The sequence below is a fragment of the Nesoenas mayeri genome (assembly GCF_963082525.1).
Source record: "Nesoenas mayeri genome assembly, chromosome: 5".
NCBI classification, from domain to species: Eukaryota; Metazoa; Chordata; class Aves; order Columbiformes; family Columbidae; genus Nesoenas; species Nesoenas mayeri.
In genome coordinates, this window is record NC_137548.1 from 63,518,738 (window position 1) to 63,590,826 (window position 72,089).

Consider the following 72,089-nt stretch of genomic DNA (forward strand, 5'->3'; position numbering starts at 1 on the left):
CAAAGGAAGGCTTTGCAAAACCCCGTCAGTCCAGTTAAACGATAACCTTTCAAGCCACTTTGTTAAAAGGCAAATGAACTGACAGAGGTAGCAATGCATTTTATAGATTCAAAGACCAGGGCAAGGGTAAATCTTAAATTGTAATGAACAACAGGTTCCTTAGCTTATGGAACTCAAAAATAAATTAATTATGTTAGTTTCTGAAAAGAAAACTTGGTTGCTTGGTTGGTTGTTGTTTTGTTTGTTTTTGAGGTTAGACAATCTAGGTTTTGCTCATTCTGGTTAGAAGAAAGTTCAGTCCCTATTCAGGACGTTCTTCCTGAGGAGCCGGAGCCTGGACATGACCACGTCCCAGTCCGCGTAGGCACCTTCCAGGTGACGAGTCACTTCCGATCCCGACTGGTAGCTTTGGCGACCGTGAAGCACACGCCAGTTATCAAATGTCACTATGTCTCCTAGAAAGAGGTTGCACCAAAAGAATCATTAGATGATGACACGTGGTCTTAGAAATATAGTTTTCCCATTCATCTTGTTGATCATACAGAATTCTGTCTCTGTGTTGGTGTACCAAGAATCTTGAATTAAATTGCCTTTAGGTAATTGATTTATGGCAGCTTTGCATAGAGATGTAGGTGTCATTTATGCTTTTATGTTCTGGAAAATTAATATTCCTCATCTTAATGCCAAGAGTGTAGCATGATTACTCTTAAGCAACTACTAATATAAATTCCCTTGCATTGCCATTGCAGAAAATGATGTTAATCATGTACTTTTTCTCTTTGATGTGGTAGTCCTGAGAGTGTGCTAGGCTAAGAACTATCATGTTTTGGATGTGCATTGGTGATCTACGTTATGTTTTCTTATTTCAGTCTGTAGCAGAGGGTATCAATAATGATAGAGCAGATGCTGGTCTGTGATTGTCATATCTACAAGTCACTTGTCTACAAATGTCAACAGCCGACCAACTCTGAGAACATCTTTGCAAGAGCAAACACAAGTGCACTGAACATCTTTCAAATGGGAACTCTTTTTGGTCAATCATTTCTACCCAAAACAGGATTTGAAAGGCTCGGTTTATCTTTATTGTTCATCTAAACCATCCATTCCTCAAATGTTTATACCTTCCTATTAAAAAACTGATACATCATTTCTTACATAAAATTTCTCTGTGAGCAATAGTCAGGGAGCAATAGTTTCAAGTAGCTCAGCTGGAGATACACAGCGATGACATGGTAAGTTTAATTTAGTTGGTCATCCTCAACCAGAGAGGGCAGGTCCCTTTCTGCCTCTGCTTCTTGTATAACCAGGAGTTAAAAAGCAGAGCAGTAAGGAAGTCCATGCTGAGAAAAGCAGGACTTAAGGGGAAATGTGACCACAGCAAACCCATAGGGAGGATAAAAAGGGTAAAAGCCACTAAGATGATTTTAATTTGATCAGTCTGGTACTATTTTTGCTAAAGACATCCTGCATTATTCTCTCTGTTAACAGAATTTTACGAGAACAAAGTCAAGCCATTGAAAGTTAGGAAATCGTGTAATTAAGGCTAGCACGCCATTTACATTTTTTTTCCCTTGTGTAGCACCTCTGTGATAAATCTCTAATCAGATCACCTTATATTCCTTCTTTCCTTCTCCCCCTCCCCTGTACCACCATTTTGATGCCTTAATTGATGTGTTGGAGGGCACTAATGTAGTGTGAGGTACTTTGCTTTACCATTTATTATGTGCTCTTACAAATTATTTCATTGCATGTTCCCAATAGAGAGAGATTAATTTCCTCATAGACATTTTAAAGACACTAGCATCACAGTACACGAGGCAGTCAGATACACTAATGAATTTACTTTTGCGACATCTCTTGAGAGATGAGAGGCTATTCGTATCTTTATTTTCTATATTAGGAAATGAAAGAACAGATATTAAGGCCAAAGTAGTTAAATATACGCACAGACTGACTTTTAAAGAGTGGAGGGCATTTTTGCAGCGTGTTTTATGTTGAAAACACAGCTCTGTACAGCATGAACTGAGGTTTAGAGCCCTTTGCGCTTCTGCAAATCTGCCTCCAGCTGTCTTGCATAAGTCAACCAGATAAAGCAGCCCAGCAGCAGCGCCCTTCACAATTTCCTACGTGGGATGGGGTTTTGGTGTAATACAAAGATACACTGGACTTATCAATAGGTGAACTCTATTTCCCCCGTTTTTGTTTTAATAGTGTAACAATGGCAAAATAAATCTACGAGATTAATGTAAGGATGCAGCACAAATAAGTGATAGAAGGACTGAAATTTCCACTCAGTGCTTAACAATGCTCAAGTGTTTTGACTGTTAGGAAAAACATGTGAAAAATGATTGTGAGGAGAAGCAACTTACTGACCTGGTTTCAGCTTGAAAGTAAACTTATGCTCTGCACTGTTTAATAAATCATTAAATTCCTTTAGGGCGGCATAAAAAGGCCTCACTTTTTCAGCTGGTATGTCAAACACTGTGTCTCTTGTTGCATTATTATAATTGATGCGAACTGCTTCTCCTCTGGAATCCACACTGTGAAACAGAAGGAAAAGGAATGTATTATGTTGTTACTGAAACATTTTAACATGGTTAAACAACTGAACTCTCCTGCTGAAATTTCAGTACATTTCTATAAATGAAATTCAAACTGTTATTGAGTTGGATTTTGATAATTAAGCCTGACTAGGAAAAGAGATAATCGGGAGAAAGTGTGGACGCTTAATTTGCTTAAAAATATTTCTTCCTTGCTCTTTATTTGTAGAATCATAAACTTTAAATTCAGAAGAGATTATGGACATTGGCATTTGATATATTTGTAGTGTATAGTTTGTAATATAAATGCTTCAAATGATGACCTCTCTTTGGCACGGTACAGCTGTACATTGGCTGGAATTTAGTGACAGACAGAGCTGCTGTTAACCTGTGTTTGTACCCGGGAGTTGCTCTAATTATCCCACTTCTAAATGGTGTGTGGGAAGACCAAACAGGGAAAACTATGCTGTGGTGGTACAAAGTACACAACGAGTCATCCACTGGACAAACAAAACAAAGCCAAACACAATAACAAAAACAGAGACAAAAACTACCACCACAACCACCCCTGCCAAAATACAAAAATAATTAAAAAAAAAACCCCAAAATAACTATAGACCACGTTAAATCAGTGCTTCTCCACAAGGTGGCAGGAGCAGACCTTCTCCTACCAACACATAACCCAGTGTACAACAGGGATTTTATATTTCCATGTTGTTGAAACTACTCACTCTATAATCCTTTGTTTACATTGCACAGCAAAATCACAGTAGTCGACTCCAACATCTGTATAGTCTACAGCAGTAGAGGACAGGATCTGATACGCCTGAGGATTTTGTTTCTTCAGCTTGTTGGCTACGTGAAATCCATCTACAACTTCACTTTCACCCCCTGCAGCTGTTTGCTTTATACAGTGGAGAAACTGAACCTGTAATGAATTAACATCTCATTATGAGAAGAATTAGCTTGAGTATTTAACAGGTCATTAGTATCAGCTCCCTCATATCTTTTTGCTGGTTGGTTTGTGGGTTTTTGTGTGTGTGTTGTTGTGGTGTTTGTTGTTTTGGTTTTCAGTGAAAGACTGAGTTCCTATTAGTGCAGCTTCACAGTGCTGTCACACAGGCAGAAAATTAAAGTAGCATGTTCATAAATCCATCCCATTTTTGGGATACCTTTTAACGGCTGCAACCTGTGATTCAACTGCAAAGCTCTGGTCTTGTGTCTTTCAGTCCCTCTTTGCAGCAGTCCTATAATTTTAAATGCATTGCGGTCTTATCTCAACAAGGAGGATTAGTTTTCTCTTGCAGAAACAAAACCTGCTGTGAACTATCTGCTCGCAGAGGGATAAGGTGGCTCTTGTGGAAGGCAACCAGCCCAGTGTCTCTATCATAAAGTAGGATTAAGAGAGTTTCATTTAACTTCACAGTGAAATTGCCAAGGTGTAAGATGGAGCGGAAAGTCTAAACTGGGCTCTTGGTTGCACCAGTGTAAATCTGGGCAGTAAAACTCCCCATGGCAGCAGAGAGCCCAGCATCACACAGAGTGTAACTTCATCTCAGCCCAATGGCACAAATACACCCATTGTAACAGTGTTTGCCTTCCCCTTTTGTGGTGTCGAACACTGAGACTAAACATTCAGGATAATGTTATAAAATAATCCAATGTGCTTTAATACTTTCATTTCTTACAAGGACATTTGAATGAAAAAGGTTATGCTCTTTTTCTAATATTCCGTAGCAAAGTGTGCACTTTGGCATAGACAAGACAGTGAATTAATTCACATCTGCTCTCTATTAATGAAGCCCTGTTCCATTCTTGCTCCACATTAGTGAACAGCATCTAAATGATTTTAATTGGTGATGCTAGTGTGAAATCTTTGGCACTTACTTGTGAATAAATCACGTTGCCTTTTTATTTAATTATAGAAACAACTGATACAAAGTACTGCAGAATATTAGAAGGGGATGTTTTAGGTATGAAGCTTACAAACTTTTCCAGGTTGATCTATCTTCATTTTTACGTGTTTCTACTAGTTTCCAGTTCTCTGGTGAATTATGTGAATTAGGCTTTGATATGCCAGGGACTAGATGAAAACATATTCACTATGGTTGTTGTCCAGCTTTGCAGAATGCCCCTTTTTTGTCTACTGTGGAGGGATGAAAAGTATCTAACTTAAATCTATTCAGAGAAATCGACATCTTAATAATATTTCTTCTATTACATGTTCTCCTCCTGAGGTGAATAAATGTGTCCTAAAATGTCACAGCTTGACTACAGCAGGTAGACATCCAACTTCTTCAATATAATGAAGACAGTATCAAAAGTACATACAGAACCTTAATGCTTTCTCATATGGTAAAATTCTCAATACTTTCCATATAAAAATTATGGCATATAGTGCACTTCTTACGCAGAAGTTACATCATTTTATATATATATATATATATATATATTGCATAGCCATGTGTATATAGATTACTATATGCAGATTAATTGATTGTTATTTTTTTATATGTCTCTTTTAAGACAAAATTCCGATTTGCTGAACACTAACCATATTTTGTGTGATGACAGGAACATTTCCCTTTCCCATTTTGTGCTGTGAGAAAGCAGGTTGACCTTACCCCAGGTGGATGCTGCAGAACAGGGTAATCAGTGTGAAAACATAGTTTCCCGGTTGTATAAGCCACGTTGTTAGCATCTGCTTTGTCTTGCACTTGCCAGGTTGGTCTTTATAATGAAAGGGAAAAGAGAAACACGTGTTAAAACAGCCAGTCAGTGCACACTGAAACTGTGAAAACACAGAAGAGTCATTCCATCTTTGAACACCCCAGTATTACAAAATTATAAGGAAACAATGATTTAGCGGTGTCCCCTCACCCCAGCAAAGGGGCTTATTTCAGCAGTCTTTAGATTCAAGACACTAATTAACCAAGAGGTATTTGCTGGGATAAATCATCATCTTAATTCTGAGGCATCAGAAATAAGAGAGTGGAAGTTGTCCCATTTATTTTTCTCAACTTTCCATTTTTCCCTGCCAGGTAGAGCACATTGTCAGTGAAGTATGAAATTGTTAAAGGCAGTGTAATTTTTTCCCATTATTTTTAAAGCTTTATGATCTTGGAAAATACAGAGTCTCCTTTGCAGGGGGAATCTTTCCTATAATCTTAAGGCTTGCCACTAAAGGAAAATGTCTTGGTGAAAAACTTTGTGACTTCTTCCCGTTCTCTGATGCTCTTTCTGAGAAGTATGCCCATTTATTTTGTTACATAGTTTGTGTCTTAAAACTTGACAAAATTCAGTAGGAAAGTTTATTGATAACTGTGAAATAATCCCCCCCTTAATTGTATTATGAAGACAACACATTGCAACACAACCAAAGTCTGTTTTGAGCAACATGCCATGCAGGAGAATTTAAGAGCAAGAACCAAACCTTTTTTTGTAGACAGTTCACATGATTCAAGACAGTCCTCAGCAGATACACGTTGTATGTCCAGACATCTGTCTGGAAAAGTCTAAGTTGCCATACGCAGCCCATGTTATCACGGGAGCAAAATTGATTTAAAAGAAAATATGAAACTCATTTTCCCTTGTGAAATACTATACACCAAATATATTATGTTTCAGACGGTGTGCGTCTAGTGTTACAACTTAGTAATAGTTTAAAGAGAAAGCAGGTTGAAGAATGTGCAGACCGAAATGATTTATATATATAATATACAAATACTTTTGTTCTAGAAGTAGTATTTAGTATAGGAACTATGCAAAATGCTAAAACTAAATTTCTGGAATTGTTAGAGGGTGAAAAAAATGGGGAATATGTGCAAATGTGTTTAACTGCCTGGGAAAAGTAATTTTTGTTATTTGGTACAGCACTTATTTGTCTGTACATGACTTCAATGCTCAAGTGTGATAACTTCAACCACACTTTGGTCGTTCCCAGTTCTGTAGCCAAACAGCACATTATATCATCCTTGTCATTAGTGTGGAAGGTGGTGAGGTTCACTGTGTATCTTTAATTTAAAAGGCTCCAGTGTCACTTGATATTTCTAAAACAATTTAGCACATTTTAGTTGTCTCTTTTAAATGAATATATAAAATTGCTGGAATGGTAGTACCTTATCGTTGTGAGGTTTTGCAAAAGCAGTCAGTGTTTTCTGGGCTTTGCAAGGGGAGCTGGTTCCTGGGAACCTTCCGTCCATGCAAGGAGCTTCGGTCAAAGCTCAAGCTATTGGTTTGAAGTCAGGGATGAGTAAACAGGCAAATCGATGCTAATAGGGAACTTGGTGCTAAATGTGTGAAAATCAACCTTACTTTGTCAAAGTCTCAGCTGATCTGAAGTATAAATCATGGGGAGAGTGCATGAGAAACAAATAAAGAAAACGTGGGTAATGTCAGAGGACTCTCGGCTGTTGGGGAGAGTGAAGCGATTTGGAATGGTTTATGGTTTAGTAATTAGGGTCAGATTTCAGCATCAATTCCTCAGGCTCTTTGACAGAGCAGGAAATTTGGCACCAGGCAGGTGTAGCAATTTTTTTGCATTAAGAAGCAACGTGAGCTCCGTCTCCCTGGACAGAAAACTGGTCTGTCTGTTCCATCCTTATCCTTGCAAAATCGCTGCACTAGGAACTGAAGCCACACTTGAATCATCTGATCTTGTGCTTTTTTGTAAACAATCTGAGTCTCATTCATGAGAAGTATGGGACCCATGTCCTTCTCTTGCAGCTGAAGCATGTACCAAGCAGACATCTAGACGAGAAAAAGGTTTTTGTTTTTCCATTTGTCAGAGTTCTATTCATTACAGTTACATTTCAGTTTAAAATTCATGGCCCTGTTGAGGTAATGCTTTATTTGGCAAGCTTGCCCATTCCAAATTTAGCCTTTTATTTATAATATTTGGTAGGTCTTGTATTTGGCTGCTAGCGAAATAGCAAGGGAATTACTCAAAGTTATTATTTTATTACAGTTGTAAAAGGCACCTCAGAATTGGATGCCAGTAAGAAATGAGCTTCTGTTTTAGAGGTGAAGAGATGGACTGTAAAATGTTGCTGTAAGTCTGTTGTTAAGACTGAAAAGTGAATGGAGTATCTGCTACTGCGACAAATATATAGGAGCACCAAGACAGGGCACTACAGTAACTGTATCTGAAAATGGAACAGGCTAAATTAGGAGAAAAGACACTATTAGGGAAAGATGGCTTTTCTCTTTCCTAATATTTTAAACTGGGTTGCAGCTATACACAGTAAAAAGATAAGAAGCCTGTTCCTTATAAAACACTTTAAAAACTCCTCGTAGATCTCCAAAAAGAAGCTAAAAACATTAGTCTTTTTCAAGACTTCACATGATGAATTACACATTTAACAAACACTGGGTTATTAAGCTGTTTGAATACAGTTCTCTAACTATTTTCTGATGTGTTTAGCCTGTTACCACTTCAACCACATCTGTACTAAAACATTTGAAATGAGTTTTGTGATTGTATTTTTAAAAAATACCTTATGGATAATTTCTTAACACATAACAATACGAAGTTTATGCATGATACTGCTTGTATTTTCCAGTATTTGAGGAATTCCTCCATCCCTATTATTATTATTTTTTTTGCACAGGGATCTTCGGAAAAAAACCCATGATCTATAGAGTCATTTATTTAAAAATAAAATAATTATTTAAAAGCAGAATTATGAATTTCACTAGTATGGTGATGAAAGCAGCTGGGCATTGCAGAAGGTGTCAGGCTGCAACATACGTGCATGTGCCCAGGGAGTCAGTAGTGCAGTAAAACAGAGAGCATCTCCTTTAAACAGGTTTAGTATTTTGCAATCCAACTTTCTGTTTACACTCTTTGTAATTAAAGAAAACCCTCTTAAAGAGAGGCAAAAGCTAAACCAACTCCATCTTAGGGTGCACTAGGATGATGCTCAGGAGCAGTGTCAAACCATGCAGGGGTCTGTAAAACACACATGCAAACAGATCATGGTTTTGTAAAATGTTTCCTATAGATTTCATCCACTACCAGAACTCCTCAATGGCCGACAGCATCCTTCATCTTGCACACCAGCTTGGCAGCATAGAATAGAATAGAATCATAGAATCATTTTGGTTGGAAGAGACCCTCAGGATCATCGAGTCCAACCATAACCCAACTCTGGCACTCACCCATGTCCCTAAGAACCTCGTCTAAATGCCTTTTAAACCCCTCCAGGGATGGTGACTCCACCACTGCCCTGGGCAGCCTGTTCCAATGCCTGACAACCCTTTCCGTGAAGAAATGTTTCCTAATATCCAATCTAATTGTGCATAATTATGCTGTACAATTCTGGAAATTTGCCTTTCTATTACTGTGAGTATTATGTTTGAATAGATATGGCTTTCCTGTACAGTCTTAGCAAAAGCATCCTCACGGCGCATCTTGGAGACAGATAAACCATGTATGAACCAGGGAAATGAAAGCCAGGAGGTAAGGAATAGCACACTGGCCCCAAATCAGCTCACTGAGTCTGGCTCTGAGCTCCAGAGCAGCCTGCCTGTGTGCTTACAGTTAATTTCTCTCCTTGCAACTTGGCAACATACTCTGAAAAAGAAAAGTGTGTTCAACGATTTTGGTCCTTCCCCTGGAAGTCTTGGCTCTGCTAATATGCACATTGTATCATACACATCCTACCCCTTTTACAACTCTGCCTTTCCATTTGCACTGCAGCAGATGGTCTGTACGTAGCTTATTGACTTCACCCCATGGCGGAACTGGTTTTTGTTACCTGAAATCCAGACTAGTCTGCAAAACTGGTCTTTGGTTGTCAGGCTCTCTTTGAACTTATTCTCTTCAGATTCTAATTTAATATTGCAAAATCAACCTAATCATACACAGGAGCATATTATGGGCAATTTGGGCAAATCTAACCATGGTGACTCAATTGGGATGATGTACACCAGACTTCAAGACTGTCAAACACTACAGCTGTGTTTAAAAAGAAAATAAAAAGAGAAAAACAAACTAAATATTTGAACTATGATGTTTTCTTTTAAATGCAGAATTTGTAGTCAATTGGGAAAATTACTACAGCGTTGAGACCCTCTTTTTACAACCTAAACAATACATGGATTATTATAGCAAATTGCTTTTGGAAAAGCAGAGAGACTTACAGCCTTTAATTGCCACTTTATTGTGAACCTTAATACTTAAGGAAACATAAAAATAAGGTTCAATCAATACCAATAGTAAATCTGTACTAGTAAATAGTAAATTAAAAAGTGAAAGGAGCTCTAACTGTTATTTGTTCAAATAGTGTGTGTTAAGACCACATTTCAACCTTGATCTTGTACAGAATATTAATAGGTAGGAGGATGTATGAAAGCACTGTTAAATGTGTATACATATATATCTATATCTATATATATAGATATATATACACCTCAAAGACTCAGAATTCATCCTGACAAATTGCTTGTATTGAAACCATCTTTAAAGAGAGTAAACATAAATTCAAGCTGACTTTAAACAAGGTGAAACATACAACAATTATTACTGTTTACAATCATATTAGGGAAGAGTCAGTGAGGGACAAAACTAACTTTTTTAACTGTAAAAAAACCCCAAAACGTATACACAAAACCCTGCATACAAAAAAAAACTCTGATAACACAACTGATAAACTGGCAAGTCTCCTTAGGGTGGTCTGAATCTCTTGTTAGCTGAACTTAGACAAGGAAAGTATATCCTGGCAGTTAATGTACATTTATACAGTGAGGGAATTTTCAGTCTCTCTCAAACATAGCAGTTGTCACAAGCTGGATGTTGCAGATGGTTTCAAAGAGATGCTTGGCAGCAATTTTAAATAGCAAGGAGGATGAAGAGCTGATAGATAGAGCGGTAGATTTTATCTTACAATGCTGTGGAGTTAAATATCAAAAACTTCTGAATGAAAAACATGCTACAGGGCTCAGCAGATGGACAATAGGTGAAACACAGTGGGCTGCCACATCAAGAACATTAGTCTAGAGGATTTAAAGATCATTTTAGAATCTAGGAAATACATCTATATCCAGTTCCTCATCCCTGAAACTTCGGGAAACAACTAAAGGTTCTGTTGTAACCCAAGCACAAATCCATGGTGTATGATGAAGGGGTTGTTGTTGGTTTTGGTTTGGCCTTTTCCCCCCTTCCCTGAGGTATTTTGGAGATAAATATTTTCTTTTAGTGGTTTGCTTTAACCAAGAAGCAACATTTTTTTGTTGTTATCTGGGGCTGGCTGTATTCATTCCTAACTCAAAATGCTTATGCAGCTGTCTGGATACAAACAGAAAAAAACCTTTCATCCTTAAGATACCGAGGAAAGCTGTGAAACATTCTTAGATATGATCAGGATTGGATACCCCTAAGAATTTCCTCATATCTGTTTTTAAGATCACATCAACACAGAAGTAGAAAGCAGTAATATTTTCAAACTGATGCAAGTTTTAAACTGAGACCATAGTAGACTGCCCAACATAGAAGTGTTTGACATTAGAAATGCTTTAAGTGGTAGAAAATGTTTTGTAGCACTGGATGAGGTTTCCAAGAGTCCTGCTCCCATTTATTCCAGTAGGATTAACCTGACTGAATCCCAGTTAACTTTGAAAACCACTTTTCCTTCTGGCACAGTAAGCAGAAAGTAGAAACTGCACCTTAATGGAAGTGCATTATCTTAAAGACCCCAGCACATTTATACATTATTCCCTATAATGTTTTACAAATGTTTATTACGGCTGCTGAAACTGACCAAAAAAACCCTTCATAATATTAATGCTATTTTAAAGCAGTTATTCTCTCCATCCTCTCTTTTTGAAAGACAATTATAAAAAAGATATTTTAAAATGCCATTCTCACAGGCTGGTCTATAATACACTTTATAGGTTCATTTCAGTTGCTGCCAATTTCTAGAGGATATTTTGAGCCAACTTTCCTGATTTGAAGTCTGGAGAAAAATTGTGGATGAACAGGTTGATTTTCAACATAAATGAAACAAAAATGAAAGACAGAGATCGAGTCAGAAGCAACTTAAACACTGCTAGAAGCTGCTGGTCTATCACAATAGCTGCTTCTGTGCCTCTTAGAAATTGTTCGCTAAACCTAAAAGCCTGCAGCTTTTTTGGGGATGTATTTCTCACCTTAAACTCCCCACAATTCAGATTCTGAGATTATGATATGATATGATATGACTATATTATTATACTATACTATATTATACTACACTATATTATATTAGATATTATAGTATAGTATATTATACTATACTATATTATACTATCATATATATTATATATGATAGTATATATTATATAAGATATATATCTCCTGGTGTCACAGTGCTGCTTTTACCAACCTCACCTCATTGCATATTCCAGCAGAGCTCATATGTGCCTTCACACAGAAGGGTTAGGAGGCTGAAAATCTTTCCTTCTGACTTGCAATCCTGAGAGAACATGGTCTTTCTGGCTATGGTTGGATTTTTTTTTCCCACTTCCATTTATTTAGAGGGTTTTTGGTTTTCTCTTTTAAACAAAGGAGGATACACTGCTTATTGCCCATATGGTTTGCTTGCTTTTTCTCTGAACTGGAGGTAAATTCAAGTGCCACAATTTTTATTCTATTTATTCTATTATGGGGGAGAAGAAAGTTTTTCAGATGGGAAGCCCTGAAAGTTCTGGGTTTGATGGCTATTCAGGCACCAAGAAATCACAACTATGTTTAAATGCTACCATGTATTTTTGTGAATTATTATTTTTTTAAGGATAAGTACATATCCAAATAATAGGTTTTTTGATATACAGTGTAAAAAAAATACCAACAGTTATGGGTGAGGGACAGGACAATACTAATAACTAAAGGAACTAATAACTCTGCTCCTTTACTTAGCTAGATGGAGGTCACTGACACAGCCCAGCAAGACATGAGCCACCATCATCATTTATTTACTCACCTAGTAGGTGCTTGAGGAGGCAGACATTCAGTTTACCACCTCTTGGCATCAAAAGGATGATTTACAAGTTCCTGCTTGATCTCCTGCAGGTTGGGCTCTTATTTTTTGCAAAAAAGCCGTCTTAAAATAAATGTTTGCTGGGCCTGGTTGTGGCTTTCAGAGCAGACTCAGTTGAAAGCAGAGAAATGGGTTTTCTGCCCATCTTCTCAGTGATGTGACACACAACATTGTCTAAGTTTTATCTATTTCCATGACTCAAAATCAGGCTAAGAAAAAGTTTCAGTACACACAACTTCCTCTATTCCGAAGGGGACTGCATTAGAAGGTTTTTTAATTTTCTGCCATGGTATGGATAAATACAGCTATATTGTGGTTATCTTCTTATTTGACATCATCTGTTTTCTGGCATTTTTCCTACTCTCAGCAGTTAATATTGTAGCTGCTGCTCTTTACATACCCTGCCTGTGACAGCAAAGCAATCAGAATATTAATTGGCACCACATTTTCTAACATGCAGAGAAGAATAAATTTCACCTTGTTTTAATAAATTAATGCACAAAATAGGTCCAGTGAGCTGAGGTGACATACATTAGAGGTGATTACATAGCAAGGATATTAAAAAAAACCCTTACCCATAGAAAGTGAGACGCAGAAACCCAATCCTGTTGCCAAGTTTAACCAGTTCTCCTTGCCTAGTAGCAGCTCCTGTTAGCAGCACAATTCCCACTTTCTTTAACGTGCACAGCCACTTGTATGCACTTTCATCATTCAACATGATTTCTTCAAAAGGTATTTTGGGAAGCTGCAGGTCTGAGCCCCAGTACTGGCGTTCTGAAAGGAAAGAAATAGAGAATCAAGCACTTTGTTTCAGCATCAAAGCTCAGGACACAAAGTATGAAGTTAGTTAATGTGATTTCTCTGCGTTTGTGAATATACCTTCAGTCTGCCACCTGAAACTGGGTCCCTGAGTTTGTATGGATAACAAGTGATCTTTGTGATGAAATTCAACAAAATGTATCAATTACCAAATTTTAAATCAGAAGTTTAATAGATCATTTGAAGGGGAATTTTTGTTCTCAGTGCATCAGAAATGAGCTGAGTCCTTTTACCGTCTGTACTGGTGAACCACAAGAGTGAAAATATGAAACTAAGACTACTTTGGAAGTTTCTTGTCTAAGGTAAAGTAGCATGGAACAACCCAAGATCTCTCTCAGAGGTATCATTGTATGGATAGATAACAATGAATATAATATATTCCTGATGAAGGAACAGGAGACAAACATCACTATAACAGTTTAGAAGCAGAATAACTACATCAATTGCATAAGTAACCAATCAGTTTTCTTTTGTAGATTTGTCTTCATGAAATACCCAGTTATGTTAAATTTTGCAGGATGGTGTCATTCCTTTTTATCTGCAGATTTTTTGTGAGCATTTATCTTACTTCAGGAAGATGCAAAGGAGAGCATTTCTCTCCTGTACCAAAGATCTATTTCAGATTTATATTCCCCAAATACAACACTATCTGCCTCATTGCTCTCTTCTCTTTAATTTCCCCTTGTAAAATCTTATTAATTTGCCAGTTTACTGGTGTGTACGCAGAAATAAACATACATACACATTCAAACCAAAACCACTGCACAGTGATAGGTAAACAGGACAAAATTTCCTTTTGCATAACTTCTGCACTGATTCTAGTCTTTTTCGCAAAACACTAAACATTAGTTTTAAGTCAAGCATTCTTTTAAATGCTGAGTCAGAGCTCTTATTCTTATAGTAAAGACATAACTGGTTTCCCTTGTTTTGATGTATTTGGGCTGAAGTTGCTCGTTCTTTAGGGAGTGCACAGTAAAGCACGAAAAGGTCTATTCCATAGAATAATAGTTTTGTTTAAATCACATCTAGCTAACTTGGCATTTTAGCTAATATTCAGTTAACTTGTCCAATCATCAATCAAAGAGATTATGTACTAGAACTGAGACCACAAACATTTGAAAAACGTAGATGGTATCATTTTTCAAACCCTTATATCTTTCTTTTATTCCAAGATCCCTTCAACATGCAGGATCAATGAAAACTATTACATATTCCAAGCAGCTTTCAGAATGGGAGCTCTGAAGGATTTCAGCTGGTGACTGAGGGACGTGCTGCACTTCAAAGGGATGAAAAGGGCCAGGTTTGGCGTTTTTGTCCCCCTCTCTCTAGATATATGTAGCAAGTACAAAATGCAACATACTCATAAAAAGAGAAAACCCAGACACTACATAATTACAACACTTTTTCAGGAGTTGCAAAGTCTGCAAATTTCCAGCCACTAGTATTCCTCTCCCCTTTGGCTAAGGCGAGTTAGAGACTGTCCAAGAAACACAAAGCACATACCCAAATATAAGCTATCCACATAGACCATCTTCTATGCTCTACTCTGTGTTTCAAAGAAGCTGTAGTATGATTGACAAGCTGCTGAATTTCACAACATGTTCACAAAATTTAAAAAGCACAGTCCTGGAGGAGGGACATAATCTCACCTCATTAAATTCCTTTTTGAGACCACTCCATGGCCTGCTACTCACTGCTCCAGTGTGTTTAACTCAATAGACAGCCTTTCACACACTCGAATGATGGGGAAAAAATAAAATATGAATGTTTTCCTTTTTCTCTATTACAAGTTATGAAATTAAAATGGTTTTAGGTATGCTGCATGAACTGCCAAGAATATAATTTGGAAAAACATATTTAAGCCTCAGTGTTGGTGAAGGTAAAAAACTGTGTGAAAATAAATGGAATATTATGTTTCAACTTTTCCTTCTTAGTCTTTCTTGCTAATATTTTTTTTTCCTGATCTTCCTTACATAAAACAAGGTATAGTGGAATGTTGATATTTCACAGAATATATCAATGGGTTTTCCCCACTTTGGGAAATAAATATACACACCTGGAATTTAACTGCAACCTCAGGAGCCCCAGGCTTCCCCAAGTCAAGTCCTCTTGTTCAAATTCCCACTTCCCACTGTGCTTGCTACAAGTTCTACCTTCTGCAGCCAGTCGACATGGGTTGCGGTGTTGGGGTTTTGGGGTGGTTTTGGCTTTTGTTGCAAACACCTGCTTTGCCACAGCACTGCAAACCAGCGCACACTCAGCATACCTGTCTGGGACCATCCTTAATTTTGGTATAACATATTACACCCACCCTGTGGAGAACATCCAAGGAACATCAACTCATCTGCTCTTCCTCCCAGCCAGATCCCTGCAGTGGAGACATCTGGCCTCACAGCTCCAGCTCCATGGAGTTGAGGGACACAAAAGCCAAATACAAAATGCTTCTGTAAGTAACCTGCCAGAGAAATCTTTTCTCTGTGTGAAAACTATCAATTATGTGAATCCCACTAAGGTACCGGGAATTTAACCTTTTCCAGACTCTGTGGTGTATTCAGGAGTCAACACTGTTTGCGGACTGAAGAGATGTTTAACCTGTATCATTTGGTTTGCTATGACTGCACAATTTCAAGGAAACAGAACTGTTCACTAATACTCTCTGGGCAGAGACTAAAACTGAGACATGATTCGAGCAAAGCAGCTGCTTAGGCTTTTTTTTTTGATGTTTAGCTACATTGTATTAAAAAAAAAATATATATAGATATATATCTATAGATAGATAGATATAATAAAGGCAAGACAAAACCAAACCAACAACAACAAAACCCAAACAATGCCAGAAAGTGGTAAATATAGTTAAATCCCACCTGGGAAGGCTATAAACTCTGTCTTCAAAGTTCCAGTTCTGTTCCATGACTCCACTTGCAGTGACAAGTGCAGCCAACATCCTCAGAGGTTTGGGGCTGTTTTTCTTTTTAATCATGCGGGCTGGTCCACAAATGCTTATAAATCCTGCCTTATGGTTCAGAGAAGAAAGGCTCCAAGTTCCCAGCCCTGCAGTGACATCTTGATGCAGCCAAGAGCTGAGTCTTTGAGCTACTGCAGGAATAACCTTCCTCCCATGACATTTGCCAATGTACTCTATAATGACACTGCGGTAAATATGCCAAAAGCATTGTGCACAGCTCCAAGTATTACTAATCTTGGGAAACGTATGGGACGCAGCAGCAGTTGGTATCTGAGAGAGGAATAAGAAAAAAGTCCAGTGCAGCTTGGAAAGTTATTGCTATTAAAAATGTGCCTTCGCTTCATGTCTTAAAATCCTCTTTTTAATTTGAAATATTTTATCGTTTGGCTGAGCTAGAATTTTTTACCTATTCTGAATAGCATTAAGAAAAAAAATCTGTTCACATATGTACACATTCATTTGTATGGTGACATCTGTGCCATGAATATGGGAAACAAATGGATCCTTCTCTCTTCCCCCCTAACCCACACTTCATTTATTCCATGTGTCATGTGCAGGGATTTTCAGTGGGCACTCTGTCACCTTTTTTAATGTATGGTGTCCAAAATAGATACAGACTATAGAAGCCTTAACTCCATCAGATGGAGCAGAAGGACAACTCCATCTCTTCTGAAGGTTAAGTCTTCTCTTAGGACTCAGTTGAAAGCAACATTTGCCTTGATGATCCCAAACCAGCCTGCCAGCATTAAAAAAAACCCTCCATTTTTATATTTTTATCATTTTTCCTATTTGTCAAAGTCATTTAGAATTGTAACCTGGGTCCTTCAACACATTTCCAGTCAAGCCCTGGTTGGTGTCATCTGCAAATTTAATGTGGCTGTTCCTTTCAACCATAGTCATGGATGAAAATAAGGAACAGTGTTGCATAAAACACAGATCTCTGCAAAGCTTATCTATCTGTCTGGATGATAAACCATTACAGCTGCACTTTGACTATTTTTTTAAAGATGACACATTTCTTTAGGACATTCACAAATATGTGCAACAGGGTCAATTGCTTTATGCTGAGATTATGAATACGAGCACTTAATATGAAATATGCCAAAGAAAATGATGAAAAATAAGCAAAGAACAAACTTCCATACTTACAGCACAAGCCAAACCACTGTCTTTACAGCACTGCGTAAACCTTTCGAAATATTAGGAAGGCATAATCTCCATGAACAGAAAGATGCAGAAATGACTAAAATGAAGCAACTTATTTTCAGCAATAAAGCTGTGTAGAATGGGGAGAAACTTGCAGCATTTACACACCAGCTCAAGGCTGTATGCATAATAAATATGTTTACTACTAGCGAAGAGCTAATAAAGCTGCTGACAATCATACCACCTTTCCGCAGCTGATGATCGGACGGTTACTTAGACCAGGCGCATATAGTAAGTTGCAAAGCCCAGCTTATATGGTGACTTCCTCATCATTTTAGCACAGAATTTCCATGAGCCTTTTTAATCTATGCTTTACATCTTGGTAATTGTGGTGGGGCGGGAGGGGGATTCAGAGAGATCTTAGAGCTTAATTAAAATATATTGGTGCCACTTACAGTCATTGCAGTATCTGCAATAGATCTGAGGTGTGATTTCTTAACGCTTACATCTGACATATACTCATAAACTACTTTTAATTCACATTTGTAAGAAAAGCAGTGAAGAACAACTTCTCCTGACCGATCCCAGAGATCATCACAGCCAGGTAAGTACAACAGTAGTAGAAGAGAGACATGTAATAGTTCTACACTAAAATAAGCAGAATTTATAAAGATTTCGTTCTCCTCACCCCCAGATGAAACTGTTACGTGCTGTCCAATATTTACACTTTGACAAATTATCAGGTCCATAATTCTTTGGAAAAGGGACAGGAAAGCATACATCATAAAACCAAAAAAAAGAAAAGATTCTATGATGTAAAGATATTTAAGTTCTTCCACTTAACAATATTTTTTTAAAGTCCAAATGAAAGTCTTGGGAAATCATGTGCCCCACAGGGCATGTTATTCTCCCATATACCCAAAACCAGGAACTTTATTCCCATTTTTATCCACATCCCCTTCAGTCTGAAAAATCTATCAAGAACCTGCACTAGAACAGGGGCCATACTCTTTCCCACTGGGAAAAGCACTTGATCCCACTCATGTTCTTCATTACTTTATCATGTCGGCATAGCACGTGATTTTTTTCCCACTGTGTAACCACAGTTAATATGATTTCCTTTGTACTATAGTAGAAATCTAAGAAAAGAACCTCTAAAAGCTGAAGGGGTGAGAAAAATAGGATTGAGCCGTTAGTGGCTGGGCAGCCTTGAGTCTCACTTGCACAGCACAGTTGCAGTTGCCAAAACAAAAATATTTATGTTTACCAATGTAGCTAAAGAATTCCTAACGGATGAAAACAAATATCTTGTAGAACTATTTTGTGTATTTATTGATCATTTACATTAGGACTAATAATGCCCCAGATCTACCTGCTTTTCAAAAAGGTAAGAATGAACTGCTTTTGGGAGAATTAATGACTCGCCACCTCTTTCCATTTCAGAAAAATAATTTGGAAAAACAAAAAAAAAAAGGAAAGAATCCCATTTCTCAATCACACCAGGTTAGCCATAAAAAGCCATCTACATTAGAGTTTGTACAAAATGAGAAGATGGGCTTTGCCCAGTTAGTGCAGACAGTATGCATGCAAACATGCACTTGGAATTATGCAGCATTTACTGTGCAGACTGGGACAGTGCTGGTCAAAACCATCTCTAAAAGAGTAACAAGGGAAAGAAAGCATAGATATTATAGATTAACTTAATTCAGCTCGTCTACCAATGTGTATTGTAATGTTTGTTGAAAGCCAAATGCATTTTTGCTATATTGTGAATTATGTATATAGCAGCCTAACTCATGGGATAAGCTCTTATTAATTATTACTACAGGATAAATTGTTTTAGTAAAATAACTAGTTTTAACTTCTTCCTTTTATAATCTCTCAGGACTTAGTAGAGAAACTGAAAGCACCTTTGATGCTGTTAACATCCCAATTCAAAATTCGGTGGATCTGAATATATATACAATATGTGTATGTATATATATATATATATATATAAAATAACATATTACCATATTTTAGAGGTCCATCATCATCTGAAACCTTTAACCTTCGCTTAAAACTTTAACCTAACCTAAAGTTAAAAATATTAATTATGCAAGTAGCACCAGGTACTACTTCTGCTGAATCTTCTTCTCCACCTAATCATCATTGTGACATTATTTAGTTGGGTGTTTTTTGGGATTTTGGGATTTTTTTTCTCCCCAGGGTCCTGTTGAGATGGTAAATCGCTCCTGTGACATTTGCTGGGGAGAACACAAGGACACAGGAGGGGAAAAAAAGAGTATCTTTGAGCCATCAGAACTGGAGAAGTAGAAGACATTTCTTTTGCTGCTCTTTCGGAAGTATCTTGTACGCTGGTTGAAATGAGCCTCGATGGACACTAACAGCGGACTTTGCATACCCCATGGGGAGGATCTGGCACTGTTTTTAAAAGGGAAAACTTGACATATTGCCATGGAGCTATTTATAGTCACTTCCACCATACAGTGAAAATCTGACCTCCAGGTTTGACACATGCCTGACATCTCATTTTTTTTTAATCAGAAATTATGATGAAAAACCATCATAAAAGCAACATGAAGAGCAAATAATGTCTTGCAAAAACAAAGAATTTTTAAAAAGCCACAGCTGTAATAACGTCAGCAGTGAAGTTTGCTCTTACATATATGTATTTGTTGAACCAGCGCGCAGAGCTGGCATTTCACATCGCCGTCTGTAACCCTACACTGCTGGGATATGATTAGCTACTTAAGGGCATGTAATTTGCAGTGTGTAACTACACTGACCAGAAGGAACCAATTCTAAACTTACCCTGATACACAATGAGAAACAGGTCTTAAACCAGCCAGCAAGCAAACTCATGTGCTTTATTACTGCAGCATTTTTTTGCCACTGAAACCTGAGAAAAGCTGGGGAAAACTGTAAAAACAAGCCAGATCTTCTCTGGGAATATGAGGAAGAGTAGTACAGTGCTACTAAACAAAGCCCAAGTTAATGCAGGCTGTTATGTAGTATAATTTTTATAAACATATTTCTTCAGATCTACCACAGAAAACAGAATTTAGAAAAGCATTGCTCAAAGAATGAAACATATCTTTGGTGTATATTTTACCTAGATGGCTTCACTGGACATGAGCAGTAGCAGAGGGGAGAACTGACCTCCAAAACAAGAATTGTATAATATTTAGATGCTGAGAGTCAGCACTGTGTAAATGCGTGTGTATGAAGGCAAATGACAGCAAGTTAGGCTTCATAATGGGGGAAAAAGTAGCATTACATCTGAAATACTGAATTCTCAGTTATTGATACTTTTGCTAATAAACATAAACAGAGATCTAGACTAATTTGTCTGGGCATTCATTAAAGCAACATTCAATTTACATTCATTTACGTCCCCCCAAAGGCTACAATGCATCTTGCTAGCTTAATTTTTCCAAATAAAAATTCTTACTACCTGAGAAATCAAGTCTAGTTTCCCTGATGAGGTTTGCATCTTCACCACGTTCATTCTGGGAACGTGCCCAGACCTCCAAAATAGTAAACAGTGGAGTTTATTCTTGCCAAAGCTATAGACATGTATTTTTATATCACTGGAGGAAAAAAAGTTCCATTCTGAACTATGAAGAGTTTGTTATATGATCCACTGAAATGAGTGGAAATATTACTCATCACTTAAGTTTTAAGCCAGATATAAAAGGCTGAATTTTAAGACACTTGTTTTGGGGAACGGGTGATAGGAGCTAAGGAATAATTGCAGAAATTGGAAAAGATAAACCACCCCCTACAGCTGTCCTTAAAGTGCCAAAGCAAGCTCAGATGCAGAAAATACCTAGGGCCACATATTTTCCCATTTCTCATCTTTCATGGGAAAAAACAAACAAACATTGTTTTCTTCATGAGTATGAAAAACACCCCCCCGAAAAGGAGCATAAACCAATTGCAGATTTGCCTTTTGCTGAGCTGTGAGGAAACCAATACCTGGATCTGAGTTTCACACCATCAACCAGTCTCTAGTAATAGCCAGTTTTAACGAGTACAAGCTTAACTCTGAACACAGATCGACAACGCTCTGCAACAGCAGATCTCACAGGAACACTTTCAAGAGCAGCGGCAGAAATCTTGCAAGTTTTCACAGGTTTCACGCTCACAATCTGAAAGGCTGCCAAGGAAACCATGATGTGCATCATGACAAACCCGGTGGGTTTATAATTGCTCACTCAAAAGGGTGAGTGATTTGTAATGGGTAAATGTTAACACTGCTGGTTGTACAAAATGCTTCATGAACAAAAGACAGCAGGGGACGCAGAGCAAACACAACCTGAACTTCGGCACTCGACACTGCTATATTACACAGTTACTTTTTAACAGAAGGCCAAGGAAAAGGAATTCTTAATGTTTCAGTTATAACTCCCTTGTAATTCTAAATAATCTTTCTAAAAATAATTTAAAAAAAAATCAATAATTATGCAGTGCACACTCGCATTGTCACATAGACCACTGCTGGTCCACGGGGCTCATTTTTGGGACCTACCAACCCTTTCTGTTAGGAAAAGGCTTTTAGGAAAGCAAACACAGCCCAACTGGTTGATCTGTTCTCAAGTCCAGAGGTTAGAAGTGAGAAAGGGTCACCAAGAGCAATTGCTACTGCTCCAGCTGGGTAGACCTGGTCCCCATGTTGGGACTTAGAGCCGGGACTGTCAGGGTCAGACCCCTCGCATTTGAAACCTGCATGATAGATGTGGCTTTAATTCTTACCTGGTAAAAATAAATCTTTTCGCATTTCTGCTCTGGCTTCCTCAGAGAAACATCGTTTTTTCAGCCACTCAGCTTCATATTCGCTTGCGTGTTCATCAGGCCATGTAATAGAGATCTTCCAACATAAAACAAAAGAGAATTTTAGAACAAAAAGATTACAAAAACTTCACCCAGAACAACCCCAAAAATATCCTCAGAAAGTAATATTTAGATCAGTGTCATGGTTGAGCCTTCCCTTTAGCATAATGGCAAATGAGTAATGAAAACCCAACCTGAACATCATCCAAATTCTGATACCTTTTATAAACAGTCATTTTCGCATGAACCCATGACCTAATTTGCTGTTTTGTGTGGGCTGCTTTCGCTGGGGGAGCTGTGCTAAGCAGAAAGAGGAGAATCACAGAAGCTGGCACATATCTCACAGGGGAGAGCGCTGCACCACGGCTCAGAGAAGAGCAAAAATATCCTCCCCAAAACACTGACAGATTGTTAAAAAAGAAAAAGGACAAGAAAGAAACTCTAGGAGAGAAATCCCTCTCCTAGTTTTGAAACGTCTTCCCCTTTTCAAATGAATTTTTAAAAGTTTGTTTTGTAATTCCTGAAAAATACATTGAAAAAGAAAAGCGTATGGCTTTGCTTGTCATGAACTGAAAGAGCTCAGTGCAGCACAGACCCTCAACTGAGTTCTCAAGGCTGTTCAGTAGGTACAGATTCCCATTTCACATTATTCTGCCCGTTCACATTCACATGCTGTTGCACAGCTCAGCCTCTGCAAATTCACCCTGCAGTGGGGCTGTCCCAGCTGCTAAAGGGTTGACTGCTGCATTTTTAACATTTAAAACTTCTTTAACCATGAAATGAAGGAAGTGATTTTGCATATCAAAGGAGGCATGTATTTTTTTTTAATAAAACCTATATAATCAAAATGATTTATTAGGTTTTTATATGTCAAAAATAATTAAAATTCATAGCGGAACAGGTCCTGTCCCCTCTTGTCCAATAGCCTTCTCTTTTTAATGAAAAAATGATAGAGTGGGTAGATACAGATATAGACACAGACACTAGATCAGCTCTGAATATCGGGTCCAAATTTGGTTTCAATTCTTTCTCGAGGATGCAGTCCTTTGAACCTTGGATATTAGCTAATAAACTGATATTTTTGTTACGGATTAAGGTCCTCATCACTTTGGCATTTGTTTTTCTGATTTTCAAGATATCTACTTGTAGAGAAAAGACATACATGAAAGCGTAATTAAAACCGTGGGGAATGCCTGCGCTTTCTTTTGAGCATCTGCTGATGAAGAAACATAGAGCAGAATTTTTAAAAGCACGATTGTATTCTTAAATCCGAAGCCTGTCTTTCTGTGCTCTCTGCATAACATCTATAAAATGAAGTTTCACACAAAGGTGGGAAGATCCCAATTCCCCAGCTTGTGATTATTCCTAAAAGCTTTGCAGATACACGGCAGAGCTTGCAGATAAACAAATTGTGACTAAAGTATAACCTGGAACTCTAGGACAAACAAAAGCTTGCTCCACATACCTTTTTTCTGTCTGGCAGAGCGACGTCTTTCGCCACAATGTTCACATCCAGGTCCTCGAAGAGCAGCTTGCGCGCCCTGGCCGAGTGCAGGAAGCAGTGGGGACACTGGCAGTTGTCCCTCAGCCACACGCAGGGGTAGCGGCTCTCGCTCCCGTCCTCCCACTCCACGCAGACCAAACGACCCGCGTCCAAAGCTTCCACCCTCTGGATCCCCGGCTTCATGCTGAGCGTTTGGGGGGGACGGACCCCCGGAGCAGCTCCTGGACAGCGATGCCGAGGGGTCCCCCGGAGGAGGCTCCTGCCTGGCTGTGGTGGCGGCAGGCAGCACGTCCTGCCCGTGGGGACTTTGGCCCTTGGCAGGACCGCAGCCACCGCCCTCCACATTCCGAGTTGTTGAACAAAATTGTCAGAGGGAGAACACCTTTGTGGAGTTCCTAAAACAGCATGAGGAGCAGTTTGTTACCAGAGCAGTCAGTATAGCAGAAAAAACATTTTAAGATGATTCTCCCCTCCCTTCATCCTGCCCAAACCTTTACAAACCTTTGTTATCTCTTGCTAACATTTTTTTAAGCACAGAGGGTGTATTCGGATTCATCTATTAAAAAATTCCTTAGTTTAGCAGGGCTTCAGTTTGAATCATCAAGTGGAGACTAACTTTCGTAGATCATAGAACCAAGGCACGGAATCACAGAGTGGTTGGGGTTGGAAGGGACCTCTGGAGATCATCCAGTCCAACCCACCTGCTAAAGCAGGTTCACCAGAGCAGATCACACAGGAAGGTGTCCAGGTGGGTTTGAATGTCTCCAGAGAAGGAGACTCCACAGCCTCTCTGGGCAGCCTGTTCCAGGGCTCTGGCACCCTCAAAGTAAAGAAGTTTCTCCTCATATTCAGATGGAACCTCCTGTGCTTCAGTCTGTGCCCATTGCCCCTCATCCTGTCATTGGGCACCACTGAAAGGAGTTTGGTTCCATCCTCTTGACACCCACAAATCAAAAGCAGGAGCTACTGCCACCTGTGTTCAAAAGCTAAAGCTTTAAAGTACACCTACCTTAATTCCTGTTGTGGCTATGATGGAAAAGAGAACACAGAATCCATCTCTTGTACATGTGACTTTACCTACAGCAACAGAGTTTTCCGCCAGAGCTCCTTTCACTGTCAAACTGCTTTCTAGAGATATGTTCTTTTATTTAAAGCTAGCTGCATGCTTTGCTACAGAAACATGATGCATCCAAATCTTAAATTAGAAAAGATGTTCTGGTCTAATACTTTTCTTATTTAGAAAAACACTTGGCCTCCCCTGAATCAATAAGTCATTACATATGTGTTTTAATAGACTGTTTAACCATCTCAAATATTGCATATTTATTCAATATCTTTTTCTGTTGTTTTTGTTCTTAAGCTCAAAGGGCAAAATACTGATATCCTGCACCAGGACCAGTCTTTCCAGTTGTCTAAAGAAACTCAGATGCAACCAACCCTGCCAGACACAATTTATAGATAAAAACAACAACAAATCACAAAAACAAAATCCCAAACTTCCGGAAGCTACTGAGGTGAGTTACATTTATGTTACAAGGTGCAAGCTAAATGGGAATTTTCACCTTTGCTTGGATGTGAGAAGCTTGTACAATAGGGTTCATCTCACCTAATTTCAGAGACTTGTACCACCTGAACATCATATACACCATCCCCAGCACTCCTGAGAGGCACATCTAGATCACAATTCAGCTGACCTTGTCAGAAACTAACTGAACTCTTATTTCTCTCCACTGACTACAAAACCCCTGCTCCATGAGGCTGCAGTTTTTGGTGTCATCAGTCAAACCTATTGCTCATGACTAAGTATTCTCTTGAAATGCTTGCAGTGCTCACAGCCAGAGTCTGGAACAGGCACTGCATCCTGCAGAGGGGGGAGAATCTTCACAGGCTGCAGCAGGAGCCTTCCCTGTGCTTAGGATGGGCAACAATACCATTGGACACTTTGCAATAATAATAAAAATCATTATATGTGGGGTTTTTTTCAATATGCAGATCTATTTTGTCTGCTGTTAATCTGCCCCAAGACTCCAGACCTATTCAGATCTTTATTTATATTTATTCAATTTATATTTATTAAACTTGTACCTGTATAACAAAACCTAATTAAGAGAGAACTGGGCTCTCCAGCTCTAGTATTCTTCAGTTTTCTGGTTATGCAAGAGGAAGACATGAAAATTATTATAGCAAGAAGATTTCCCTTGGGGTGAAGTTAAGCATTTACTCTTTAAATGCACGGCATTAAACTCCTGTTTCTGTCTTTGCTGTAAAGCAGTTTTTCGGGTTAGCCACCCGCTGAGAGAAATCTTATAACAATAAAAAGGCTGTTTATTGTTTTCCTTGAGTGAGTCATATCATGGTGTCATTATTAAAATGAAAATCCAGATGATAATGATTAAAAATGTCTGGTACAGCACATCGTCTAGATGTTTTTCTTCTTTCCTCTGCCTGTTTCCAGCAAGCTGTAAGGAAGGATTTGTCTGGAAACTGTGTGTTATTCCTCATTTCTAAATGCTTTTTCTCTACATTGAGCACATCTAGAACATTAATAGCAAATAGCACTGAAGAACTCAAAACTGTTCATACTGATAACTTCAGGAAATCCTGCAATTCCACAATTAAAAGTACCACACAGAAACCAACTACTACCTTCCCACTTGATGGCAAAGACAATGTTCTTCCCCCTTTACTATTTAAATATATCTATAAATGGTACAACTGGACAAAATAACCATTTCTGTTCCTGATCAGCAATTTGCACAACCATAACTACTGGGTTATACTGACGTTTTTCCAAAACCTTTTTGTCAAGATATGATAATAAATGCTAGGAAAAATACAACTTTTTGTTGTGTCTCAAAAAACCTGGAGTCCAAGACATCTGAGCTGCTGGTAAGAAAAGCAAATCCAAATGCTTGGAGCTGATGGTGCCAGACCACAGCAGAAAACTCATCTCTCATTCTAGGAGGCCATTGAAGATGCTCAATGGAATCAATCACACAACATGTGGATTCTCTTGTCATGTTCAGTGTAGTTTCTCAATTCCTGACAGTTGTTTAAATGTTTGCCTCGTTATTTCATTTCTTTTTTTCATTTTTTCAATAAAAATAGGTGCTAATCTCAAACTAATTAAGGCTAAATTACCAGCAAGAGTTCCAGGAGTCTTTATCCCCTTGCCCCCTCAAAATTTTTAGGCAGACGCTTATCCCTATGCTACTATTCTACACTTGAAATTGTAGTCTGTACTAAACTAGATGCAGAACTCACTGGTTCACCTGAAGTCAATAAGCTCACAACCACAGTCAAATCAAAGAGCAAAACATAATAATAAAGCAAAACAAATTCTCTGCATCACAGCTCTCCCCACTTCTTCTCTCTGAATTACTGTGTTCTGCATGAACCTTGAAGATACCATATGTAACTCTCAATTATCACACCTCAGGTTTGTGTAGCTTAAAAGAAATACTCCCAAAAGCTCCTATGAATCTCACTATCCCCATGTGAACATCATCTCAGGCTTATGGATTTTCTGTCCACATTGTCACTATTCACTCGTAATTCTCAGCAGCATGAGGAGGGTCAGCCTGGGTGCTGACAGGCAGGATTTAAGGCAATCACCATCACCTGGAGGCAACACTGTCAGTCTTCCCCAGCTCCCCAGTTAAAAGCTAATGCTCACTATTCTCTCCCTCAATAATCTGTCTCCTTCACTCTCCTCAAACCTCACCCCATTATCCAGACTCCCCTGTTTGCTGACACCAGTAGTGTGTTTATTGGATTTACCTGCACAGCTACTTAAGATTTAATTCTGGTTAATGGTACTTCAAGGCAGTTGAGCCACTCTGGATAACATGCACTGCCCTCACACAAGGTTAAGCAGCAGCAGAAAAACAAACGGTACAATTTTTGTGTCACAGCCAAGTTTTAGACATGTCTTTGCTGTGTCAGAAACTGGTCGGTGTAACCAGCCCCATGTAAGACATAAGAGAGTTTAATGCTGCTGCCAGCTGCCCTGGCACCATGGATATGTAAACACTGAGACAACTGCAGGAAGAGCCCATGCTGGCCTCACACTAAACCGAGGTTTTACATCTTGCAAGTATCAATGCAAAAATCAACGCAAACTTCAGAGAAATAATAACCCTAGACTGAAGAAAGCGCATGTATCACCTTTACATGGCTGAATTATACCATCTTGTGTACAAGTGCACCAAAAAAAATCTCTGCAGGAAAACATTTGCCTGATGCTGCCATGTCAGATTACAACAGAAACAAGCAAAGATGTACCGTTAAGGGAAAAAACCCCCTGCGCATTTATATTACTTCACGACTTGCATAGTGCTGTGCATTAAGGCCTAGGAAGTGACACTGGCTAAAGGATTCCTGCTTGGGAGTCAGGCCAGCTTCCATTCTTCGCAATTAGCATAATTAGAGTAAACGACAAAGCAGCTCATTTCCACAGGCAGCTTTTACAGAGGAGACGGGACGCAAACGCCACACAACACACTTCCCCCGGGGAAGCGTGAGAAGGGGGCGAGGCGGCGGACCCGTGGCCGTGTCCCCGCTCCCGGGTGGGGCCGGGGTGGGTGTCGGGGCCGGGGTGGGTGTCGGGGCCGGTGGCGGTGTCGGCGGCAGCAGCTCCGCCCGCCCCGAGTCCGCGTCCGCGCTCCCGGCCCCGTTCTCTTACCTGCCCCGCAGCGGGGCTGGGCTCGGCTCAGCGGGGCTGGGCTCGGCTCAGCGGGGCTGGGCTCGGCTCAGCGGGGCTGGGCTCGGCGAGATCACCGCCCCCGCCGCCGCAGCGCCCTCCGGGCAGGCACACAGAATTACAGAATGTCAGGGATTGGAAGGGACCCTGATTCAGTCCAGTCCCCCCGCCGGAGCAGGAACACCCAGATGAGGTTACACAGGAAGGTGTCCAGGCGGGTTTTGAGTGTCTGCAGAGAAGGAGACTCCACAACCTCCTTGGGCAGCCTGTTTCAGGCTCTGGCACCCTCACGGTGAAGTTTCTTCTCAAATTTAAATGGAACCTCCTGTGTTCCCGTTTATACCCATTGCCCCTTGTCCTACCAGAGAGGACGAGAGAAAGAGAGGAGGAGAGAATGAAAATCACACACACAAAATAGCCAAAACCCTGGGGTCTTTATATGCCAGACATAGCCTACAATAAACACCACTGAATGTGAAAGACAGCATTTACAGGCAAGATTTAGTGGCATTGTGGCCAAACAGAACCTATGTTGCAGCATAAAATATCTGGTGCTGTTTCAGATGGAGTGGCCCTTGTCTGTGCATGATTTCTATCAGAACCAGCAGGATGAGGGCAGTAATCATCCCCCTGTACCTGGCACTGGCGAGGCTGCACCTCAAATACAGTGTTCAGTTTTGGGCCTCTCGCTATAAGAAAGACATTGAGGTGCATTTATTTGAACAGTGTGTTTACTACAGTTGAAGAAATGGAGGTTCTAACAGACAGAAATACGACTTGTGGAGCTGAAGACAATAGTGGGACATGGCACACACCAGTTTTCGGCTGGAGTGGCCCACGGTCTCCAAGTCTTTAGCTTATACAGGACTGGAATCCTCAGCTTCTTCAGTACGCACAAGCTGGTGGAGTGACTGACATGAAAAAGAAGAGCTGAACTGAAAAGGAAAATAGTTACTTTTCTCCAGATGGGAAGCTTTTTCCCAGCTATGCAAGAAGCGCTGGCTCCGCTGGGTGCTTGGTGACCATACTGTGGTCTGCAGAGCACCCAGAAGAGTCCTGGGGCCTCAATATAACCAATAAAGGGAAAATCTTCAACATAAATGTCACCTAAGCAACACTTTTCACAGACAGTAAAGCATTCAGAGAGATGAAAAGTTGGCTAGTTGGATGGAAACAAGTACATGCAGAAGTGAAAATATTCAATGACTGTTTAGAGACTAAGCATTTTGGCAGTTAAAAAGGGCTAAGACTGAGACTTATAGGAAATTAAATATTTTTTTTGGTAGTTTTCATTTAACATCTTCAATAAAAAACAATATCACATGCCACAGCAGTGCTGTAATGCATGGAGTTGGATGCATTACTTTATTTTAAGGGAAGAGCAGTAGAAATTAGTTGCTTTCAAATTAGGTCCCAAATCCATTTTCCACCTTCCTTTCACATTCTTTTTTCTCCCATTTTCTCTACAGAACACACGTATTCTTGGTCATCATGGCTGTCTTCCTGGCTTTTAAAAATTTTCTTAATAAGTAACTAATGTATACCTTCCTCTCCCCATTTAACTATGTTATTTGAAACCAAGAGCTTGAAAATCCTACATTATTTTCAAGGTTTGATAGACTGGATGTCTGGCAGATAATTGGGTTCATTTCATATATATCGTTTACAAATCACTTTATTTATTTATTCCAGGGTTTTAATTGTTCTTCCTTACAGAAAACAAACAAACTAACAAACAACCAAAAAACAAACAGATAACTCTGTACCTGTAGATATTTTGTAAAGTTTACATATCTTATTCCTTGTGTCCATCGCTAATCTGCGAGCAGTAGCTCTTAGGAAAGGGCAGCGTGAACTTTCTGCCTGTGTTGAATGTAAATTGTTGCTTGAGAAGCCACAGTTTTTAATTTCCTGACTCTTATGCTGTTGGCTTTGCAGCCTATGACATTAACACAAGGTTTCTTGAGTATTTTTGCCACTTTGTTTTCTTTTCGAACCAGTGCACACCCTATGAAATATATACTGGCTGAAAGAAAACATTTTATGTTGTATATGTTTATAGTTCATGTCTTATTTTTACTCGTTAAAGGGAGAAACAAGCGAATCAACTTGTTTCAAGCGTGGAGAAACAAGTTGTGTGTAAATAATATATTTAAAGATTTTTAATGAATGAAGCCATTATTAACTTAAACTAAGTATATAAGCATACATAGAAATCCCTGCCAGGCTGAAAAATAAAACAAGAAGAAATTTTGCTTAGACCTTAGGAAGAAAAGCTGTATATAGATCAAGAATGGAGGGGTTTTTTTCAAGCCAAAGGGGAACATTTTGAAGTATCACAAGCATAATAAGGAGGGTCTGAGAATCAAAATGATCCTAAGTCTCATTCGGTAACAGGAGCACTCCAAGGTGTTTGCAAGAGCAGGTCTCTATTTTTATAAGGAGTGTTACATAATACGCAAGTGGAAAAGTCTCCTATCCAAGTGGAAATAAAAACAAACTGCCTTCAAGATGACATAACTCAGCAAAACATGAATCATTACTGTTGTGCTTGTATTTGCTGAGTATGTATAAAAGACAGAATTTTAAAAGAGGTATGTCTGAAGTGCCTCAGAATGAACATCAGGACCTTATTGATTTTACAGTACCTTTAGGTGCCTTTTTTACTGTTTTGCTGAATCCTGTAGGGCAAGATCAGTTAGTTGATTCACTTTGGGCTTCACTGTCGCTCATACAGGGACATACGATTCTGTGGGGTTTGTGCCATAGGTTTCCATGTGACTAAGAGGCTAAGCAGTAAGCTACTACCAAATAAATTTAAGATTGGCAACAATGAGCAGGTAAAAGGCATTACGAAATTTCAAGTCACAGACATATGTACAAAGAACATAAGCAGAACACCCTTAGGAAGCAACCTTAAAAATGTAGAGGAATTTATATTAAATTCAGTAAGATTATGTGAGTAAATGAATACCACACAGCCTGCATATGGTTGTGGAACCAGACACAACGGAGACGTGATTAGGATAGAATGTATAAATCAATATATATGTAGCACAGGGGGATGCCTGGCTTTTCAAAAACCCTGATTGCCACAGAAATATAAATGTTTGAAACAATAACTAGGCCTGGTTGCAAATTAGCTTCTGGGGTCAATGAGAACAGGGTGAACTTCAGTTCATTCTTGATGTACATGGTCAGGTTTATTCCTCTCCACTCATATCAAGAAACAAAGCTGAGCATGGTTTACCTGTTATTCATTCACTTTGGTTTTTCTAGGGTTACACTTCTGAAATTAGAGGATATGCAAGATATTATTTAAAATTACGTACCTAATAGCACCCTGACTTCTGTGCTGACCCAGTTATGAACTAGCTTGTGTTTTGCTGGGCCTCTCTTAGAATCCAGCGTTAATTACATTACTTTGCAAGAAAGCATCAAAACATAAAAATAATTTGCAAGATATTTAACATATGCACTCATATTACTCTGCATTTTAACACAAATCTCAGTTAAATCACATTAAATTAGAAACAAATTCATATTCATAAAAAAAGACAAAGACTGCTCTTAAGAAAAGTTGGCTGCTCTTGATTAACCAAAAAGCTGATGACACAGAAAGTGTATGGGAAAGAATTCTTTAGCATGACCCAGGTAAAGGCATAACAAGCTCTTAGACAAATTTAAGTAAAAAAAAGCTGAAAACCCAAGACAAAAGACCCACTGAATTAATTGTCTTGGACCTAACACTAAACTGAAAATCTTGGTCATGTTTTTTTTGAGAAAAGATGATAAGTAGACAGAAAAAAAGACATCTTGCAATTTGGACAGTCTATCTATAGTAAAGTCTCTGCTATTCACACTAAAATTAAATTATGTTGGTAATTCCAGTCATAGTGAAATGTTTGCAGTGTGGAAAAAAAATATGGAAAATACGATGCGAGTATATATAGCTTTTTCGGTCATCCTGCACTTGCCAATATCTAGTGCTGGACAATTAATCTCTCCCTAAGCCAACCTTCTCCAAGGACTTTTTTCCCCCCCACCAAGGAAAATTCAGACATGAACAATTACTACTATGCAGTTAGTTTCTACACACTCAAAAGAGACACACACACAGCCTAGGGAAGGTTGTCATCTGAGAAAATATGACACACTTGGTACAGTCTTTTCTTATGAAAGAATGTTAATGGCATGTTGGAGACCGTCAGTGATACCTCCCCAAGGTGAGGCCGTTTTCAAGGGCAAATGGCTCTACAAACCATGAATGACTATGTCCAAGCCACATCATTAAAAATGTAATGATTATGGGGACCATATGTTTTTCTTGTTACAGAATTAGTCATTAAGTTCCGCCTTTTCCAGTTGTAAACTGATCTTGTAGGCAGGATGACAACTTTATGAAGAAAATAAAATAAGCACAGAGTTATAGTCTTTTTATACTTGTATATTCTAATAAAAGCTTTTTGAAAAAGCATGTAGTAGAGTCAGTATTTTTGCCAGTTTTGCATACTCCAGGAGTGAAATACAGATCCACAAATGATTCAGTTTTTGCTAATGGCTCACCAAAAAACCCCCTCAAAATAAAATAAAATAAATTCCCCAATGGGCTGTAAGTAAAAGTACATTTTAAAATAAGACAGAAAAATGCCAGATTTCGAACATACAGGATTACTTCAGGAATAGTGGCTGTCAACTACATTTCAGAAAATGACTCTGCGGTGTTAGTAGGAAACTTTATCAACCACAAAAGTGATAGCCCATGAGCATAAGCAAGAAGCTGGTAAAGCAACATGAAGCCCATCCAAATAAACAGCTACACCGACAACATCAGATGCACCCAACAGAATTTCTCCACTAAATAAAAGTTTTCAAGGCAAGATTATAACCAGAGCTGATGCTTTTTCTGTAGCTCATCAGGTTGTTTCTATTGCCTGAGTATAATTTTTGCTTCCCAGGTACACACACATCTTGGCAAACTGCATTTGAGAACATGACAGCCTTCAGGAACAACTTCAGACCCAGCTGGCACACACACGTTCTTTGAGAGGCTTTACCATGTTTTCAAAAGCTTCCCTCAACTTCTCTGTTCTCAACCTGTAGAACTTTGGTAGGTGAAATTCAGAAAGCCACAATTCGCATCACCAGCTACACTGAATTCCAGGCCATTGACTTGGCACAAGGCAAGCACAGCCTGTCTTTGTCCAAGATTTTATTAGTGCTGATGTGAGACAGGACAGTTTGCACCACATTTGCACTCTGAGCATCTTTCTCTCCACTTGTGTATCGATAGACACGGGAATGTCCACAGCACAGTGCTGCCTCAAACACTAACTGACCTGGAGAGGAGTGGAGGCTTCTCCCCTAGTGCCTTGCTTTGATTTGATGAGTTAAATCACAGGTTGAGTATCAAAGACAAATCAAGTATTGAGTAAGCTCTCTATGACTGTTCCAGCTGCATTACTTGATTTTTTTTTTCCAGAAAATGTTGTTACCTGTTCTTCAGTGCCATCGACTCTTCAATAAATTCAGAATATGCATTATTTGAAAAATCTCCGGAACACCACAAAAAAGACTGAGTCAGCTTAATCTTAGCTCCATCCTCTGCATTAAAAAGAGAAAAAAATATATAATCTAATATTAATGCAATATTTAAACACAACAGGAGGAACTATTGTGTCAATATAGCTGCTAGAATCATCCTCTTTAAGCTCTCTACTTAAACATCCTTGCTCAGCTTTCAATGGTAAAAAGGCCTTCACTATTTGAAATAGGTTGTATAAAACCACAGGATCTTCATCTCTTCTAATGTAATAAGTTTTATCAGATAGAAAAGCAAAAGCAGCAAAAATTATAAGACTGCAAAGAGGACTGCAGTATAGTTTCCATAGTTTATAAAAAGAAACCTATTTTGAATTTCAAATTTTAAACTGCTGGATATCACTGAACACTCAGTTCTTGCAGGCACTGCAGATTTATAAAGGCCGTTTAATGTATCAGCTCTGACTCAAAATTGACACATTTAATGGATGCACTTAATACGTACCTTTGCTTAGACCAGCCAAAATGATGTAAACCAAGTAGACTGAAATGCCCTAAAAGAGTTTTGTGCTGGCTTCATAAAATCCACATAAGACTGACCCTTTTGGCTAAACATGAACTTATGCCCAGACCAGACTCAGATGTATGCATTTTCACTTTTAAAGACAACATTTAAAGCATTTTATATCCAATGTTACAGAGAATTCTGATTCTGTTTCAGTTTCAAGTACAAAAATGTTTATATTTGGTTGAAACATAAACCAACCAAGATACTCATCATGATATTTATATTCATCATAGTAGTGTGGATTTTGAAGAACGATGGTTTTGTTTCATTAGATGACAACTTACAGATGTGTGTTGAGCAGAATGAGTTATACTGTAAATCTCCATAGGTCACGTAATCTCCTGCTTTGAAAGAAAGTGCTCTGCAAACATCTACCCTCTTTGTATGCACGTACTTTGGGATAGTTTGAATTTGACTAAAAGTTTGATACTGCAAATAGAATAGCCAAGCTCCTCCAAGCATTTCGCAGAAGCTGTGTTTTACACTACTACTATTTTTCTATTAGGATTTTCACACTGTTCTCATATGGCTAAAACACTAGTATAGTCTGCCGCTTTAGTTTCTCTACTGTTGTTTGCAGCTCATTATGCTCAATGACTCGGAAAGTGAGTAAGCAGAGACTAAAGTGCCTTTTAAGAAGCATCTGGGTACAAACGGAACCACATGACATCTTTGGCACCTGCTTCTAAAGGGGTAAGATTCAGAAAGGACGTGAATGAAACCCTCTGGCATTTTTAGAGCTTGGTCCATTCCAGAAATGCTCTTTAGTTTGCTGTGATAGTGGGCAGACATGGCCCAGAGGGCCCTTTTTGCTCCCGTGTTGCTACATCTAACCCTAGTGGCAAGGAAAGTATCATAAGTAAATTAATCTTTAAGAAATAGAACCTGTCATACCTTCTCACTTGACACCATACTTGAAAACAACACTGAGTAGTTCCACTGAAATCATATTTCACTTTTTTTCAGGCAGATCTTCAAAGACATTGGTGATCTAAAGGTGTAAATCAGCAGCTCAAATATTCTGCTAGGAGCTGCATCTGTCTTTAGCAAAAATGAGCTGCCCAGATGGTCCAGGGTCTCTGCAAGCAGGTTCCTCCACTCGACATCTCCCAGTGCCTTCAGCGCTCTGGTCCCAGGTGACTTATGTTGACCCATTGCACTTCTGAGTAACTTACCAACTGGATGGTTTGCAGACCAAAGTATAACCAAACACAAGTAGTGTTAACAAGATCTGACCTCAAATATCCACCAAACAGCTTCTCTTCCAGTGCTATGAGGTGGCTAGTTTCTTAAAAAGCCTTACAAACTCCAAAAAATCCACTCTGCATGCCCTTCTGTATTGTTGCTTTTAATGAAACTTGCTTACCTCTTGAGCCTGTAAATTTTTATTTGTTTTTACTAAAAGGCGAGTTATTTCATTTGGCAGGATCGACATACTCACAATTTTTTTGCTGAAAAGACATAATACAACAGCATGTTTTAAATTAAGAGTGTCTCAAAAAGAACAATAACAGAAAAAAGTGCTTCAACGTTGTTTTCAAATATTTATTAAAACAACATATGAACTTTTTTCATCCCAACAGTGAATTCGCCTGCAGCATCTGTAACCTAGTAGCCATATTACCCCAAACTGACAAATTGTATTGAGTCTCAAAACCCAAACAAACCTCCATCTTTTTCCCACTGGGCACTTTTGCTATTGTCTAGAAGCACAAATAGTTTTATTAATAGCTTAGCTAGCAAAAGTACAAAGGCACCAATGAGAAACGTCACTGTGCTGGCACAGACAAAACCTTTTTGTCTACTTTAGAAACATGCTCTTAAGAAACCCTGCTCTCCAATTTGGGATCTGAAGCTACAATCACCACTAGGGCTCCTTCTTCTTACTATAAAAATCTGCATCAGCGTTCTCAGATTCTGACATAAGCCTTTTTGGCTGGCTCTTGGGGTTATGGTAGCTTAGGGTCACAGATAAGCAAGCCTGGAAGAGTACAAATCCCGCCAGAATAGTTCCCGTCTTTCAAAACACAAATGGAAATCACAGCTTCAAGTTACGTAGTAGAACAATGGTTTACGTGTGTAGAATACATGCCGTTACAAAAGTTTAAGAAAATTAATAGAGGGCCCAAGATTTCACCCTGAAGGATAGTTACAGCAAAAGCAATTTAAGAATGTACCACACGTGAGTCCAGACACAGCTGGTGAGCACCGCGCTTTATCCACGCTTGCAGCCAGCGAGCCGCAGTAGAAAAGACGATATATAAACCAACGACAGGGAATCAGAGACGAGAGAAGTTACTTCACTTTGTAACCAAAGCTAAACAATGTAATTTTTTAAAATATGGGATATTAATCGTACCTCTAACCCCTGGGTTTATAGAAACGCCCTGTTTGTTTAGGAGGTGAAATGCAATAAATAAGTTTTTTCCAGGATGAAGGATGCACTTGCGCACGGAGGTGCTGCTTCCAGCCAGACCCCTGGCCCGAGGGCGCCTCCCGGGGGGCGGCCGGCGCCGTCTGAAGCCCCTCGCCCCGCGTCGGGGCGGCGGTCCCGGCTCAGGCGCGGAGATAATCGTTCTTAAGGCGGCTGAGGCGAGCGCCGTGGCTGCGGACGGTGAGGGCCAGGAGGTCGTGCTTGTCCCGCAGCCCGCTGGAGATGTGCCGGGTCTCCCGGAGCAGGGCCCGGGCGTGCAACAGCAGCCCCAGGAAGCTGTCTCCCAGCCGGGCCTCCTCCCGGCCCCCCTGCTCCTGCCCCTGACGGAACTTGCCCTCTAGCTCGCTCAGCGAGCGATCCGAGCTGGAGTAAGCGTCGCTGATCTGGGCGGACTCTCGGCGCAGGTACGAGCTGTAGCTCTCCTCCCCGTCCAGGTCGTAGGAGATGCTCTTGCCGATACCTTCCAGGACCCTGCCCGCGTCCTCCACCTGCCGGCCCAGCACCGTGAGCTCCTCCCGCAGGCTCAGCCCGCCGCCTCCCGCCGCCGCCGCCCCGCACCGCCGCTGCTCGCTCACCCTGAACAGCAGCTGGCAGCGCTCAGGGTCGTCGTTCTCCTCGTAGTCCCCGTCGGGGACGAAGTAGTGGTGCAGGGTCCCGTTGGACATCTCGGGGTACAGCGGGCCCTCGAAGTACCCGCGGCAGAGGCTGCAGAGGCAGCCCAGCCACAGCAGGAGCAGCGCTGCCGGCATGCTGCGGCAGCCTTAGGGGCGGCCGGCGCCGCGCTGCCCCCGGCCGCCCCGTCTACCCCCCATGGGGCTCCTCCCGCTCCCCGCCGCTGCCGCCCCGCGGGCAGGGCCGGCTCCGCTGCGGGTTGGGTCGGCTCGGGTAGCGCGGCCGCCGGCGCGGAGGGCTGGCGGCGCTCTGGGGCCGGCTATGGGAGCACCGCCTTTAAAAGCCGCGCAGCCCCCGCGGAGGAGGAAGCGGCCCCTGGGCAGGGCAGGGCTGGGCTGCCCCCCGCCCCGGGCATCGGCCACCGCCCCCGAGCATCACCCCCCAGGGGGGTTGTGCAGAGCGGGGAGGGAGAAACACACCTTTCTGCCCCTAATCCCCTAATAAACAAACCCCCCCCAACCCGGGGATTGGTCAGTTTTTCTCTCTCTCTCTTTTTTTTTTTTTTTTTCTATTAGAAACCACTACTTTGCTAATAGTCTTAATTTTCACAACAGCTCCACGTGCCCCTCCGCAAACACAGGGTGCGGGACAGCAGGACACAGCAAAGCTGCAAACACACAGTCACTGCCTTTTCACTGAAAAGAATAAAGATGTGGGTTCAAGTATAAGGGTGTAATGCAATAAACCTTGAGAGGGTAAAGATGGGGAAATAGAATGCAAAACCTGTTCTTAAATAAAACGTCAGATGCATCTGAGGAGAATCCAAATACAAGTTCATCTTATGGGGCTGACTATGTACAATTGTAAGCATTTCTCTTCCATGAAACAATATTCTGCATGAACCCAGCAGCTGGATTACAGCGGGGTCAAACCTTGCCCGTAACTAGTATAAATCTGTCTTTACTGTTTTTGAATTGTTAAATCAAGGTGAGATCACAAAAAGAAACGGTCTGTAAAGTTTACTGGTTCCTTTCACGTCATCTTTCCTCTTTCATGGAAAAAAATCACCGGCTAGCAGAGATTATACCAAATCCTGCAGTCATCCAGAGTTAAAACTCCCACTGCTGTTTGTGAGGGCTTTGTGTGCAGAAATATTTATGTCGCCTCTTTAATGTAAATATTTTAACTATCATCCTGATACTTTCTGCGTGTTGTAAATAAGTACGATGCTTACAGTTAACTTGTTTGGGAAACAGGCCAGCTGCTTATGTCATGTCTCTGTTTTTTTCACTGTTATGCTGGGCATTGTAGATTAGAGTCTTACGGGGCTCAGGGGACTTTGCCTCTACCATTTCTTACACCGTGATGACTTAGACACCTACATTTCAAACACAGAGTCTTGAGCTCCTTCCCTCACAGCAACTTCACGCTATAATCACAAACTATCCTGTTTTGGGGCACACTTGAAGCAAGTTCTCACTGGCAGTGTGGCCTTTAATACTTAATGATAACCTGTGCTATCAGCACAGTGCTGGTACTAAAGTGCTTTACATAAGCGCAGAAGGTCATAAGGCTAACAAATGCCAAGAAACAAGAGCAAAAAATAAACCAACCGGCCAGCCAACCACCACAATCCTAACCCAGAGACAGCAAGGGTAGTATCTAAACCCTTCATTTTCTGAATTGCTTTAAGTGGGCTTCCCAAGCCCTGGAGTCAGTGAAGAACATGAACACATACACCTCAAGGTGAGCAATGTTTGCAGAGTCCAGGCAACCTCTTTTGCACTGCTGAGAACCCAGGCCAGACAGGCTATCCAAACAGAAACACTCCACACATTTGGAAGCATTTTAAATTTGTAATTAAGTTCAGAAAACACTCATATAAATAGTCTGGATTAAGCTGAGCTTTTGTGCCTCAGCTTTCTATAAAAGGTTTAAAGCTTATTCAACTCAGTCTGCTTGGCATTTGTCCTTGGTCTGTGTTTGCCAACAGGGGCTCTTTCAAACAATTTTATTCCCAGGATGCTCTTGTTTCACCTAATATTTCATTTGGTTCCCAATTCTTTGCCAGCCATAGTACTTTATCTACATAATTTTCCAGCCCAGCTGGTGTTACTGCCAGTTGACTGGTTTGGCTGATACTTGGGTTGTGGTGGACTCCACTTTTGAGGTCTCTTCATGGAGGTACCGCAGTGTAAATCACTCGGCTATAGCTTTGTCAGCATGGTTATGCTCTCACCAGTGCCACAGTGGGTAAAAAACGCAGTCTTAGAATATATTTTTTATCTGTCTCTTCATACTTTAGGACTTTTAGAGGTGTCTATTGCTCCCTGTTGCAGCTGCGGACTCCCAGCCACTGCTGTTTTCAATCCAACATGCGTTATCCACGTTTCATTTAAATTTTGCATCAAAATAGTCTCTCCCCAAGTGACCCATTTGGAATGTCTGCTTTTGAAGGAAGTCTGTAATACAGGATCTGCAGCCTTAGTGACTCAGTGGGCAAAGCTTTGGTAAAAGCTTTTAGCACTTGCTGAAGGCTGCACAACAGCCCGATCAAGGCAACACCTGTATGGTTCAGGATTACAATGCAACAGAATCCTAAGTTTTAACTGAAAAGCCTGAAACAATGGAAAAGATGTAGGCTCACACTGCCAGTATGGTGCATGAGCAGCCATTATTCATTCTAAAAATCACATTTAAAAGACAAAAGGCTTAAGACTGCATCGAGATAATATCATATGTCCACAAAACCATATGCATACAAGTAAAAATCAGATTTTTTTTTTTTTTTGAAAGACAAACATGAAAAGCGACAATTACCTTCATGCATGAAGACCTAGGTTGAAGGGTCAGACATTTTCATCACACAGTTAACAGCAGCAGGAACATCACAGCGATGACTGAAACAACAACATAAAAATCAGTGTCAATATTGAGTTCTCAAAAGTCATTTCTGCCAATGTGTGGGAGGCACAGAGGGAAATAAAACCAAAGGAGGACAGAAGGGAATTCCTCAGAAATACCAGAAACACAGGGTGGAGAGAACCAGGGAGGAGAGCGAGCCATTTTCTGCTGAACATTGCACTTTCTGCTGGGAACCCATAGGGGTAGTTGTATGAGATCAGATATCTGGGGAGCTTTTGGGATGCATCCAAGAACCAGCTGCTCCTTGCGGCATGCTCCCATGAAGGCCCCCATTGATATCCCGGCATTGTCAAAAGGCCCATTGATTTCACCATGACAGTATTTCACCCTGCGTGCCTGCTCAAGCATTTAAAAATTCCTTTTGCATAAAACGAGGAAAAAGTACTGGAAACAAAAATAAAGCAGCATACCAATACTGTCTTTTTTTACAAATACTTGGCATGATATACTCTGCCTCGGTAAAGCCATTGTTTTCCCACTGAACAACATCAGGATTATAGTACTATAAAGAACTCTGCATAACCTCTTATGCAACAGCACCAAAGTCAGCCTCCAGTTTTGTCCAGAAATTGCCTATAAACTGATGGCAAATATGCAACTTGGCGCTGGATTTCAGGCCGTGCTTGCATAATCTTTCTCTGCAAGCAATGCTTCATCTTCGCTTCTTGGTTCGCATGTGCTCGCTATTTCTGTCGCAGATGACGGTAAATGTTGCAGCATCAGAATGTTTCAGATGTAAATAGTCATTAATTTGGAGAACAGATATATGTTATATGGTCCTAAAGGCCCTACAGGCTCTAGGGTATAAATGTTGTTTTCTGACTGCTGGCGCCTGTTTTCCTGCTGTGAGCTGTTCTATAGCTTTACATAAAGATACCTTGTTTAAACATGAGACTAACAAGTATGTGTGTGTAATTTCTAATTGTAGGGTGTAGTACTAAACGCTCAGATGGCATCAAGTTCGGTGGGCATGAAATAACCCATAAAAGAGTACTGACAGTTTTTTGTGGGGAAATTGCCATAAAATATGCCAGAAATTCTGCAGAATAAAAAAAAAAGATTTGTCAAATGAAACTTTCCCAAAACACTTAATACTCATTCAGTATAACTTTGGAATACAACAGAGATTAGGAGTGAATATGTTGAAGTATGAACTGTACTGAATGTTCCAGGACAAACGTGCTTATCTGTGGTTACACTGACATTTTGAATTTCTCAGAAAGGTGCATTGAATTCAGAATTGGAACAGCTGAACAAGAGATTTCTCACATAGAGCTTTGTAGAGAAAACAACATCGTTGTTAGCTTATGTTTAATGCTGACAGATTCTGATAAACCTTTTCTTCTTCACAGATTTCAGGCTGAAGCCACAGCTGTGTCTGGGTGTAAAGTCCTCTGAGTCCTTTAGTACTGGCACTTCTTGGATAAGCAACACAGAAAACTGAATTCAAAAAGCACAAGTAGCTATAGGAAGTATCGGGTATGAAGCTGGGCGTGAATACAACAATAGAAAGAGTCTGTCAGGCTGGTTGTCTCAGAAGAATATGCAATTAGTACTGAATCTACTTCAACTTTAGCCAACCCCAAAATGAGCTGAACCTTGGCAGAAAAATACAGAAAGAGATTTTACCACAGTCCCTCTCTGTAGTGGGTGCTGGTTTACTTTATAAAGATATAATTTGCTTAAAGGAGAAAATTGAGGATGTGCTCAGGTTATTTTTAAAAGAGAAGTGATGCATCTGGATTCTTCTTAAGAAGAGAAGAGGTTAAAAGAGGGATGAAGAGGGATGAATATTTACTGGTATTATACTAGTGCAGTTTCTGTTGTCTTGATGAAAAACCTCAAACCCCAAAAGGGATATTGCTAGTATTTCTTCAGCAAGGTTCCTGAAGTGGAAATAATAACACTTCCTTGGTGGAAATGAAAACACTTTAAAAAGCATCATCGTTGGCCAGCACATGGAGCAGTTTTCCCATTACTGTCAGTGTGGTTTGTTACAGAAACAGTGTATCGTGCTTTTAAAATGTTGATTTGATTTTCAGTCCTTTTTGTGTTATATTTAATGCTCTATGTGAACGTGAAAAGGCTGTCTGTGGAAACATACACTTTGCAGATGTTACAGAAACATAGTTCACTAATTATTCATGATAACATATTCTCCTTCCCTCTAACCTGTTAGGAGTAAAATAAGATTTATCTTAGGACATTAAAAAAAACCCACATAACTTCTCTTTCCTTCTCTCTCACATTCAAAAAAAAGTAGAAAAATCTTAAAACCTGATGTGTTTGGCTTAGGCAGGATTGGAAAATAATTTGAATAAAGCCTAGGAAGAAATCTAAGAGAGTTTGGTGGGGAAATGCTGATGTAATTTCCAATGGGATTAATCCATTGATACAGTTGCTCAGGATTTGCAGTCCTGTGATTTAATGTATTCATTTGAGGCAGGGTCTTGAAAACATCTGAATTTTATGAAAGCTGAGTTTCACCAGGACTATTCCCTAGCTCAGTTCCTGAACAATTTAAGTAGGTTTTACACTATATAATCTCCAGTTTTGCCACCTTTATAAGGATGGCATTTTTCTCATTTGCACATATAATTTTATGTATTAAGATCAGGGATGAATTCCTGAACCAAAGCTAGATCCTAACACATATTATACATCAGATTTCCTCTTCTCACCAATCCTTTTAAGTCCCTTCTCATTAATTTAGGGTGGGCGCCTGCAAGTTCAGGCTGACCAACTGCACATAGCTTTAATAAACATGTCTCTGCAGTGGTTTAGCCTTCATATTCTCTGCCTCAGATAAAGCTGAAATATTTCTAACAGTATCGTTTTTGCAGATGGAAGTGAAAGAAGATAGAAAATGAAAATAATAAAAAAGAAACCTAGGACTTCACTGGTTTAATCTCCTTTCACTCATACCTTTCCCAATGTAGCAAATAAAGAGTAAAACAAAACACACTTCTATAGTAAACTTCACTTATATTCCCAGATGTGTTTTTTTAGGGGTTGGAAAATGTCCTTTTTGTATCCTAACACATTCACTCAGATTTTTATTTAGGTGTTTTTAACAGTGTATTAAATTTAAAACTAAACTGACTTTGTATTTGAGCAGCATAAGACCAAGCATATGGTTTCAATTGAAATATACCAAAATCTTCCTGTTAAAAAAAAATATATATATCATTCCCTTTAACAAACATTCTTATAAAATTCTACTTGAAGAAGCAGGTGAAGGGATACTATTTACAGTCAGCTCTATATTTATTTTTGTGCAGTCACAGTTGACTGTTCCACGGGTTTTTAATGACTGGGTGCACACAGAGCACTCATTCAGCAGCCCTAACACTGCGTTATTCTCCCATACCTGAGGCTGGTGCAGAATATCGATAGGGATTTTATACCTCCTGCTGCAATTTATGACTTTTATTTGGAATCGGGTGGCTTACGAAATGGCATTTGAGATGACTTGTTGGTGATTCTGCAGGCCCTTCTGCAGAGGATGCAATGGACACTGGTAAGGCTTGTATTCACGACTCAGCCTGGAGCTCCAGCAGAGCTGTTTGCTACCACTGCCCTTGAACCAGGGTGCATGGGGTGCTCTGCAGAGCTGCAGGAGCACTCCCTGCCCGTCCCTGTGTTTATAGTAAAGCAGCAAAGACATATGATTTGCTTTGATGGAAAGAAGCTGGATTGAATAAAGTTTGTGGGCTTATTCAGGCTTAGGAAATATTACAGCTCTTCCAGCTTGGTTGCTTGGGATGAGAAAGGCCTGGCCTTGCTGCTGGAGTTCAGAGCCTCTGAACACCATGTTTGGTCTCACAAATCAGTCCGTTCTAGTTCTTTAATCCCACTGGGTTTTATGCTCCCAGAACCTGTGCCAGCTGAAAAAAACAGCTTTTCCCTAAGGACTGTCCTGCTGGGATGCTGGAAAGCCCAAGGCAGCAGGCCTGTAGTGCCATAGCAGACTTGGAAAGGTTTCCTCTGGGTTTATGTAGGTGATGCCTGAGCCTAAATTTGCTGAAGGATCTCAGTGCCCAAACCCACAGAAGCACAAAGAAGAGCAGGTTCCCTGTGCTAACAGGACAAATGCTTCTGTTTCACAGCAGGCAGCTTCAGAGGCGTTTAAAACACATTCCTGTTTGAAGCCGTAAGAAAGTTCAACCAAACCAAAGCAATGCTGTAACAACTGTTTGAAATTAAAATTAAGAGGGTGCATTCAAAACTGAGAAGTGTCTGGAAGGCAGGGCTGGACAGTCTATCCTGTCTACAAGAGTAAACCACAGCTCTGTGGGTTCAATGGCTGTATCACACATGGTTTATCCAGTGCCTGCAGAGCATGCCTGCAACTATGGGGTTGCTTCTCCTTCCCCTCTTGCTTTTCTTCCAAGGAAGACCCTGCATAGGTACAAAGATGATGAGTGGTCTGGAGCATCTTATAAGAAAAGGCTGAGAGAACTGGGTCTGTTCAGCCTGAAGAAGAGAAGCTGAGAGGGGATCTTGTCAATGCTCATAAATATCTCAAGAGTGGGTGTCAAGAGGATGGATCAGACTCTTTTCAGTGGTGCCCAATGACAGGATGAGGGGCAACGGGCACAGACTGAAGCACAGAAGGTTCCATCTAAACATGAGGAGAAACTTCTTTACTCTGAATGTGCCAGAGCCCTGGAACAGGCTGCACAGAGAGGTTGTGGAGTCTCCTTCTCTAAAGACATTCAAACGCACCTGGACACATTCCTGTGTGATCTGCTCTGGTGAACCTGCTTTAGCAGGTGGGTTGGACTGGATGATCTCCAGAGGTCCCTTCCAACCCCAGCCACTCTGTGATTCTACGATTCTGTGATAATTAAATTTCCAGCATTAAATGTGCAGGTAGCAGCAACAATAGCTGAACAGAAAGGAGTTAGCACTTGTTGCATTGGGTCATTTGCACGTGAATTTGATGGAGTAGTTTACCACAAATAAAACCACTTGGAATAGCAGCAAAGTTTTCTTGAGGCAATTAAACCATACAGGTTCTTCCATTTTCTACTTATCTTTACACTTGCCTCCCAAAGAACCTTGTGCAGAGCATGATTTTGAGATGTGCTTGACCTTCATATTTTGTTCATTTTCTCCTATTGCTGATTGAAAAAAAAAAGTTGTACATTTGAACTGTTCCAGCCTACGAAGCATCAGGCCAATCTCTCTAACATTACTTTGTGAAAAATCCTAGACAGTAGTCTGCGATATTTTGATTACTTGTAAAACTGCAGAATTTGAACCAACAAGGAAGTCTCATTGCTGAGATGGATGCACTAACCAAAACGTACTCAGACATACATTAAAACTAACCTACCTTTCTTTGGAAGTTGTCCAGCTGGGATCAGGTGTCACTATAGGCTACAAATTCAGGCTTGTTTTGTGGTGGTTTCTTGCATTTCTGAAAATGCATGCACAGGATATTCAAAAGTGTTAAAGTGAGCAGTGAAAATTATATTACAGCTTTTCAGAAGACTTGCAAGTTAGAAATCGTAATTAGGACCACTAATTCCATGGCATTCATTTAAATTGTATTCTTTGCATGTTATATTCTGTTTGTCTTATTCCATTTACCAATACTAGATCAGTTTAGTTTTAAATGACTGCCAAGAATGTGAGCAGACTTCCGAGAATCCTATCAGGACATTGCTACTGTTGCTCCCGCTGCAGTGACAGGGTCAGGAGTCCAAAGCTGGTTCAGCATAAACGGAGAAAATAACTACCTTAGTAACTAAGACACTTAGAAAGAGACATTGAGTACTGCATTTTCTAAGCAAGTTTTCTTTAACTCCTGCTGAAAGTGATGGGAACTTTACCCCTGCCTTTGGTGGGGCAGAGTCAAAGACAAATGTTGGAAATATTTTGCTCTATATTGTAACTGGCTTGCTTGCACTTGGCTTACTTGCAAATCACTTGCAGACAGTAGCCTTTTTTCTTCATTTTTTTTGGGCTGCAAATCATCTGGGAATCAGCACAATGAATAATACAGAAACCATTAGTTGTTTCTGGAAACACAAGTTTCCAGAAATGTTAGGCATTTCCAGATATGAGTAATAATTCCTAGATTGTTCATTGTGTTAATTCCAGATGATTTACAAAAAAGAATTTGCTATTGTTAATCAAATTACAGCTTACATAAGGCTTTCTAGCGGTTCTCTTTGCCCACCAGTTATTTGGTCCTAATTATTGATACATGGTGGCTGGCCTTGGGACAAAGTTGTTGCATGAGAAAAATCATCATGGCAAAAAATACTTCTGGTACAAATTTTCAGCAGAGGTTCATTTCTAGTGTGGTGTACACAAGTGTTGGCGTTTACAAACGGTTTTGGTTATCAAACATTTTCAAGCAATTAGCTGTATGACTTGATTAGGAATAACTGAGCGATTAAAACATTTTTCTTAACTAATGCAAACAAAACACTCCATTGCCTCATGTGATAAAAAATAATTTATTCTCTAAATTAGATTTTATTTATCTCCTTCTAAGCCTTTTTTTTTTCCTACTAAATAATCTGTTTTGATCTATTCATCAAATACATAAACTCATGACTCTAACTGGATATATAGTCACACCATGTGGGACTAACACATGGTAACACAAGAGCAATCCCCTCCAGACACTGTAACTTTATCAAGTTACTTCACTGGTTAACAAACATTTTATTTCTTTTTTTATATTTTGTCCAGATGTTACAGCAGTAGATATGTTGGAAGTGGAATGCATTAGCAAATAAAAACGTGTCTAATCTTCTCTGGAATGGCACAGAATTTTCTCTTTCATCGTATTCCCTATGTCTATTAGAAGCAGAAGGGTTTGTAGGTGAAGTAAGACTGCATGAACAAAACCGTGTCACACTTGTTGAAGTTAATATATAACAGTTAATAAAAAGAATATGATAACGCGATGAATGTTGATACCAGTTCAGATGTAAACAGACAGGACTTTAAGACCTCAATAGATCTAGAAGCATCAAAATTTTACCAGTTCTCAGTGGTTTCCCTGAATTGACACTTCTAGGCACTCCCATCAGCATCAGCAGCTGTAGGATCTGTGAGAGATGCACACGCACAAGAAACAGACCTTTCCAGTCCTACCTCCCCTCCTGTCTTGGACCAGATGTTGAGAGGAGGTTCTGCTGCCACGTCCATGACTCTGGATCTTGAAGGTGACTCTTTGGAGAGAGCTGGTCCATGTCAAGATTCATGGGGGTTTGAAAGCAGACGGCTGTAGCAACCAGATCTTTCAAGAGCAGCCAGCACAGGTTTCCATAATGCTGTAAGAAACCCAAAACACAAGTTTCTCATGCTCATCACCTATAAATGAGCCATGGCAGTGAAAACCAGCAGAAGACAGCTGGGTCTCTAAAAAAAAGAGAAGGTGAAAGAGAGAAATCCAACAGGCAACATGAAGATGGAGCTGTGCCTTGCCCAGCCAGGCAAATGTGTCTCTCTGCTTAGGAAGCAATGCTTTGGGCAGCATGTCATTCTGAAAGGACCATGTAGGGCATGGTGATAACCATGGTAATAGTCTTTCTGGAGGAATCTATGGGAATTCTGATTTTTTTTTTCCCAAATAATGGGCAGTGGTTATCCAAAATAACAGAACTATTTAAATTTAAATCTTCACCATGTTGACACCAAAGAGAAAGCATGAACTGACTTTGGAAAGGCCAATATTGCAGATTGCCATGGGAGAAGACTTTCAGTTACGTCTCAGCACCTCCCAAACTGACAGGGTTAGGACTCTGGACACAGCCCCAAGGAATTTTACAGCTGCCTTCACTGCATTCCGTTTGTTGTTTATATGTTTTGTGCACCTGGTTAGACCTGTGCTGATCCCCACATACTGTGAGTCAACGGAGCGCACTATGACATGATAATTCCTATGGATTCATAAGGAGAAGAAAAATTGACCTGCTTTTCCATCTATGCTTTTGGACATATTAAGGCTGAAGGCCACTTTCCTGTCTGTACTTACCTGTGTTCATGTATACAGTCCTACCAAACTCAGTAGGGGTTTTATATTCAGAAAATGAAGCACATGGTGAGTCCTCACAAGCCAAGGGTATGAGAGAGCAGATGTTTTCTGTGTGGTCATCTCCACCAGCAGGTCACCCAGCAAGTTTCAAACACCATGGGTGACCTCCTGAGAAAAGGTCTGGAAAATGGGTTGACAATATGTCCGTTCCAGGCATCTCAGCCCTTTCTTCCTTTCCCACAAATTGCTTTATGCTACTGGAGCTGTACCAGTCAATTTAAGGATAACCCACAAAATAATCATAGACATTTAGTTTTACCACCATGTCTTTTCCATTTAAACCACATGTAATACTAGATGCTGACCATATCAGAACAAAATATAAATAAGTATAAGCCAGAAAAAAAAAAGTGAAAATAGCATTTTCTCACAGTGACTATGAAGATGAGAAAGACAAGCATGGACAGAGATGCTTGGAAATTAGTGAAGATCAAAGAGATTATATATCAGGGAAACGTACTTTTTCATTGATTTAATGGTGAGTGTTCACTAAATATTTTCTTTCAGGAAAAGATCCATATAAAAGATCAACAGTTCAAACTATTGAACAACTTCTGAGGCTGACAGCTATGCTATTTAATACAAACAAAACATTGCCTCTCAGTAATGTAATCTACTAACAAGCCAATACCCAAGGTTACTGCTACTTGCACCACTCAGACATGAAAAATGAAGTGTCAAATCTTTCCTGAAAGCTTTGCTGGATCCCAAGCCACACTTGGATGCAAGCTTGGATGCTCCCATGCTGGCCTAGGTCAGAAATACCAAGGCTTTGTCCAGCTCCTTGCTTCATTTGTTATCGCTGTGCTTGGGCCAAATATACAAAGCTTAAAGGACTGCACAAACATGCAGAGTCAAAAGTAGGTGTAAGGAGGAATAATAATACCTCTTTTCTCCCTCTCTGCAATTCTGGTCATTGCTGCTGTGTCAGATCGCAGCCTCTTTTGGGACATGGAGGGGTTGGGGAGAGGGGCAGCCTGTCTCCCTGCAGGGCATTCCAGCACTTTCTCTGGATTTAAACCTGGGTTTAAAACAGTTTCTTTGATCAGACTGAGTGTGATTCCTGCAACACATTGTACTCCAGAATCATCTTTCATTTTGCCATCAATACCTAACCTGCTCTGGTATGCAGTCTGGGTTATTTAGCACAGAAATCTGGTTTGTTCTTAAGATGTATGAGTATAGTTACCTCCTTGAGAAAATACCATAATATCCAGGGAAGAACTGGAAATAACAATTAATAATTTGGAGGCCTTAAGATTATTTTAAGAGTAGTCATTGACACAGTCTCTCTTTTTTGGCTCATTCCTTTGTAGAACACAGATAACAGTACGTATGTCTTACCTTACTGGATTTTGCAAGGATTAGTTAGCGTTTGTTTGGTTTTGTTGTTTTTGTGGGGTTTTTTAATGTGTACATTTTTACTTGTGTGGACTGTATTTGGCAATGGGATCATGGCGGTGTAATTCCTTGTGGCCACAGGGGAACTGTGACTTCTACACCAAGAGTACGTACAGATGTGTGCTGTGCATCACAGCACGTGCGGAGATGTAACTGCTCCGTGCAGCACACCACTTAGAGCCGTAGCAGTAGCTGTGCAGCTGAAATATTTTCCTACGCTTTCCATTAAGTTTAAACCAGAAAAAGAAATAGGACTTAACTTCCTGCCATGACATCACCACAGAATATTTAAACCATACACATCTCCTCGTTTTAAAGTCAACTTTCCCCCCCGCTGTTTGAATGCAATCCCTTTTAGTTTGCTAAAATATCTGAGGACAAGCAAATGTTCGGACAGTGTTTGCTATTATACTAATCAGTTCCTTGTACTAATTTTTAGCCATGCACACAGCTAAAAACACTCTATAGAGAATCTCTTCTGTGTATATATAGATACAGTGTGCCAGTTTAGAGGCTGACAGCTGGAGGGCCTTATGGCTCAATAGATAGGTGCCCCAGGGCTCCATTTCATCAAAGTTTCAAGTTTTAACCACAACTTTTTTTCCCCACCATCCTGGCTGCTGCTACCTATGTGCTGTTTGGCTGGTGGTGCTACTCAAATGGTCCCACACCAACACAAAGCCATCACCTCCACTGTGTGATGGCCAGGCCAGTGCAGGAGGAAACCTTCAGCATCCCTGTTTGCATTTGCTGCTCAAGCAGCTGCTCCTTGTCTCCTCCAGGAGAAGGGCAATGGGCCAGATCTGCCTGTGGTCAAGGCAGCTGGTTGGACCTAGGCCTCAAATATCTTCACAGAGCAGCCAAATCCTTAGCAGCCACATCCTGCTCTTAAACAGGACAAGGAACATGGAGAATGGTTGCAAACCATTCTGAGTTACTCAATGGGAGATGTGTTTCAAGGTGGGAGCTCAGAGGACCGTTAAAAGTACATAGCACTAAGATGAGCAATTTTGTTCCTGTTGACGCAAATTATAACGTTTAATTCACCGCTTTGCTGAATAAATTAAAGTCCATACGTATAATCTTAGCCAGTCTGTTCGAGAGCTGCTGAGAGAAGAGTCCGTTTTAGAAAAACTGCAAACAAAACTAAACCTCAGCAGTAGTATGAATACTGTCAGAGCAAGACTCTGTGAAAAGCTTGTGGCAAAATCTCTGGAATTTAAATTAAAATTATAAACTATAACATGAAATTCACGTTTGTCCCATAGCTACAACTGAGGTGTATCTGGGTACCAGGGCAGTGCCTGTGTGTACGTCCAGTGCACTTCAGCCATCAGGTCCTGGCATGGTCCAGGATCTCCCCAGATCTCCAAGCACTGACTGGGCTGACCTGGGTTTTAGAAACAACTGATGTGTTTGCCAGAGAAGTCCCATAGAACCACAGCCCAGGGGATACAAAAGAGCAGCAAACGGCAGACTGGAGAGTCTCACCCAATTCAGCTGAAGACACCGTTGCAAGGACCCTTGAAGTGGGGCCTCCCACCACCATCCAGAGAGGGATCAGCCATCCTGTTCAAGAGATCTGTTTCCCCACGCCTGTGTCACCTGTGCAAGAGATCCCAATGAGTTAGGGTGTTGTTTTTTTTTCTTAGGGGTGCTGAAATTTTACAGCCAGAACTGAGCATTAGGATCAAAATGCAGCCCAGGAAGCCCATTCCTTCATGCTTTATCAACAATAGCCAGGGCTCTAGTCCCTCTCAGGATGGAAGAAATAGGCTGAACTGTTCTTCTTTCCCCTTTGCATTTATTCAAGAAAACAACCCCTGTTCCCTTCCAATCAAGCGTGGGATGAGATTCACTGTTTTTACAACCTTATATTTTCTCCTCTGAATTGTTAGGTTCTTTTCTCCCCGCACTACCATGGGCACGTGATGCACAGATGTTGCTCTAGAGTGGAAGTCCACTTGCTTATCTCCCTTAAATGCTCCTTTTGTAATTCCCCTTAATAACAATATCTGTTCCAGGACAGTTAGCATATGACTCTATAAAAGAAAAGGACCTAAATTTGGTGGATCTCAATGTTTTTCAGGTGCAACTGCACACTGCACATGAACCATATGACTCTTGTAAGATACAAGCCAGTAAAGATCAAGCTGTACTATTCTTGCTGTGTTTTTCTTGGACACTTGCTCTTCCTAGATAGCTGTGGGAAGCCGTCTTGTAATTACTTCTATATTCTGTAAATATGGCAATTTTCTCCGTGATTCTAAGTGCTGCCTGAAATGAAACATATAACTGAATTTTGAAATGGTGGATGTTGTTGTATGAATCCAGTGATTTCTGAGAACTGGAAAGCATCAGAGAAGAAACACAGCAGTTTAAAGAGATAAAAAACATTGCCATTGGGAATTCAGCTGGATGTGCCCTTATACCTTCAGCAAGCAATTAAGTAGAAATCCTAATCCTCAGGAGAGTTTTCAGAATGATAACCTTGGAGACTGAAAGCCATTAGCTGATAAATCGGAGATTTGGGTTCCATACTAGGAAAATCCTTGGGATTACCACCACTTTTGCCAGCAGTCAGGATGTTCAGAGTTGCCTCAGACATGCACAGTTTCTAGTCTTGTGTTATCTTTAGAGTACTGACAGCAGCTATTTGTGGCCAGATTTCAGCTCAAGATAAATGTTCAGGTATTTACTTCACTCATGACAGTGTAGATTGCAGCGAGTTCTGGACTGCAAAGGCTACACTGTTAGCAAATAGTTATGCACTAGCTGCCACAGCTATGCTTATATTAATACATCTAGGAATGACTTTTCAAACTTAAAGCAAATTCTGCCCCAATATGGGGCAAGAAATTATAAAGCTAGTCTGGAATTGGTGAAAACATCCTCCCTGGAAATACCCTGTGGAGATGATAACAAGGGCAAAGTTAAGCGTTTTGTCTTCCATCTGTTCATTTATTTTTGTCTTAACAGCAGCCACTATGGAAGGAAAAAAATAATCAGTTTGCATCATGCAGCACTGAGAGAGCAGGGGAACTTTAGTCGACATGGATATTTCCTTTATCACCAGCTGTTATCAGTGAAACAGGAGCAATGATGAGGTGATAAAAACCCAAGGCAGCCTTTATGGAGAGCACATACCGAGGAACCAGGCAGGCTAAAGGAAGCAAGCTGGTAAGTTTAAACCATTTATAGAGGGTTTCCAAGGAACCCAGAGGAAAATTAAATCCCCCCCCATAACTCACTGAGCCAGAATCAGGCTACTGAAAACCTGAAACCCCCTCAAAACCCCTTTCAGTCAAAACCCCAGTGCTTTTGGCTTTTTAAGCTCTTTAAAACTTAAAACAAACAAAAACCACCACGAACAATGAAAATCAACAAAAAAATGAAAGGAATAAGGCACTTGTTAAAAACAACTCTAGTAGGTAGCAACCGAAAAAATATACCTCTCTGCTCCATACTGGCAGAGAAGAATTCTAAAAATGAATAAATGTGCTTTTTCCAATACACCACAGAGAAGGCTGAACAGGATTATTTCTCTGGTACTTTCAACTTGTATGCATGGAGGCAAAATGAGAAGAAAATCATTAAGTATTATGAAGACAATAGTTTAAGAGCTCGTTAGGCTAGTGCAATCCTATGTATTGGAATAAGGTGACTCATTCACTCTGGATTTGCTGGATTTGGAAAGAATGGTGTCTGGGAAACTCATAATTATAACTCAGTAGGATTTCTTTCTATTAGGATCTAGCCATTTTTAATTTACCTGTGCTGCCAGTCTTTTTATATAGGCATAACCACAGCTTTACTGTCACCCAGCCCAAAAAAGAGCATGAAGTCCAAACAAGTTTAAGTCCTGTGTACATTTTAAGTGCTGGTAATGTGGTACGAGAGAAGAACAGACTGAGGTACCATTGGGCTGTTGCTTGCAATTCTTACTGTCTTCTGATGCTATTTCTTATTCACTTTTCACCAAAAAGCTCTGCTTATGAATAATACCCTGCAGCAATAAATTCTGGACAACCAACAAAAAAATGTCAATCTCTATGCAGAAGATCACATAAATTTAATGATAAGATATAAAATAGTTATTTTTATTTTTCTTTTCAAACAGGCTTCAGACATCTTTACTTTTTTTCAAGCCTAAAGAAAATGAAGATTTCTTTTGTTTATTTCTCAATGAATAAGAAACTTTCTGCCTTTTTTTTTTTTCTAGTCTATTTTTTTTAAAAGGAAACTACATTATCTTGCTTAATTGCTTTGTCTAGAATATTATGTTTCCTCAAATGATTCTTTCTTACACTTCTTTCCTCTGGCCAATATTTTGAATTACCTTACTATGGCTTGAAGCTCATGTAACCAGGAAATAAAGCTGTAGGGCTCTGGTTGCATAATGTAATTCACTATAGGCTCACAAGTTTACTCTAATGGTAGCATTTTCCTGAAACAGCCTTGTGTCCTTTCTTGCAGTTACTGTTTTACCTATATTTGTCCAATTCTAGGTAGCTGTCAGCAGTTTGACAGTTCCAGTGTTCCTGGGATAGGAAACAGGAATAAGATGAAGGAATAAAGACAAGACTATTTGCCATGTTCTTCATATTGGGGCAGGGGGGGGAAAGCTCTAGGCAACATAATCCTGTGTTTAAAGCATCAGCAATGAAGGACAGAGCTCCAGCAAACGTCCAGCACAAAAAATTAAAAAAAAAAAAAAAAGAATGAAAAATATCAGGTTGAGATCATATCATTCTTCTCATAGCAATGAGAAACGCTCATGTTTGGTTTTCCCAGCGTGCCTCTCTGAGTTGTGGCAGCTTCAACTAGTCAGGGGTTGCAAAGCATTTTCTCTTTAAAGGTCAGCTCTTTCAGGGCCTTGAACTCATTTTGCCCTGAAATTTGGTATGCATTGTTCGGTACGCTGGGGGTAGGGCGAGCCTGCCCAATATCAGACATTTGGCTAAAAGAGTCTTCAAAGATATATATCCCCAAACTATTACTATTATTTTTTCCTTAAGCTTGACAAATTATAGCAATTTTGGTGTGTGCAGGCTCAGTGATCTTGTTCAGGCACCCAAAGAGCATCCCCTGGGCAGGGCAGGGCAGGGCAGCACCACTGCATCTGTTGCTCACAATAGGGCTTTGTAGCTGGGAATCTCAAAGCAAAAAAAATAGCATTATATGGTATAACTGGGGAGATGGGAGTCAAGAAACTTTCTACTTCATCCATTCTTGAATACCTGTCATCTTTACACAGCACAGCATAAAATTGGCTCCAGGCAAACACTGTTACCTCAAAACTTCTCATTTCCAGACATTATATTTTTCTTTGATGTGTGCAGACATACGTCTTTTCATCAATAAGATAACCCTGCTGTTGCTACTTTGTACTCACTGCCTTATTTTGCAGGAAACGTTTGGTCTGTTTGCATCTGTTTATGGAAAGAGAACAAGCATTTCAAGGGCAAGAGAAAAAAGAGCAGCAAACTGGGAAAATGCTTTCTCTGTCAGCACTACAATATTAATAGCGCTTGCTGTTTTGCTCAGCAATAAATACCAAGCCATTCCTTTCTTAAAAAAAAAAGGAGCAAGAACACACCCTTAGCCAAAACCATCCCAAGGAGAAATGCCAAGTTTCCATAAGTGCAAAGCTACATTAATTATACGTCTAAACAGTTCACGGCATTTACAGAAAGCAACCGATCTCTGTCAGAGCTGTAACTTTTAAAATGTATTTTCAGCACTCGGCAGAGCCGATCAGCAAAACAACTGTTGTTCCTAAGCAGATCTATTTTTTTCGGTGGGGCTGGGAATGGTGAAATGCAGCGAGCAGGGCAGGGGCAGGTCCTGGGGCACCCAGCTCCATTTCAGTTTCCTCATGAATAAAACAATTCTGCTTCAAATATCTGGTCATGCTAATTCATAGAAAGAAGCTCAATTAGTTCTTGCTAATTCGTAGCTGCATAATATTACTACTCAAGCCTCCCGTGGCTTAAGCTTCTTTTTTTAGATCCATATATAGTTAGAGAATGCCTGTGTAGCAAACTTGCTGATGTAGCTGAGCTCTTTCCTTTGGAAAGTCTGACATGTGAAGCAGCTCTGTAAAAAGTTAAAGCTGCAGTATCGAATGTACTTGCAAAAATATTTTTTTTTCGGTATTTGTGTTTACCATCTGTTGCTGATGGAATAGAATTTCAGGAGCCTGTAAATGATCTCTTTCTTTATGGATCTGGCCCATCCTGCAGCAAGTTGGTTACCTGAGAGTTTAACTTCAAGAAAGTACTCTAAGTTAAGCACAAACTCCGTATTTTTTTTTCTGTACTGCACACACATATAGCAGTTTCTTTTGCAAAATAAGAAAATAATTTTCTACAGAATTATATTAAAAAATACCATGTGAGAGTAATACACACTTGTGCAATCACATCTGAGGTGTGATGGAGTGTGCAACCCTTTTTCTGTTCTCAGACAGCACATGAGATTTGCTATTATATGGAAGGTATTAATTCCTTTTTCAGACTGGAGCAATTAACCAGTGTTAAGTAGCTTCTTCTGAACTGAATTAATTTTAAGCCACAGGGTTTAAACTAAATTCACTCATTGTATTTCTAATATGCCATGGCTAAGTTTTTTGCCCAATAAAGAAAATCAAACAGGAAAAACCCACCATTATCTCAAAGATGGCAATGGCTTTTGATGTAGATGAGTGATTTTGTGGCAGCTCTTTGGGTTGCAAAAGCACTGTGGGGTCACATGAGCCTTGAGAAGATCTGATCCAGAACAGTTTCTACATCACCAAAAGGCCCAATACCAGCTGATGGGATGTTATCAATTTATTATACTAATTACTATATACTATTAATAACTGAAGTTGCAGTGGCGTTTTTATCTTTGCATCTACTGTTGCAGTGAACTAATAGTGGAGGGGAAATAAAGCAGAGGTGGTGTGATGAAATCAAAATACCTTGATGCTGAGCAAAGGATGCAGCCTAGTTCCTGACTTTCATGTGTGTGCTTGGCTTGAATGTAGATCTGCCCAAATACCCATTGCTCAGGAAGACACTTGTGATCGTGCAAGTTACCAGAAAAAAAGTTAAAAAGAATAGGAAAAAGTTAAAAAGAATTGCAAAATCATAGTGTTATCTCTTCTACCTCCTTTCCTGCCAGGCTCGCTGAGCATCTCATGCATGAAGGCTGCACTACTGAGCCTCCTCCTGAAACAAAAATGTGATTATTTATCATCTCCACTGTGTTTAGACTGACTGCCATGGCTGAGACCCCAGGGAAGAGGGGACACTGGTTGCTGTGCTCCTTTGCATGGTTGCACAAGGCTGTGCTCCTGCTGCTGCTGGGAGCCCGTACCAGCTGCACTGGGATGAGGGGCAGCAGTTCTGCAACACCCAGGGGACAAGGGTGGCCTGGGGACCAACGTGTCTGTTATCACCCTGAGCAGTCACAGACATATCTCACTGTGTCACATGCAACAGCAAAAGACTTGCACTCATCTGCCAGATTACATTAAAATAAAAGGAAAAAGAATAAAAGAAAAAAAGAAAAGGGGAAAAAAAGGAAAAGGAAAAAGAAAAAAGGGAAAAGGGAAAAAAGAAGAAAGAAAAAAGTTGCTAGTATAGCAGCCATAGTTTTTCTTTTTTCCTTTTTTTTTTTTTTTGATGGTGTTGTTTTAAAATTAGTCCTATATTAGATTACAGTGAAATATTTCCCCAGATCAGAGCCATGTGCATCAGTTTCCACCCCTACCTTGAAACAGATGTTTGTCTTCCTTATTTCAAGGAAGAAAATCTTGCGTTTCCCTAGCTGTGTGTCTGTGTGCTGTCACCAACACGTACTGGTTTTGGTGTTGAAAGACTGTTCTTCTTCCCAGCCTACCAAAGTGTACTGCATAGGACGATCAGTTATTTATGTTCTTTCTTACTTACATTAACTCATAATTTACTGTGTGGTTGTCTCCCTTACTTGATCTCGCAGGGTGGAAAACATTTGCTGGTGGAAAAATGTTGAGAGCCTGTTCTGCCAGCTCAGGGCAAGTGGTGGAGACAACACAAGTTGAGAATCTCTCACTTTTCCCTAACTTGACATTTTCAGGAAAATGCCATTGATTTGCTCTATACCTGTGTACAAGCCACTTAATTTTGTGTACTGTTTATATTTTGAAAGCTCATGGGCGCTTCTTAGCACCTTATAGGCCAAGTCTTTGCAGGAACACAGCTTATCTCATGCTCCTGGAACTCAGGCCCTAATGTAAAAATATGGACTATAAGTATCAAGGTCTGAGGAAACCGTATGGGATGACATATCTTGATCAGATATGACAGGGGTCTCACCTTATGGGGTCCAGTTTCTGGGACACAGACCATCTCTAGTGCCGTCTTAGCTCACGGACATTGTTGATTCTTCTGAATGTAACTGTAATCCAAATAAAGAATAATAGTTACAACAACATTGTGCTGTACTAGCCATAGGGTAATTCAGATGGGAAGTCAAATAAAAGTGTGAATGCAGGAACAGAATAAGACAAAAACATCTAATAAAAGGGCCTGAAATGCTTTGTTGGAGCATCTGAGTTTCGGCATGTTTTCACTGAAACCAAGACAGGGGTTTGTGGCTCCCCAGATTAGCGATTCCCCAATGCTATGGCAACTAATTCTCAGTTGAGATGCAGACATTGCAAAAACCATTACTCGTTAGCAACAAAACAGTATAAGAATGACTACTCCAGGGAACGGCTTTGCTAAAAAAAGATTCAGATTTGTTTTGATTTAAGTCAAGCTAAACTTGATGAAAACATAATTTCCTGCAGGCTGGAAACTGAGCTTCTCAGGGAGCTCTGGAAGGGAATTTTGAATCCCCAAGGTTGGCCTTTGGCTGCTGGAAGGACCAAGGCCTGTAATCCTTTCCATGACCTGACGGCATGCTTTCTTTTTGCAGAATACATCTATCAAAGATTGACACCTCAAAATGTCTTATGAACAATTTTACAGGACATCATATCTTATTAAATAATCATTCATAGTAAGAAACCATATAGATCTATTAAAAGACCACCTTTCAAAGGCAACCTGGTTTTTGGTCAGTTCCCAGGGTTGCTGGTTAAAGCATGTCCACATATTGGCTGGTGCCTGAGAAGAGGGCACCAATTAAACTTCAATTTCAAAGGCCAAAATGGCACTTAAGCCTTGCCTAATGCTTATGCTGGTCTTTGTAGGACAAACTTCATCCTAAGAATCCAATACTCATATAAAAAATTGTTTCTTGGATATCAGATGATACCCATATATAATGATGAAAGCCTTTGGATTAGAGACAATGATATCATTAGTTAACACAGTGTTAGGATTAAAGCTGAAATAAACCTACATGCATCTCAGTTGCATTGGTTTTCCTTTTCCAATACTTCTACCCTGAGGTACACTAGGTCTTGTTTAGGGCTTTTGCTATAAAATACCTGGAAACTTTTGCTTATGAAATTCTGATGGTTCCAATTTTTGACTGGGCCATTTTGTTTGTTAGTTCTCTTCATACAGTGCAGGTTAAAAAAGAATTGTTTAGAAAAAAAGTTATCTTACAAATGAGTGAAAATTAAACTCAGAGTGTCACCTCAAACTGATGAATACAGCAGACAGTTCAATCTACTTAACTGTCAAGTATTTTTATCTCTCCACGATAAGACTGCTACACTAAATTTCATTCTTTGATTGAAATTGTTCCAACACCCATCTAGAATATTAAAGAAATGAGTTAGAGAAACTATAATACAAAGGTCTTTTGGTTTACAAATACATCCTTTGATGCCAGTAATGAGTATTCCACAATCCCAAATCTGTTACAGTGATGGTTGCCAGTTGCCATCAAAGCAGTGTACATTATCAGAATGCATTTGCTCTTATGTACATCTTTAAAGCTACATGACACAGTTAATGCAAATTTTTATCTAATACCAACTTGCCAGAAAAAAAAAATAACCAAGATTTAAATAATAAATTGGAATTAAGAGAATTGCTAAGGAGAGCTCATCCTTTAGAAACAGATGGAATATGTAGCTCACATACTTCTACATTCTTTAAAGGTAGACATAACATTTCAGATTTGAGCTAGGCCTTTATGGAATATTGACCCATTTAGCTTAACTGATGTACATGTTTAATACTCTAATAGAGATTAGGGGAAGGAGAAAGAACATACTTTCATTGTCAGGCAAGCAGTTGAAATTCTGATGAATACATACTCGTTAAATTTTAAGCTAAATTAGAAGTTTCAATTGACCTGGATACTGAAATTCAAACCAAACTAGATTATCAAAAGATGGTAATTTTTCATGATCCATGACCAACCTCTTGCATGCACTAAGCAGAGTTGGAAAACTGGAAATGTTTTGAGATTCCCAGTGGAAAGAGTAAGTATTGCAAGATCTAAACAAACTTACGAGGAGGGCAGATTTCAACTACAAATAACATTTTTGTCGATGACTGATGTTCTTGGCTTGTTTGTCGCCAGCATAGTCACCCTGTCTCAACCATCTCAAAAAAACCCCATTGTATTGTTAGGATTACATTGTTTTTTATTGTAAGGAAATGTTTGTTTATGATTTTCAAGGTAAAATCTTACCCCTAAAGTCATCAGAAACCTTATGTAGCTCAAGATAATTCCCTCTGTCTAGAAATACTAAAGTGTTGCTAAGAGGCAGTAACAGGTCCACGAGTGCTTGTATTGTAATAAAATAAGAATACAGAACTTGAATGAGACAACTTGTTGAGTTCTTCAAGAACTGTTCACAGAACTAATATAATTTAATATTTTCATTAGTGATTTTGGCACAAAGACCTAGAGGATATTAACAAAACATGATGGTTCCCTAAAACTGGGAGTCATAATGAATATGAGGAGGATAAAGAAGAATTTCTAGCTTGCATATTGAAATAGAAATAGGATTAAATTTGGCAAAAACACGTACTCTGGAACCCAGAGCAAGAATTTTTGCCTTGAACTTGGAACTCAGCAAATTAAATGGCAGAAGAGGAATAAAATGTTTGGATATTAGTTGATCACAGGATAACTAAACCACTCTAACTCAGCTGTGAAAGAATTTGAGTGGAGCCCAGTATATTTCAACCAAGATATTTTGAACAGAAACAAATAAGTTAGTGTGATTGTTAATTTATTAGCTGGATTGTATCTTGAAGTGAGTTAACAGAAATTTCCTGTTAAAGCAAGATTGTTTCAAATTTGAAAATAAAAGCTTAAGAACAGAAAAATTTGTCTTGTGACAGAGGCTGGAAAACACTAGCGGCATGAAGCCTACTAAAATGAAGCCTGAGAAGCAATATAGCTGCTTTCCATAAATACACTATGAGCTAAACTTTAGGAACATATGAGAACCATTTAAGCCAAACGTCTATATATACACACATACATATAGCAAATAGGCTCAAAGTGGATGGAAATGAGCCATCAAAGAATAGAAGTTCTTGAACATCCTCCCAGCAAAACGCCATGGGCCAAGGATTGAAATAATTCAGAAATGAAGGTTGAGCAGCTCGTGAAAAGAATTATATGCCATGGTTATCCCTTGTAATATGGAGCTGGTTTCCACGAGCCAGAGGAATGATGGAAACTGTGGTCCAGGTTATTACTGAGCTCATCCAGCTCATTTTGATGCGTGAAGGAAAATCCCAGGAACTGATCAGTGCAACACAATGATTCTGGATGGTTCATGGTGGGCGCCCACCCAAGGAGCAAATGCTACCAGGGCACGTGGAGAAACCAGGATGTCACAGGGGATGAATGGCAATGGTTAACACTGCTAGATGCCCTAATGCTGCTGACAGGAATAGTGTCACGCTGACTTGTCACCCACACAGGGGACAGGAGAAGCCTGCAAGAGGAGGCGAGTTACCACTAGTCAGAAAAACAGCTGGAAAATGACATCTGGCACTTGTGCATTTTTCAGTTTTCAACTACTTGACTTAAAAACCTGGACTTCATCTTCAAAATACACGCACCTGAAAAATCAGATCTAAGTATTCTCACACTGGACATTTCAATATATTCTGTAGGCTGGGTTCTCATACTTTAACGGAATTAAAACCAAACTGTAAACAGTAAAACCCTCTCACAAATGTCTCATTTCCAGTTGAAGAAATATTTCATTTTAGGATGTATTAACACCCCAAACGCTAAAGCTTCACAACATTTACAGTATTATCCCTGAAAGACAGGCTCTGTATCCTTAAGTGTATTTTGTCCTAGGCTCACTTTGCAGGAAACAGTACTGAGACTCAGCATACGTTATCACAGCTAAAACATCTATACCACACACATATAATGTCTAATTCAACTAATGGCAACACTGGTCTGTTATTCTTACTTTTATGGTCAGTATAATGAGATAACTCACTTTTTTTTCAGGAAAATCCTGTTGTGTGTGGGGGTTTTGGTTTGTTTATATATATATTTTTATATATATATTTTATATATATATATATATATAAATACTGGAGGAATCTGTTTCTCTGTTGTCTTCAGAAAGACCATGCTATCCGTTGTATATAAATACCTCCTTCCCTCCTCCTCTTTTTTGCTCCTATGTTCATTCACCACCCAAGACAGGCACCAGTGTAGCTTTCTTCCAGATGTTTCATCAAAATTTGGCACATCCATCATGACTGCTAATAAACCCCCCCAATTAAAAATGTAGCTCTAGTTTAGACATCCAAACAGTGAGTATCTGCAATGAAGGTGGATGTGGCATGACTTCGCAAACTCTCTATACACAACTACCAACAAGGGCACGGCAAAGAAAGTTTAACACCAAAGCTCTCAGAAACATATAGATTAGATACTATATTAGCGATTTATATGTAATGTATGATATATAAAACCCATCTTGTCAGCAGTTCTCCAATTTTTCCTGCCTTCCACAGGTGGCTGTAACTCCATACACGGTTCTCTATCTTTCCCAAGAATGACTGAATACTCCTGCGTTACTCCTTCCCCACCCTGTCTTTGTCTCCCCAGCAGAAAAGCCCATGTCCTTGGCTACAATTATTAAATAAATAACATTGTTTTCATTTGGCCATGTGTGCCAATAATTAAAAACTTAGATTCTTGTTTGATTAGGTTTATTTGCAGCTATGAAAATGCACGACTGTAGCAATTTACACTTGATTGCAAGCTGTTTTATGTAATAAAATGTAGACTCTGTCTGTTTGGCTTAATTCATTGGTTGCTTAAAAAGCCGTAACTATAACTAAAATTATACACAAGCTTTACCAATAGAGCAAATTAGCTAAAATCCCTTGGTTGTTCCCTGTTTGAACATTTAGTTAACATAACTGGTTATGAAATTCTGTATTTGTAATTGAGCAGACGTGGTTTAAGGCAATTTCTAGATTGCATGATTTTAGATGAAGTTAATCTATGATGTCTAGACTTTCTTTCCCACATGACTCTAGTACAGAAGGTTTTGACCAGCACTGTCCCAACCTGCATAATTTACACATCTGCAGTGTATTTTCACTGTACACAGGCCAAGTTCCTGTGTAGACTGATCTTTGCCAAAGAACTTTTCCAGTTGTTCTTGTTTGATCAGTCAAGTCATGATTCTAACACTGATTCCCTTATTACTACAAAACAAAAGGAACCAAGCATAAATTTGCTGGTTAATGTTTTGTCCATTGCAAACATAACATAATCATCTGGCATTTTATTGTTTTTTGTAAAATATTTTTTTAAATTTGTGGTTAAAAGTGGTTTAATTGTCAAGCTGTTTATGGTACTAAAAGAACAAATCTGTTTCATTTCTCAGTAGTTATTTACTTCCTTTAGATTTCTTGTAAAGAGATTCCTGGCTGTTGAGACAATACAATTACACCTAAATATGTGGAACATAAGATGAATCTTTGGTTCAGGCGTTTCTGCATAGACAATTTTAAATGTACTGCCAAAAATAACCAGGCTTCAAAGATACTTACAAAAACTATTTTAAAAGAAAATATTGATGATGTTTAATCTTTAGTATCATCTCACCTGCAGATTTTGACCTCATTTGGAGAAAAATATGCAGAATTACAAATATATTTTATTTGGTATTAAAATTACTTGTTCTGTGGAAAGGAACAGACCTACTACCTTGGATTTAATTTAGTCTGCAACTTTGTGCTTTGATTTCACCTTGCTTACTTCGGTCTCTTGAGCCCACTTAAACAGCCCAGGGACAATACTTCATGACCAAAATGCACAAAGGATTTAATCAAAACTACGACTTAAAAAGACACCAAATTACTTTAATCCAAGGGTTGGGTCTTAATGTGTTTCTTAGCAGTTTTTTTAGATGGACACATTGCATTTAATTGGCTGGGTTGCAAACCTTGAAAACAGGATATAAGTGCTGTTAGTGCTTATATTTAATTAGGATCCTCCTGTAGCTCACGTAGCTCGGACTCTCTTGGAAAACAAAGGTTAATGTTGCAGTTCATAGGTGTGAGTTGTATTACTTCATGTTACTAGAGTAATCCAAACAACCCACCTTTGACTTTTAACTGCATGTTTCACCAGCAAGAAAAGGAAAATGACAACCAACCCTGAGGATACTGACAATTTCCAGCGTAGTGAGTACTTGCTGAGGAATCACGCAAAGAGAGAGGGGTGAAGCATATCTGAGGAAATGATATATCTGCTTGCTGACTCCTTCCTCATCTCAGGAGCCAAGCTCTGCATTGCTGTCCTAACGTGCCTGGCTGCATCTTATCTACCTTTTCTGCCAAATCTCTGAAGTTCTTCTGGGATTCCTCTGGCAACTCGAGATTATGAGATACAGCAGATGTCTTTGCTGTGAGATTTCTGGTGCCTTTTCGTAGACTCGGGAGGTCTGGATCCCACTAGCCTGAGAAAGAACCATGTCCTTTCTAGCCCCAAAAGCCACCCTCCTGCAGCACCCAGGACTTGATTATCCTTAGAAACAAGTATTTCCTACTCCATGATCCTCCTGACACCACCATTGGCAGCACCAAGTGCTCCTGGAACAGGCTTTTCCAGGAAAACAAGATCAGTTTAGTTAGCTGCCCTCTGGACTCCTTTGGGTTTCAGGGTGACATGAAACCATACCTGTCACCTAGCAAGCTACAGAGCTGTTGCTATGGTTTAAACAGCCTGTTTCTTATGAATATATATATATATATATATTTTATTTTTTACTAACTGATTGTACTGCTGGCACAGTTTTCCAGCCTTAAAAAGTCTGTGTTCCAGTCATCTCCTCCTCAAATCTGCTTGCCTACAGGATATACATCCAGCTCTTGGGATTCAGGAAGACTCACCTGCATCCTGCTCTCTGAGAATGCTACGTATGTATATGCACGTATATATAAATGAACACATATACATTCATAAACGTGTAAGTAAAAGATAGTCTTGTTGCTGTCTGTAATCAAAGCATACTCTGATAGATCCCATTTACTTTATCATTTAAAAAGAAAGAACTGATATAATCAAGTAATCCGTGCTATAATCACAAACATCTTGCTTCACAGCACAGTTACAAGCCACATTTTTCATGATATAACACATGGAGAATGAGCCATATGTCTGCAAACCGAGGCACGTAAGTCATTATGTAGAAGCAGTCTCTTTAATTTTAAACATAATTCACAAGAACTCTTGGGTACTTAATCATCCCTACACCTCTCCTACTTGGAAGCAAAACACACTGGGGTCAGATCCAGTCACAGCCCACGATAATGCAGCTCTCATTAGTTCACTGTGATTACATCTGTGCGAATGCTTTTCAAAATCTCAAGGCAAAAGCTCATACTACAGATTGTTTCAGATCTTAAATCCCATGTTACTGATTTGTGGCACGCGGGAACATGCTGCTCTTTCTCTGCTGCAGCCACTCACCCTTCAGCATCTTCTCTCTCTCTAGACAGATTCATGGTGGTTTCCTCATTAGGGTAAAAGCTTATCTCTTCAGGCTGGCCATAAAACCTTCCTCCTCTGGGACAGCAAAGGTAGGTCAGAACAAGAGTCCTTTATTTTCCTTGGTTTCAATGATAATGTATTCCTTTGGCACAAAGCAATGGCAGTTTCCCCCCAGCCCCTCTGGCACACAGATCATCTCACTATCTGCACACAGTGAGAAACAGAGATTTCTCCCCTCTCGCTGGAGCTCCAGGTAAACACAAGGGCTACACTAGCTGCAAATTTCTCTTTTCCGCAGTTCCTCTCTTATTTTAAAGTCCTCCCTGGGATATTATCTAGGCCCAATCTGAAGTTACCAGCTTTTTGGTAGAAAAGATTAAAATTGCATATACAGAGCTAATAGATATGCATATGAATATGGACTTAGAGATACCTTTGACTGTCACAGAAACAGGAGGTTCTTCCTTTCATGACCTGCTTTCAACCTTGAAGACATTTTCCAGGAATAATAAAGCTTCTGTTTATTTTACTAACTTGAAGATATGGTCACCTAAGTATAGCAAACAAAAGTTCTCCTACAGAAAATGCAAGTTAATATTTTTAAAAGGTTTCTGTCTTTTGTAACAATCATAAATGATAGTTAGGTTTATAATTACTCACTGAAACTACACACAGCATAAAGATTATACTGAGCAGTAAGGTTCACCTGCACAGGGATGCCAAAGGATGCCCAGGGAAGTAACAAATTGGGAAGTAAATCCAAATTTCTGCAGAGGAGGAGAGCAGTGATGCTCAGGAACTGCCCGTCCTTTTGGGCTACACTACCCTGGCAGTCCATGTGCTCTTCTGGTTGCTCGTGATACAAAACAGCATATAATATATATGCACCAAGGCCTAAATTTCTCCTGTTTCTCACTTTTTATATTCTCCCCAGTCATTGGTGACAGCAGCTGTGTTGCTTCAAAGGCTCTGAGGAAAAGGTTGTCCCTGTAAACTCTGGTCTTGCAGCGAGACCTACATCATCGCTAAGGCCCCGTGGAGCCCCAGTGTGGTCTGACCAGCAGATTTTTTTTTGTGTGGTCGAATATCTTGTGTTAAATTGTGCAATAGACACTTTGGTTGATGCTTGCATGATGGGTCTTATCTAAGTCCATGGTAGCTATGTGGGTAAAAACTTTGCAATAACAGCAGGGAGTCACAATCTTTTGGTTCCACAGTAAAATTAGCCAAGGGATATTCTTTATTCTTAATTTATTTCATTGCACTTCAAGAGCTTTTTATGATGGCTACAATAACGATTAAATTTGTTTTCACAGATCCCACTCACTTTGCCATACTTGCTGCTCTCCTGACATCATTTAGAAGGACAGAATTTGGTACAATGGTTCTTCTCTGCTCTTCTTCTTTAGCTATGGTAATAAGCTGGATGGTCTTCAGGTTTATGTCCATTAAAAAAAAACCCAAAACAACACAAAATAAACAAAAAAACCCTCTAACAACAACAAAAAAACCCACCAAATCAAACAAAAAACAACACACCCCAAACTCAAAGAACAACCCTATTTGTATTTAAAGTTATTAAATTTTACTGAAGAACAGTTAGGAAGCTGAACTTCTCTGTATTGATATTCCTAAGAAGTGTCAATTGTGGTAGTCAGGTGCAGAATTAGGTGTGAAATGCCAACAAGCCTGAAGGCCTTCTCTGTGCCATTGTAGTTTAGTATTATCTGCCAAATTTAAATTCTTACTTAACTTATCTCAACCTGTAAGAGCCTTAGAAGAAGAGAACCGTGATTGGGAGTGAGACTAATGATATTTGAGTTTGTTATAAGGAAATGGAAAATTTTTTTATTTTCTTTTTTGTTTGTTTTGTTCCACTCTGTCAGGCTTCAATCTTCTGTTGCACAACTCTGTAGTATTTAGAGAAGATCGAATGCCTCACATGGTCTATTTCCTTCTTTAAATATCTAATTGGGTAAGGATACAGACAAATGTAATACTTCGCTCAAACTTTGCTTGGACCTGAGTGCTCAATTCCTTATAAAATAATTGAAATAAAAGCATGTAGGTAGGTCAAGATAAGGTTCCAAAACATTAGGTTTTTATCCTAAAACACAAGTGCAGGTATATGCCTTCTTTCCTCATGAAGTTACAGATCGAGTGCTTCATGTATAAAGCCCTGACAACCCCCCATGGTTCTACAGCTTTTGATACTAGATTGATGGGTTTTTGCTTTCCTTTAGAGCCAAGGACAAGTACGATTTAAAACTGGCTCTTGCACTTCTCTCTGTTTTGAATACCAGAAGAAATATGCCAGCAGAGCCTCAAATTTGCTGTTAGCCTTTAGAGATAATTTATTCCTTACGATGATGGAACAATCTCAGAACCTGGATGCACAGAAATCCCAACTCCTGTTCCACATTTATGTGCCATTAAAATCTGTTTCACTTGAGATGTCTTGTTCTGAAGCAAGTTAATTACACACGAGCTGTGAAAACTTGCAGCTCAAGGCAAAATGGGAGTGTTGAGTTCCGAAATGCTTGTTCGCCTGTTTAAACTGCACTCAGAGCAATTCCATTGAGCAATGAGCCAGGAGTGAAGAAATGAGGCTTTATTCCTGGTCTCAGCCCATTGTCCTTCAGCATACAGATCAGTGCCAGAAAAGCAGCATCCAGCAGAAAACATGAAATTGCCAGTGAGCCAGCACTGAAGCAATGTCAGCCTGGGACTCTGGGACAGGCCTGTCACCTCTCCAGCTGTTTCCAAGAGAGGGGGGAGAACCAGCTCACCTCCTCAAACCTGTCTCTTCTCTCAAGAAAGGATAACAGATGCAAGAACCATTCCCATGCTTCTATTCCAAGCCCGCATCACACAGTAATGCAGGACAGATGCCACTTGAGGTATGTTACAAAACAAGCAGGGTTACAGAAGTACGCTTTGCAAGCTTCTAGGAGTGCTTAGAACTTAAACGCTTACCCAGATCCAAATCCTAGCTCATGATACTGAGAGCAATACCTGCTGCTTTAACAAGTGACAGGAATAAGAAAAGGAGCCCTATTGTGTTAATCTGCAATTGCAAACTGCTAGTCATCCATTGGCGTGGTAAAGCTGCATAACAGATTGAAGAATATTAATGGCTTTATGATTTAAGCCTCAGGGTTATAATAGCCCTGCCAGAGGCTAAAATCCCAGGAGTGTCAACTCTCCATTCTGGAAAAAGAAAATGAGTATTAAGCAGTTGGTTTTGCCTGATTATTTTAAAATAAAAGGTATAATTGTGTGTCTGAGTCCAAAGCACTTTCTTTAAAAAGAAGGCAGATTAATTTTACTTTCCCTTTCCTCTTTGTTCTGCATAATGGTTCTAACAAGTCATTGTGAAACATGTAGTGAGCCCAAGTGTGACTATATACATATATCTGTACACGTACATACACATATATGCACATATATGATTTTGTATTAACGCTCCATTAGAATAATGTATCATTCCCAATATTATAGAAAACATATTGTGGTTTCAATACCCTCGCAGATAGGATAGTAATTAGTTGGGGCTAAGTGCATAGGGGTGTGGAAGGTGTTGCAGACGCTGCAGGTACAGTGGTGTAAATCTGCACAGGAGTCAGGTCGAGTGGACACTGGGGCATCGCGTGCTTCTCCCTGGGTGCCAGCTACTCTCGCCAGATTTGATTTCCCATTAACGCATCCTTCGACCAGATCCCAGCTGTGTCTCTTAAGCTAAGCCCAGGCAGAAGTGGGAGACGTCAGAAAGTCTGAGCTCAGTTTAGAGGGGCTTATCCATCTGGCAAACACCCTCACTCCAGCGGTAAATTGTCTTACACTTGGCCAGCAGCCTTGGGGGCCAGATGCCAAAGCAGAGAGGATATTTCCCCAGCAGCAGCTAAGCTGATGACTGCACACAGAACTCACATTGCCAGCCCTTCAGTTGTTTCATGTCTAGTGAGAAGAGCTCCCACAGCTGCCTTGTCCTCCTAGATGCTTTTGACTGACACTCTACAACATTGCAGGAGAATTTCTTACAGTTCTCTGGTACAGAGTTGCTGCTCTTTATCACTTTAAAGTGCAACAAATGCTTGTGCACCATCCTTTTTCTTTTATTGTTTTGATTTCAAGACAAAGTTGTGCTGCCTCATCAGTCCTACAGATCCCTTTCTCTTGAACATAACCTTCTTAAAACTCATCTTGCACAAGCAGCACTTCTAGCACCATCTTTTACGTTCTGTAAGATATGGCACAGGAAAGTTACCAGCCTAACTGCTAGTTCCTCAGAAACATATAGAACATTATTGTAACATGTAAGTGAACGAGTTTTTTGTCTGTCATTTATTCTCCAGCTTACATATAAACCTCAGAATTCAAGGGGCTGAAACTAATATCAAACCACTGTTTCCCCCTGACACTGCAATTATGCATTATCCGTAACACATTGAACAAGTAACGACATGAAATTTAATATCACTGTGGGGCTGCCATGCATTATTCATTAGAAGCTAAAGGTCCTAATAATGTAAGCATGAGCACTGCTGTCAACTTTCCTAATGAAACCATCCCCCTGAAGCCAGCAGGACAACTTCACAGGGTAAAATTTCACAAATATTTGCAGTTTCCGGGCCTAATTAATTGTACAGTTTCTAAATTCATTAAAAAACAGAAGACAGGAACTTTCGGTGACATTTTATAGATCACAGAGTGGTCAAGATCTGCTGGTGTCACATAATTATCCCTGATGAAGGTGTCCTTTACCTTTAACAGGATGGGGCGCAAAGCTGCTGGCAGAGTTTGCATTTTGTGGCCAACCAGCAACAACAGAACTTCTATGGGGCAAATCGAGGCTTTCATCTAATGTCAGCAACTTCGTATCATCCCCTCTATAAATTGCCATGAATGCTTGTGTCAAAGTAAATGTCTGGTAAACCATGCCTTTGCTCTCCATGTGATTTGGATAAGTTTATTATAGATGAATGCATACCAAACAGTAAAGATGGTGATAGTAATTCATTTTAGTTGTCTAATATCCTCTTCAAGGATCACAGCATAATAACAATAATAATTAAAAAAAAAAATCCAAACCCTTGAAAATAGTAGTATTGTCTTTCTATGAAAGCCTCCTGTCTGTCAGTCTCGGTTATTAACAGCTGTTGTGACTTCCTGTGTTATTTCATAAAAGATTCTGCCCCAAACCATCTCTCACTTGGCAGTAAACATGTATTAGTTGAAGATATTGAGCTGTGAAAATTTCACAGAAAATAACCACCCTGGTACTCATGCAAGATTGTTTCAACATCAGATTATGAGTTGCAAATATTAGATAAACTGTGCCTTCATCACTAAACCAGCTCACCAGCACTAATCAAATTAAACTCTCATGCATAATCACATACTGTTGATTGATGTAGTTCCTGGAATAGATTCAGAAAACAGTCACTAACGTATCAGGCATTTACAAATGGTCCCATTCAACAGCAGAGGAGAGTGTTTGACTTTGTTTCCAGCTTCCAAAGCAACAAGCAAATAAAAAAGTGCTTGTTTCAGCTAAAATATGACAACCTTATTACACTGTACTATCTCAGTACCTTTGCATTTTTTCTAAAGATCAGAGACAGTGTTCTCAGCATAATACAAGTTTCCACAGAAATTTGTGTTCAAAGATTTTAGAGACATTTACAGCAACGTGATGAGCCTCAACAACAGCTCCCATCACTGTCCTCAGTTTTGCACACTGTGTGTTAATCTATTTATGGCCGCTATTGAAGTCAGTCAGACCCAAACAATGTGAACACTGGCCAACAGCAAGCTCTGTCAAAAATGTCCCCTGGCCCAGAAGGTCACCCTTCCAGCAGATCTGGTCTAAACAGGACAAATGAGGCAGGAGCTTGGCTGTCGTTCTGCAATGGAGACGCTAAAGATAAAAGCGACTCACTCAAAGCTCTGAGCAGACACTGGATCTCCTCCCTCTGCCTTGGACTTGAGCTTCAGGATTATGTTTGCTGTGATGACGGAATGGACTCTGACAGCCTAAATCAGAATAATCCTGCCCCCAAGAATCACTTTTGCAACTGAAAAC

The 72,089-nt window shown here is 39.8% G+C and overlaps 2 protein-coding genes across 2 annotated transcripts; both read right to left on the reverse strand.

The window, feature by feature from the left end:
* Positions 1–294: 294 nt before the first annotated feature.
* BBOX1 (gamma-butyrobetaine hydroxylase 1) lies at positions 295–24,171 on the reverse strand (the record flags this gene model as incomplete). Its single annotated transcript, XM_080345223.1, has 7 exons — positions 295–455; positions 2,374–2,540; positions 3,272–3,468; positions 5,165–5,270; positions 13,132–13,330; positions 22,245–22,359; positions 23,788–24,171. The coding sequence occupies 7 exons, from the start codon at positions 24,169–24,171 to the stop codon at positions 295–297; spliced, it is 1,329 nt and encodes a 442-aa protein (XP_080201349.1).
* A 13,022-nt stretch (positions 24,172–37,193) lies between these two features.
* On the reverse strand, positions 37,194–38,372 carry FIBIN (fin bud initiation factor homolog; the record flags this gene model as incomplete). Its single annotated transcript, XM_080345535.1, has 1 exon — positions 37,194–38,372. Exon 1 carries the CDS (start codon positions 37,818–37,820, stop codon positions 37,194–37,196), a length of 627 nt encoding a protein of 208 aa, XP_080201661.1. The 5' UTR covers positions 37,821–38,372.
* Between the last annotated feature and the right edge of the window lie 33,717 nt (positions 38,373–72,089).